The 72,089-nt window shown below is 41.7% G+C and overlaps 4 protein-coding genes across 6 annotated transcripts; 3 read left to right on the top strand and 1 right to left on the bottom strand.

The window, feature by feature from the left end:
• Positions 1–2,724: 2,724 nt before the first annotated feature.
• On the top strand, positions 2,725–13,970 carry LOC111863026 (endocuticle structural glycoprotein SgAbd-2). The gene is made up of 3 exons (XM_023848964.1): positions 2,725–2,820; positions 7,886–8,025; positions 13,406–13,970. Exons 1-3 carry the CDS (start codon positions 2,809–2,811, stop codon positions 13,707–13,709), a joined length of 456 nt encoding a protein of 151 aa, XP_023704732.1. The 5' UTR covers positions 2,725–2,808; the 3' UTR covers positions 13,710–13,970.
• Positions 13,971–32,122: 18,152 nt separating this feature from the next.
• On the top strand, positions 32,123–43,720 carry LOC111863017 (endocuticle structural glycoprotein SgAbd-5). Its single transcript, XM_023848952.1, has 3 exons — positions 32,123–32,227; positions 38,145–38,260; positions 43,100–43,720. The coding sequence occupies exons 1-3, from the start codon at positions 32,219–32,221 to the stop codon at positions 43,284–43,286; spliced, it is 312 nt and encodes a 103-aa protein (XP_023704720.1). The 5' UTR covers positions 32,123–32,218; the 3' UTR covers positions 43,287–43,720.
• A 963-nt stretch (positions 43,721–44,683) lies between these two features.
• LOC111863020 (dolichyldiphosphatase 1) lies at positions 44,684–58,441 on the bottom strand. The gene is made up of 6 exons (XM_023848956.2): positions 58,208–58,441; positions 55,167–55,267; positions 52,133–52,311; positions 50,394–50,492; positions 47,312–47,440; positions 44,684–46,544 (listed from the first exon to the last, which is right to left on the bottom strand). Exons 1-6 carry the CDS (start codon positions 58,308–58,310, stop codon positions 46,415–46,417), a joined length of 741 nt encoding a protein of 246 aa, XP_023704724.1. The 5' UTR covers positions 58,311–58,441; the 3' UTR covers positions 44,684–46,414.
• A 1,112-nt stretch (positions 58,442–59,553) lies between these two features.
• Positions 59,554–70,016, top strand: LOC111863019 (ubiquitin-associated domain-containing protein 1). 3 transcript variants are annotated; one of them, XR_002842529.2, is made up of 7 exons: positions 59,554–60,144; positions 61,438–61,595; positions 62,716–62,927; positions 63,370–63,512; positions 64,734–64,947; positions 65,429–65,567; positions 68,953–69,039. XR_002842529.2 is itself a non-coding variant. In XM_023848954.2 (7 exons), exons 1-7 carry the CDS (start codon positions 59,889–59,891, stop codon positions 69,120–69,122), a joined length of 1,266 nt encoding a protein of 421 aa, XP_023704722.1. In that variant the 5' UTR covers positions 59,562–59,888; the 3' UTR covers positions 69,123–70,016. The 3 variants fall into 3 exon arrangements, 2 of the variants coding, with proteins under 2 accessions (XP_023704722.1, XP_023704723.1); XM_023848954.2 differs by having other exon boundaries at positions 59,562–60,144; positions 64,734–64,921; positions 68,953–70,016; XM_023848955.2 differs by having other exon boundaries at positions 59,565–60,144; positions 63,370–63,503; positions 64,734–64,921; positions 68,953–70,015.
• Positions 70,017–72,089: the final 2,073 nt, after the last annotated feature.

Here is a 72,089-nt window from a genome sequence, read left to right as displayed (position 1 = left end):
GTTAGCCTTGACGACAATCTTCAGAGGATGGGCTCGGTACACACATTGCCAGAAGTTTCTAAAATCACCGCAGCTCGAGAAACTCGCGAGGAATATGTTGATGTCGCAAGTCCAAAAGAGAGCAAACAATGTCAGAGTTTCTGATTGGTGGGTGAATGAGTGAGTGAGTGTCTGCTTTTGAAGATATAAATTTATGTCCTGTTCCTGGTAAAATTCGTGTACGACAAATTCAGAAAATTCATGTCATTTTAGTTCAGAGTATTTTAATCAACATTAAAATCTTCTTGGATGTGACTTCGTGTAGTCTGGTAGATAAGTGTCAATGTTTCAGAGGAAACTACTGCTCAGTGCGCAGGACAAAGTTTTTCCGGTATGTTTTAACGATTTCCAGTATGTGTACAGACGCCTGTCATGTTTTGTCTGTCTGGCCAACCAAGCAGACGGACGCTAAGTGCACTGATGTTAATAATGTGACACCCGTGGATAATTCAACAGGAACTCCCTTCGTTCGATACATAACTCGCCCTGCTTTCTGACGTATTGCTTTACATTTATACACGTTATCGAAGGATGTGTCGAAGCAGACGTTAAATCCATCTCCCTCAGATAACACGCACAAATACGTACTCGATCGTAAGACGTCTTCTTTGTACAGTGCATTGCACTTTATACATGCATGTCAGTATTCAGTGAATATATTACGTATGTTACGTTCGTGCGGAGGATATGCCAGTGGTCTGGAGGTTATGTAACTTTTCTGGAGGATATGTCAGTGGTCTGGATGTTATGTACACGTAAGTTGTCTGGAGAGTATGTCAGTGGTCTGGAGGTTATGTAAGTTGTCTGGAGAGTATGCCAGTAGTCTGGAGGTTATGTAAGTTGTCTGGAGAGTATGTCAGTAGTCTGGAGGTTATGTAAGTTGTCTGCAGGATACGTCAGTCGTCTCGAGGTTATGTCAGTGGTCTGGAGCGTATGCCAGTTGTCTATAGCCTAAGTTGGCGGTCTCGAGGGACGTCAGGGCTTGAAATATGTGGGAGGTGAAGGGTTAAATCATCACGTACATCTCAACACTGAGCTGGAATCGTGATCACACCGTCGTAGCCCCATGAAGAGACTGCTCTCAGAAATGTGGGCGACGCCCTCTTGTTAGGCGGAACTTGCATAGTCAGCTGAGGGAGGGGGGGGGCACGTGTGACGCTGAGGAAGATGAGAAGGATACAGAGTGTAAAATAATTTACAGGGAAAGTGGAAGTTAAGGGAAACACCGGAGAGACACGCGATACTTGATCAATTATACGACTGTCTCGTTACGTTGCCAGAGGGAATTTCAATCTAATTTGATTCACGTAACTTCCGGCTAAGGCCTCATCAACTCTTTCAGAATTGAAGAAGGAAGTGTCGCTGCGCTTGGTCGAGCACTATGTTATGAAGACGTGTTGGGGTGGACAATGAAGCTCTGCGCATCCTTAACCTGGGCACTAGGTGGAGAGTTGTCAGCTTCTCGCTCCGGCCACTTTACTCGCGGAAAAAGAGCTCCAGATTTCACCTGGGAGGCTAAGTGGGCCCGGGAGCTAGCTTTGGTAATGCAGAAAAGACAGGTCTCTTTTGCCTCTGCCAGGAATCGAACCCAGATTCCTCATCATCCAGAATGTAGCCTGACTAGTATACCGACTGAGCTACCGTAGCAAAGAAGGAAAGGAAAGACAGAGAGACTGTAGGGTATTTTTTGCGGAAGAAACATTTTTTAGCTCTGAGATTTCCCGGGCAATGCCGCTCCTACTTCTGGTAAAGACAAGTTTGAAGAGAAGGTAAAGCGTTGGGAAGTGAATTGTTTTGGAGTTGTAAGGAAGATGAAATAAGCTGAGTACAGCACTCGTGCATAGAGAGGCAACATGGGAAGCGCTCAGATTCAAAGTAAAATTGAGGTGCCAATTAACTCGAGGAGAAGCATGCGAAATGTGGCCAGGGTAGCTCGCCACTTCCCCGTGGCGATCCCTGAGGGCGAGACGTACGCCTTGGCCCTGCTCCGCAGGTCTGTCCTGAGTGCAGATCAGACACCCCAGCAGTCGTCAGGAGGTTTAAGGGGGTGGGGGTGAATGAGATCGGGTGTTGGAGATGGATAGAAAGACGGACGGATGGACAGGCAGGCAGACAGACAGGCAGATGAATGGGTGGATGGATGGATAGAAAGATAGCCTGATATTTTTACTGTATAAATTTAATGTAGGAGAAACACTTAATGGCTATACATAACAAGAAGTTCTGGGAAGAAGTAATCGCTTACTTTCCTTTGATAAACGAAGCTCATAGAAAAGGAAAAACAATTAGGCGGAATACACAGACAGACGGACACTTTTATTTTTCAAAAGCGGGAAAGAAGGCTAAGGACAGGGTGGGAGTTTGTTGTTGGCAGCAAACAAGGTCGAGGCGTATGGCGACATCCCCACGCACGTAAAGCTCCCATGGTTCACAGTATCAGTCCAGACAGCCTGCACAATTCTGGACCGGCTCCAGTAACGAACCCAGATTCCCAGCTCTCAATCTCTTGACCCTGTGATGTGAGTTGCCCCCCCCCCATTAGCTGCTCACTCCCCTTCCCCCTCTTCTAAACTCGCAGTCGACTCCTCCTTCATCGAGGTAAATTTTCCCTTCGTATTATAAAAATGGGGTCAAAAATTATTGCTTTTACCATGTGTAAGGATGGTAAGTCCACACCCGGAATTCAGATAGGCTATATAAGTAACCTGATCAAGGTCCGTAAGGCCACATTAGTGAGGCGAGTTGAGTAGAGAGAGACCCACAGTCGCCATGAAGACAATCGTAAGTAATCCACGTTGAAGTTGATTTAGAAAAAAAAAAAGTTGAATTGTCAGTATATACGAGTATGGCCGTGAACGGTGATAACGAATCGTGCAATTTGAACAAACCAAAATATCTCGTTTAAATTTTGTGATACTTGTAATTTATACAAGTCATGTTCTTTAATTCTGAAATATCTGAAATTCGTTCATGTTAATTGTATTAATATTTGTATTGTTACTTCTCATTATTAAACATAATGGACGAACATTATAAAAGTATAAGTTAAAAAAGCAAAGTCCCTGTGAAAGTAAAGTAAAGTTGTCCCTGTGCTCAACGAATTAAGCATTATGTCATTAAGGCGTATGGGGGAGTGGATAAATAGATCCATATTTTCTTGACCTCGGCACTAGTTTGAGGTGAGTGGTCAGCTTCACGCCCCTGTTGCTTTACCCCCGGTACCCACTGGATAGGAGGTTGGGTGGGCCTCAGAACCGCTCTGGATGACATGGAAAAGTGAAAATTCTTGACCCTACCGGAACTCGAACTCTGACCCCTCGGTCGTCCAGCCCGAAGCCAGTCGCTATACCGACTGAGCTATCCCGGCTACAGTAAAGTTATCCCTGTACTTAACTAATTAAGCACTACGCCATGAAGACGTGTGGGGGAGCGGATGTATACATCGAAGTTCTCTTGATTTCGGCAAGTGACTAGACTGCCGTTGTAGCGGAAGCTACTAGAAATAGGGCATAATCTGCTGTACTGAGCCTGGACTGACAGAGGCCCTGTATGTATTTTATATACATTTATTATAATATTTAATATGTATAATGTAAATATCCTTTACATTATGATAAATGACTTACTACTGCAGACAATGACTCTGACAAAAGACAGACCGATCCTCTCGTCAGAGAGGGCACCCCACAATAATAAGACCTAAACTGTCAAGCGGTAACAAATATCTGGTCATGAGCCTTAGATTGGGATCGACACCAAGACTGACTGACTGACTGACTGACTGACCGTCAGTCGCATTGTGACTTTGACTTTGACTCTTTAAAGGGCTAATACGTTTGTCCACACTGTTCACAAAGTGGGCACCATCATTTGGACGCTTCGATCTTTATGTATGTTTAACCTGCCTAATTGTTTTCCGTCAGTTCTTGAAACAGTCGGCATTTATGTTCCTGCTCGGGATATAGGTAACTTATCTGAGTTTAAATTTTATTCTCTTGCTATATCAGTTTTTAAACCTGTTGATATTTTTAGTGAACTGCATTTGAACCTAATTATACTACTGGGCTATGCAGTCATGTATTTAAAATATATTTCTTCTTTATTTACTACTTGGTGTTTGTTTATATTTTCATGCTGACTCTGTAATTGGTCGTTAGCATATTAACAGACAAATAATTTAATTATATAATTAAACTAAATATTAATAATTTTTTCTCATATTATGAGACTGAGAAATGAAATACAATATAAAAATTATCGATTCTTAAACTGATTTCACAACTTTCTTAGAAAAAGGGTGTGAAAACACATGAGGAAACAATCGAAGTCTATTTTGAGGTAAAAATTTGAAACGTTACAGGAGAAATTTAGGGAAACTCGAAAAATTTTATTCAGGATACTAAATACGTGTAGAAGGGCGGAACTGAAAGGAACACGTTAAGTTTCTGTGTTCTTGGAAATGGACGGGTAGGCACACACACCATCCGCGGATCGCATGACGTCAGCAAGCCAGGCAGCATCAGTTGTCGCGCCCACAAGAAAACAAATTAAGTAAAGAAAGGCAAATTTGTCCCTGTGCTTAACTAATTAACTAATTAAGCACTACCATGGAGACGTATGGGGGTATGGACGTACAGATGCAAACCAATACGTACGTGTATAGTAACTAAGTACTCTCAGAACTTAAACCAAGAAGAAAAACAAATTAATATTATTTACAGTTTAATCAACAATAAAATTGACGGCAATGACCCCCAAGAGGCTTGGGCATCTGCTAATAATGTGCGTCGACTTTATTAATAATTCATTAATTTTAATCATTAATCATTTTAAATACAACAATAATTATAAATTTTAATATCCAATTTACACGCCAACAGATCTGTTCTATTGAATTATGTACATATCAGTTGTGAATTCCTAATGTATTGTATATATCGATTTTAGACGGGGGTACGCGGTAGCGTAGTTGGTTGAGGCACTATGCTACAAGCCGGAAGGTCCCGGGTTCGAATCCCCATGTGGTGGATTTTCCAGTTCACCTAATCCTTCCAGCAGCAATATGGCCCTGGGGTCGACTCAGACTCTAACAAAAATGAGTACCAGGAATATTCTTGGAAGTAAAGAACGGCCGGCGCGTAAGGCTGACAACCTCATCGCCATCTGTGAGCCGATTTTCTAGAGAAAATGTGGAAGCCTCAACCTCTCAGAACACTATGGGCCTCTACACCCTGTTACAGGGATAGCTTCACTTTACCTTTATCGATTTTAGGCTTGTGTTAAATAACTCAGATGCTGAAAATTGGAACATATGTCGCGTACTTAGTATATTCTGGGAACAAAATGTGCATTTTGTGACGGAAAACTTTAAACGTGTGTGTAGCGGTAAGGAAACTCAAATTTAAATCGGGTTACTTTTCATACGTCGATTCGAGAGCTTCCGAAATACAAGTTTGTCGCGGTGTAGAGCTACCCCTCCATGCAGCTCCAAAACGAAATATTCTGAGTTACCAACATGGCGGCGTTATGTATTTTTTTTATTGCTAGTGAGGTGGGACTAAGTCCCTTGTACTGCGGCCACTTCTGGCCTATTGTACCAGCCCCAGATCATAGGTGAGGGTGATTGTGGAGCAATTGGTGGAATGAAGATTGGTAGGGGAAACCGAAGTACTCGGAGAAAACCTGCCCCAGCGCCACTTTGTCCACCACAAATCCCACTTGACCAGACCCGGGATCGAGCACGGGCCGCCGCGGTGGGAAGCCAGCGACTAACCGCTTGAGCTCTGGCGCGGCGTTACGTAACCTAACGTCCACACAACTAATGGCTCCTGGAGAAAGGTATATTTGCTTCGCATGACGTCACATTCAGTTTTCCATTTTATGTTGGAATGCTTCCAACTTAACTAAAACCTTGCTAATATTCAGGGTGTGAGATGTCTCCTGGTACTTAGACATGCCAAGCGGTAAGCAAACAGCACTCACATTTATTTGGGATTAGAATTTCATATTTATACGGCTGTGAAAACTCTTCACAGTGAGGTTCTTCCGGCTTGTTGCATGAGTACCGACGTTTCGAAGGAACACATTGCTCCGCAAAGATAAATTTATTTAAGCGATCTATCTATCTATCTATCTATCTATCTCTATGGCTCTACAGCCCTTTGTTGGGACTTGGCCGCTTTTCAAGTTCTTAATCCTACACACAGTCGGTAGGACTCCTTGGATGGGGGATCAGCCGGTAGCAAGGCCAATGCTTGATATGTATGCCTCGAGTGCGATTCGAACCCACGGGCTCAGCATTGGAGCGAGCGGAGACGGTTCACGCCTCAGAGCGCGCGGCCACTCGCATCGGCAATCACACGACATCATGTTTCACAAGAATTAATTTTTACAGCAAGGAAGTAAAATATTTAGATTAATCTTGTAATTCCTGGAGGTGCCGATTTATTTTATTGGTGATACTGTAAGTCGGACCGTCTCTGTGGTCTAGTGGCCAGAGTTCCTGGCTACAGATCCAGGGATCCGGGTTAGATTCCCGGCGCTACCAGATTTTCTCAGAAGTAGCGGGTCTGGAACGGGGTCCACTCAGCCTCGTGAGGATAATTGAGGAGCTATTTCAAGGAAATAGCTGCTCCGGTCTAAAAAAAACGAGATTAACAGCCGTGGGGATCCGTTGCGCTGACCACGCGACACCCTCTATCCGCTAAAGTTGCCACTAACTTCACCGACAAGCGACGGTCGCTCGGTCGGTATAGTCCGCTTGCGGACTACAGGCCACGGATTGCCGAGGTTACATGGCACTCTATCTCTCATTTGTCGCTTGCAGCGCAACAGAGGGCTGTGCTAGGCGAAGAGGCCACCCGCTCTGACTTGAGGTCGCTCATGTTGACGCGTCACACGGCTTGGAGGTCAGGAGATCGAAGTAAGCGGCACACCTCATAACAGGACAGGGCTTCATGAAGACCGGGAATCGACTGTTCGCGTGTAGGGCTGCTGTCCTCACGCGTGTCTCGCATAGATCCTGTCAGTCCCACGATTAATGTAGGGTGTCCGGATGAAAGGTATCCAAAATAAAATCATTATACATCAGAGAGAATTTATTATACACATTAATGGGTCACACCATTACAAAGGAAAACTATCAAAGTTTTTTTTCTGCCTTTATAACTTCCTCAATAAATTTCAGTGTAGTCCCTTTTGTGGCACGTCAAATATCCAGATGATATCCGACCTCGTTCCACGTTGCTTGAAGCATGTTTGGTGTTACCGTAGTCACAACGTCCCTTATGCGAGTTTCATGTGTTGAAGGTCGTTGAACTGAACCTGGCAGACAATGTTCTTCATATAACCCCACAAGAAAAAATCCACTGAGGTTAAGTCTGGCGACCTAGGAGGCCAAGCGATTGGTCCATCTCTTCCTATCCATCTCCTAGCCATTTCTCTGTCCACGTGATTCCTAACATGATGGCAGAAATGTGGAGGCGCTTGCGCGTGAGCCGGGAGTGAAAAAAAAACTTTCACAGTTTGCCTTTCGATGACATAAACCGGATACGTGTATGATAATTAGTTTCCGAGCTATAATTTTTTATTTTGGATACATTTCATCCGGACACCTGGTATTACCGTTTTCTGGGATGAGATACCGTCCAGCCTGAGGCATCAGTATTCCAGGAATAACTTTGCTGCCTCTATCTTCAGGATAGAAAAATATTCTTCTGGCACTTCTAGATACTCACTCAAAGCAACTGCCCGGCATAACAGCGGCCGTCGTTATAATATTTTGAAACTGCCAACTCTTTGAAGTACAGCATACAATATGGAGTCAATGCTAACATTTCTGTTTCAGATTGTGGTAACACTGACGCTACTGGCAGCAGTAAGTGCAGCCCCTCAATACAGGGGACAACCTCAAGGACAGTACAGCACCCCCATCCCAATCATTAGCCAGTATTCAGTCATCAACCCTGATGGATCATATCAATACAGGTAATACACGCATCTGGGGTATATTTTGCGCAGTTTTATACATATATATTGCATTTAATTAATTTTATTGAATCGTAAAATATAATTTAATAGATTATTTCGTGTCTTCTTCGTTATTGCTTGCCGAGCCGTTGCAAAGCAATGGATGTCTCCTTTGACTTCACTATTCCGGTCTTTAGGCATTATTTCACATTATGCTATTACATTTTGTTAGAGAGAGAGTCCCCCATACGCCTTCATGTAGCAGTACTTAATTAGTTAAGCACAACGACAAATTTACCTTTATAGAGGGACTAGTTCGACTGAGCCTGGGATCGGAACTAGGCAAAGTCCCCAGTCCATGCAGATGATGATACCCACTTTCCTTATTTAAATACAAATAAAAGTAAGCTTATGAGATCACCATGCTGTCTGTGTGTCTGTGTACCCGACCCTGTTAACTCTCGAATACCTGAACCAATCTTCATGACACTTGGTATGTATGTCATGGCAACTGTGCCCATCTCAACGGCTACTTCATAAATCCCTCCCATCAGTCTGTGTGTCTGCATGTGTAATCCTCCTACAGTTGCTAGGCAACGTCTCCGTAGAAAAGTTACACCAGCTAGAAATACAAACAAGAACAAAAGAATTATTGGAAGCGTGGTTTTCTATGCGGTCCTTGTAGTGATTACTTCTTCTCAGAACTTCTTATTATAATTTGTATGCTTCCTCTAGAACATCGCATGGCAGTGCGGTTGTGCTGTAAATATGAAGTTAATTTAATTTCATATTTTTATAGATATTCTGAGAAGTTACTTATGAAATGTTGTAACTGGAATGAAGCAGAAAATTGAACGAATATTCTTAGAGAATTCTGAGATATGGGAACTCGCACTTTAGTGCAGTTTAAGAAAAGCAATTATTCAGCCGTGCTTATGTTATGCAAGATCTGCTTTAACGTGATAACCCTCAACATTTTGCCCACAGGGTGCATTTACACAGTCCGTATGACAATGTTTGGCATTTGTGTATATAAACACTAATATCTCTCCCAAATTTCAGTAAGGACGAAGTTATTGGGCTATAACATTGGGTGAGTAATGACTGACAGCAGAAAACCCAAATTCTGCGATAAACATGTCCTATTTCAAGTCTATATATCGAGCCAGAAAAACAAGATGGCCGCGTAAAGTACAAATATGATAAGTCTGAAGAAAGCAGTCTTCTGGGATTTGGCACCGTGTATATGTGGAGTTAACCGACGTTTCGGAGGAACGTATCGCCTCCATCTTCAGGGTAGAAGAAAAATAAGAACTCTGCAAGCGAAGAGACCGTGAGAACCGGTAAAAGCAGACTGTCACAGTCTGCTGTTACGTTGCTGTTGCGATACGTTCCTCCGAAACGTCGGTTAACTCCACATATACACGGTGCCAAATCCCAGAAGACTGCTTTCTTCATAGTGACCGCCGTGAAAGCCTCAAATCTTACATGATAAGTCTGCCTATTCTGCAAGAGTTGCTCTGAGACTGGGTGAAGGTAAGGTAAAGTTTCCCTGCACATAACTAACTGAGCACTACACCATGAAGGCGTATGGGGGAGTGGATGTACACATCCATATTTTCTTGACCTCGGCATTAGTGAGTGGTCAGCTTCACACCCCGACCGCTTAACCCCCGGTACCCATTGTATAGGGGTTTGGGTGGATCCAAGAGCCGGTCTGGAAAATATGGAGAAGTGAAAATTCTTGACCCTACTGGGACTCGAACTTCGACCTCTCGGTGCCCAGCCAGTAGCCAGTCGCTATACCGACTGCGCTATAAAAGCTCCCCGATGACTGCAGTAGTACATAAAAGTGACACTAGGTGGCAGAAATTACTTCACTGCTTATGCTGCAGAAACGCAGTTACCGAGATGGCAGACAGAGGGGAGGACTTACTGTCGAGCTGAAGGCAAACGAAAAGACGAAGAGATTATGTTCGTGAGTATTTCGGTAACCCGTGGGGGTTCCTGAAAAAAACAAGCGATACCTAGACACACCGGCAGTTTAGGATTCAACGCTACCATCGCGTCAATATATGTGGCCAAATGTATACGTCCCAAACCTAAGACTGTGTCCAGTTTCACAGAAAATTTCACAATATCGAGATGGATTGACTTGGTGGCTTAAAGAATATAACAGATTTTCGAGAAAGAGATACAAAAATTATGACAGATTATGTAAGTTACAAAATCATATATTACTGCCTACATTTAAATGTAGACATCCTCAGGCTTCAGCAAAATTACACATCATGTTTCAGAAAACAGGACTGTTCATTTTCCAGCCAGATGACCGAGACGACAACACTTCTGGTGTATTCTATAAGTCATCTGGTCGGATCTCTACTAATACACCAGCTACCATGAGGTTTTTCATCGTTTTTCTCAGTCTCTTCAGGCTGCAGGGGCAGTACCCTGAGAAGTTTCCGGAAGTCTTCACCCCAGTTCATCGAAAACGATTATTTCCTCATGCCAGTCGACGAATAGTGACCGCTGCATTTGATACAGGGGTGTTAAATGAGGAAATCTGGCTGCAGACACAAATAAAAAACACCGCCAGACTGGTCACACTACAGTTACTGTATCGAAAAGAAAAAAATCCTCAAGCCATTTTAGTATCAATATTACAACCAGTCACGGGTTCAAGTACCGATGAGGTCATTGGAATTTTTTCAATTGACCTAATTCTTCCAGCCGTACTAAGCCCTGGGGTTTACTCAGCCTCTAACAGAAATGAGTACCAGGAATTAATAAAATAATTTTCCTGGAGAGTAAAGCGCGGCCGGCGTGTAAGGCTGACAACCTTACCGCCATCTTTGAACCGATTGTCTAGATAATGTGGGACCCTCAACGTCTCACAACCCTATGGGCCTTCACGGCCTGGTACAGGGATAGCTTTACTTTTTTACTTCTTACAATATATACGTAAATTACGCTCCTTGCAGTTCAGCTATGGTTAACCTAAACATATTCATTTTCAATCATAACCATGTCTTGAGTGGGATTCGAAACCACGACACCAGCATTCGAGCGAGGGAAGACAGTTCATGCCTTAGATGGTGCGACCACTGCCATCACCACCCAAAACATATACTTAAGTTTAACTTTTCTTTTACCTTCCTATCATTCCCTTATTTTATATTCATATTTTAAATTTTTCTATCGGACTATGCATTAATTATCCAACTGAGTATTGTACCAAATATAATACTTATAAATAAGGGATCCATGTTCAACAAGATACATGGTATGACTATTCATTAATTCATCATCATCATCATCATCTGCAAGGGTTGAGTCTGTTACCCAGTTCTGTCCTCAAACGTGAAGCATCCTTGATGATTATGAATAACTCCTTTTAATAGAGCAGGTTACCAACCTTGGAGGACCAGGGGTTTCTTGCTTTTACCAGGTTAGCTAGTGTGGCTAACGAGTCCTGTCTACCTGCCACTTACCCCGGGGAAGGAGCCCTTACCGGGTGCCACCCACTGGGCCAGCGAGACTTGGGCCTCTCATAAGGGAGAGTCGCCACTCCCTGTAGTTGGGGTGTCTCTTGTGAGAGTTCCAACTTGGTACTTCCTCATTAACTACCTTAAGTAGTGTACCACGTGAGAATAATCAGACAGTAAGGTCGAAAGATGTAGTGAATTAAGTCCTAGATATTTGTGTTGATGGTGCAGAATGCAAGTTATATCAGCCTGCGGTCCGTCCGTCTCGCCAAGACCGTGGAAAGACTTGAGGCCAAACGGCAGAGACGCCAGTCCGTGCTATTCGTTTATTTTGGGTTTCGCGAAGGGGAACCTGTGCTCAAGGAAACCTGGTTCATTAACGTAACTATGAGTCGTGACACTGCAAGTGTGAGGCTCACGACATCGGAAGACCTATGCAGTAAAACCAGCACGAACACCAGCGGTCGCCTTGACGAGGTCATAAGGAGATACCTAGATCATACTAAACAAGAGGAGTATTGCCTTCTGGGAAATAGCCGAAGATTGAGCCAAGGAAAAACTATCAAGAAGCAGGATGCAGTTTGATTATTTCTTGGTTTACTATTTGACCCTGAAGACGGAGGCGGTACGGTTCCTCTAAAATTCCTGTAGACTTCTACCGGACTACACGGCGTTACATCTCAGAGGACACGCTGTGAGATCCTCAGCTCAAACTCAGTGAACAAGCTCTGCAGTTCAATATTTCTACGCCTTGTGACGAACTTGTCAGTCTCAGGAGCGTTGATGATTGGTGAATAATGGATTGCAAAAGTGTAGAAGGAAGAGGTCATGGTCTGTTAGGGTATTATCCTGAGGACTCTGCATTGCCAAGAAAGACCTTGGTCAGGATAGCAAGTATCCCGATATAGAATCGAACAGAGCACTTCCCATATACAAATCCTACTCAGTCTGTGCTTATAGTCTAACAAATGTAGATTTTGCATAACATATGAATGGCTGAAAAATCTGGGCCCTATGTCTAAGGCTAGTTTCTTCTGTCGTTCTGTCGGTAGCAAGTAGTTACGAACGGAGCAGAAGGTGGCAGTAGTTGATGGCATGCTTGACCTCGTATTACGCTCTCCAACATTTCCGATAAAAATTCCCGCAAACAGCAGTATTTTTCGCTATATATTTTTATTCTCCCAAATTTAGTGGCTTAGTATAAATATAGCTGTATTTCCAGAAATGTTCACGTTATTGGGTGTAGGTAGTTTCGACAGAGCTTGTTTATAATAATCTGTGTTCAAATATCAAAAGAGTTCATGCTAGTAAGTCAATTAGAACTGTAGCTATCCGATCCAAATTTGGAGCCCCTAACTGCACCCACTGCATCCGCTCTTTGCCCCAGTCCTTGCTAGCTCTCCCCTCCAACACTGACCGTCTTTCCCGCGTGGCTTACTCTTCTACCATGAAGAAGTAAGTAGCAGGTTTCTCCAAAACGTCGACAAATTCGTACTATACTACACGCTGTCATATACCGGAAGATAGTGATTTTAGTCACATCCACGAGAGCCGATGGTAATGGCCTTGAAGCCTGAGGCACGAAATATCTTCTCCTCCTCGAATAATGAGATCGTGGGTTCGAGTCCCACTAGAGGCATGCATGTATGTCAATGTCCTTTCTGTGTTTGTGTTGACCTGTGTAGATAACGACCTTATGATGGGCTGTTCACTCGTCCAAGGTGTTGCACCCGTTGTCTGCAAGATTAACAGTTTCCATTTAATTCTGAAAGAGAAAGAAGGAGATTATGACCTCCATGTAAACCTCAGATCTCACTGACCAAACCTGTCCATCGCAGATTCAAACTCTCAAGAGTCCTAGGTCTTCCATTTAACGTCTTATCATCTCAAGTTCACAATTGTCTTTGCAGTTATGAAACTGGTAACGGCATCTCTGCTCGAGAAGAAGGCTTCCTCAAGAACGCAGGCAATCCTGAGACAGAGGCTCAGGTCGCGCAAGGTCAGTTCTCCTACACGGGGGATGACGGGATCCCCATCAGTCTGACGTACACGGCAGATGAGAATGGCTTCGTGGCACAAGGGGCTCACCTGCCCACACCGCCTCCAATCCCCCCCGCGATCCAGCGCGCCCTGGATTTCCTGGCAAGACAGCCTCAGCTACAACCTCAGCCAGACTTCAGTCAAAGCAGGAGACCGAACTACGGACGGAAATGAGACCCAACACCCGGAACTCGGGTCACTGTCTAATTTAATTTGTAACTTCGAATATGTCTAATTTTTTCATGATTCCAGCCCATGATAATTCGGCATAAGCCCGAACATAAGGCGAATTATTTACTGCTTCATAGTATTATGTCGCCTTATTTTCAGGCTTTTAAGAATAAATACGAAAATGATTATGATGATTTATATATTGTAATTGCTTATTCTAACGATAATTGTGAAAATATATAGAATTATATTTAAGGTATTAAATTTTGGATTTATTATTTTCTTTACAAACCTCAGAACTGAATGATACGATCAATTTTGTTAAAAAAATATGTTCTCATTGGCAAAATAGGAGATCACCCTGTATTCGAATTCATTGGGTGCACGTCGAGTGATATAAGTTTGTACCATGCAGTCGAAAAAATATTCTTATATTTCTTCGAAATACAACCACAGACTTTGAAATATATGCACATTAACTAAACCTTCCCAGGTTCGTGACACGACACTACTTTCCCTGTGAAATCCGTTGTATTCCACGCCTGTATGCTTCCTCACAGTTTAACTAATGACGCTGCCAGCAATCCAGACCACATGGCAACGAATGATGGAACGATAAATGATAATGAATTGAATATGATTTGGATGGAGCCGGTAGTAGTCTATATCCTGGAAGTTGTCTCAAGGAACTGAGAAATATCATTCAAATCTTTAGGCGTGAAACTTGCTGTCCTAGCCAAGGTCCAAATCTGACAATCGACAACAGGAACTAGAAATATTACCGCTTGAGACAACTTGTCTGGTCTGTTAGTTTTAACAGTTTTCCATAGATGGCTTAAAGCGTAAAATATTTCCTTGTAACAGGCCGCGGAGGCCCATAGGATTGTGAGACGTCGAGGCTCCCACATTTTGTAGACCAGTGCTTCTCAACCTTTTTCCGACCGCGGCCCAGTAAATTTTTTTTTCACTAAGGCGAGGGCTGGTATAATTAATATCAGGGCCCGGCGATTGTGGAACACTGCTCTAGACAGCCGGCTCACAGATGGCGGTGAGGTCAGCCTTACACGCCGGCTGTCCTTTACCCCCCAGGAAGATTCCTAGTACTCATTTCTGTTAGAGGCTGAGTCGGCCCCAGGGCCATAGTGTGGCTAGAAGGATTAGGTAAATTGAAAAATCCAGTGACCTCAAAGGGAATCAAAGCTGCGCCTTCCGGCTTGTAAATAGCATAGTACCACAACTATGTTACCGCGTGCTCCCAGTGAAGAACGGTAGGCTAATAAACTAATTCCCACCTAAACGAAATAATTAGCAAACATTAATTTGCATATGGGTATTTGTGGATTAGAATAAGTTTCGTGTTCATGTATCAGTAAGTAAGACGGCCGGGGCATGAAGCTGACTACTGACCTCTGTTAAGAATACGTAAGGCTATGTATGTCTACATGACCGCGACCTTACATAAGTGCAGACACAGCTTTATCTTTGCTAAAAGCTACCACAATATTGACAACAAAGTTTCGACTTAAACTACAAGAATTGTGAAGTGCGAAATTAATACTGTGGCGTGTACAGCCGTTACTGTGCGACGGCCGCGAGAGAGGCAAATATACCAGACCCGTTTCTAGGCAACGGCTCGGTGAACACGCTACCAAAGCGAAGTATCGACGTGCAACAATAGAGGTACTGTTGCAAACGGGGGTTTCTACTCGGTCCGTGCAAAGGTTAATAATTGGATTAACAACTCAACATAGAAATTTGACAAAAACAGACCAGTCCTCTCGCCAGAGAGGGCGCCCCACAAAAAGAAGACCGAAACTGTCAAACAGTTATAAATATTTGGTCATAAGCCCCAGATTGGGTTCGACACCAAGACTGAGTGACTGACTGACTGACCGTCAGTCGTAATGTGACTATGACTTTGACTAACACGGAAAATGTATGCAGGCTCCGAACAGAAATATAAAAATAATAATTGACTTCAATCCATTTTTAGAGTGTTTGCCGCTAACCGCTCTGGCCTATCACAGGCAGACAACAAACTAATAATAAATACATGGAAACAGAAAATAAAAATCGAAAAAAAGAATGTAATTTAATCGGAATTATAAAAGGAAATATATACATCGTCCAGAGAAGCCGCGGTCTTGTGCTGCTTCTTGAGAAATTGGTTTAAACCAGCGCTGTAGTTTATACGCAGCCCGTCACCATGTGTGTATTTTCTCAAGAATCACTTGATGATGGCCTATCTGGGTGGAAATGTGTTGGGAATTGATAAAAAGGCTTTGTCACACTAACGCCGGAAGTCATCCACTGGATAATATGCTGTTCTTTTGTCTCGAAAAGCATAAGACTCGCAAAATTTATTAAGCATAAAGTAAGTATTTTATTTTCCTCTACAACTTCTCCTCAGAATGTTTCGAGACGTGTGCAGAAACACGCGCAGGTCTTCATTCAGAGCGACAGTTATTCTAGTCCAATTTTAACCAGAATGAGAGTGTGTCAACAAGACTTAACTAAAACTCCCCATTATCGGATTTCACAAAAGCTGTGAAGCGAATCACGAATTAGATCCTAAAGGGTTCTGACGACGGTGTATAACTCTCAGAATTAAGGATTTGGGGGCTTTGTCCATCGCCCGGTGCTCTAGAAACTAGAAAACACAACGTCCAGGAAACTGGGTCTGTTTCCGTTCTCAGGTTGGGGGGTAAAGTAAAGCTGCCCCTTTACCAGGCCGTGAAGGCCCATAGGGTTGTGAGACGTTGAGGCTCCCACATTATCTAGACAATCGGCTCAAAGATGGCGGTAAGGTCAGCCTTACGTGCCGGCCGCGCTTTGACCCCAGGAAAATGATTTAATTAATTCCTGGTACTCATTTCTGTTAGAGGCTGAGTGAACCCCAGGGCCATAGTGCGGCTGGAAGGATTAGGTCAATTGAAAAAATCCACACACCACATTCAAACAAAACACAGCACACAAAACTATACACTCAATAAAGAACACACTACACAAAATGAATGCAATACAAATACGATTACAACTACAACAAATGCAATTGCAACTATAACTGCAACTACAAAATACAATTACAACTGTGTACTTCGCAGCTTTTCACTGCGAACATGTCAAACAACTTATTCTAGATTAAGTTATTTGATATGTTCGCATTTTGCTCTTTATGATAAGACCTGTATCATAAAGAACGAGATGTTCTAAATAACACAGCTCTTGAAAACTGATATATCCCCAGAGAGTTGCATGATCGACCGTGAATCGATTACTATCGAGACACGTGTCGATATGGGTTGAAATCAAACAAATACTTGTATAGGCTAACTGCATTCTTGTTAACCATTAGTCGAACATTCATTCCATTCGCCGAGTGAGTCTCGTGGTCTTAACCATCCCCGCGTTTTACCGTTACACGAATAGGTCTCGTGTTTAATGTCAAGGCGTAATTCCGCGCAAGAGCGTCCCATATTCATCTAACGGTTCCTTTCCAATGGCGAAAAGAGTCACGTGCTATTGTTTGCAAGTAGGTCCCATGGAATTTTAAAGATGCTATATCACCCGTTAAAATTATATAATTGCGAACACTGGTAAGAGAATTCTTCTTCTTTCCCCGAATTAGGTCCAAACCCGTTCTGATATATCAAATTTTGATTATATAGAAATGAAGACAGACATAATCAGGTGCGTTAATAATTACTATATACTAATCGCTTATTCTTCCATTTACCGGAAAAAAATATTTTATTAATTTATATGTCTTAGTCCTTAATTCAGTCCACGAACAACCACTTCTACTTTTCCTTTAGCAGAAGCCCGGTTTTCCCGCGCAACTTAATTTTCTACCTTGAACATGGGGCAGGAGGTTGCTCGAAAACGTTAGTAACTTTCTACCAATCTACACGGTGCCACATACTAGAAGGCGAATATTGGATAAATACTGTCCACTGACTTAAGTATATATGACAGATGATATTTCGAAAGCTGGACATGTTTCCTTCATCAGGTGTTAAAGAAGGAAAGGTTCAGACTCAGTAGAACCCATTAAAATGAGCCAGCGTTGATCACCGGACACCGAGAGAAAGTTTTACGCACAGGCCCCAGATTCTAAAGATTTGTAAAATGAAGAATTCAGTAAACGGAAAAAGTCTAACACAATCCTTCTACGTGTAGAGCCCATCCTGGATAATCCGAACCAATAGAGCACTGACGTGTTAGGACTGCCGAATCGTTCAAGTTACTGGATTCCGAATAAAAATTCGAGTCTTCTTTTTGTAAAACTATTTATTCAAAAGACCGTTGAACTACTAAGTAAAATTAAAATTAAAATTAAAATTCGCTTAGTGAGGGGTGGAGTCCAGCTGGGTCCACTCGGCACGGCGGCCACTGATTGGCCTATTGTAGCCTGCCCCGGGTGATTATGACGATGGAGAATTTGGTGGAATGAAGATTGGCAGGGGTAACCGAAATACTCGGAGAAAACCCGCCCCAGTGCCATTTTGTCCACCACAAATCCCACTTGACCAGACACGGGATCGAACCCGGGCCGCCGCGGTGGGAAGCCAGCGACTAAGCGCTTGAGCTATGGCGCGGCCTGAACTACTAAGTAACTAACACCATGGAGCTGAGCCCTTCTTGAGTAGCCACCAATTGCTGAAATACTCAAGAACTTTCCAGGATCACAGTTCCGGTCGTGCTCCCTTAAATCCGGCCCTGACTTGAATCAGGATAGATTGCATCCTTGTAGGGTTCCATACTCGATCCCTTAAGAACAGGAATCAGGCTTAAAAAGGTACAGCTATCCCTGTAACAGGGTTGTGAGAGGCTCCCACATTTTCTAGACAATCTGCTCCCAGATGGCGGTGACGTTGTCAGCCCTACACGCCGGCTGGCTGCCCTTTACCCCAAGAAAGATTCTTAGTACTCATTTCTGTTAGAGACTGAGTCGACCCCACTCACCTCCAGCTAATGCCGAGGTCAAGAAAATGCGGATCTATACATCCACTCCACCATACGCCTTCATGGCGTAGTGCTTAATTAGTTACGCACAGGCACAGCTTTACTTTAATTAAGGGAAGAACACAGACTGAGGGTGTATCAGAACAAAGTGTTACAGATCAGATTGGGGTCAAAGACAGAGGAAGAGCGGAGGGGGGAGAATCTTTATAATTTGTACTCTCCACTAAACGCTGTTAAGATGATGAAGTCAATGAGAATGAGATTAGATGGGCATGTAGCAAGAATGGATCACGTGAGGTATGAATACCACTTGGAATACGTCGATGGGGACAGAATTAAAACGAATCTTAAAGACACAGGGCTGGGGGGTGTGGGTTAGATTAATGTGGCTTTTGAGCAGCGTAATGAACCTGCAGGTTCCACAAAAGGCGAGACGTTTCTTGCCTACCTTTAGCTAAATATTACCTTCTGAGTGACGACTCGACCCCCTGGAGTTACGTAATGGTGGAGTATCCTTGTAAGCAAATTAAGAAATGTGGAGGAAATTGGTATTTATACCTGAACGAATGCCACTGTTGCTCTGAGCACGTTCAGTAAACAATTGCCTACGTGATTTTGTATTCTTCGGTACGGCGCATCTTCATATGACCTATTGACCTCATTCACAAAAGCCACTTGCACTGACTGGACGCTGCTGTGTATAAAGTTGTGTAAACCCGTCTGGAGTGGAAGGGGGGGGGGATGTTTGCTCCATCCTCAGGCGAAAGTGATGCAGCTCCGCGTGGCACGCCCTGCCAGGGTTGCGCAAACCCGCCTTACCTCTTGACGCTGATGTCTCCTTCTGCATTAATTGCAGATGTACGCTCAGCGTTAGCCATTTTATTTCGGTATTCCTCGATCTTCTTTTAGTCTTCTTACCTACCGGGTTGTCAAGCACACCGGCCGCGCTCGCTCGAACGCTGGGATCGTGGGTTCGAATCCCACTCAAGGCACGGATGTCTGTGTGCCCGTATGTGTTTGTGTTGTTCTGTGTGTAGGTAGCGGACTTGCGACGGACTGATCCCCCGTCCAAGGGGTCCTACCGACTTTGTATACAATTACGAAACTGAAAAAGTGGCCAAGGCCCAACAAAGGGCTGTAGAACCATAATACTCCTAATAATAAATAAATCAGGCTGGTGTAGCCGTAACGTTAGGTTCGAATCCCGGTAGAAATACCAGTTATGATGACCGAATTTCTTCTTGGATTTTCTTAATCGCGACTGAAAAATCCTGGGACAGTGCCTCGATAAAACCGCGGTCGTTTCTCTGCAAATTCTTCCCAATTCATCATTCATCAATTATCCTACGAGTGCAATCTGTACAGTCTCTACACTGAGAGACTCAAACAGAAGGAAGTTCTACTTCAGTCAAAAGCGCCAGTTTCCTTATATTTTGTATTACTATGGAACTGATCAAGTCAAGGAGGATGAGATGGGAAAGGCATGTAGAACGCATTGGGGAGAAGAGAATTCATATAGGGTTTTGATGAAAAAAGGCAGAAGAGACAACTTAGAAGGCTTAGGAATAAGTGGGAGGATAATATTAAAACGGATCTTAAAACAATAGGATGGGGTGGTAAGGACTGGATTTATCTGACTCAGGAGAGGGAGAAGTGGCGGGCTTCTTATGAACACGGTAATAAATCTTGGGTTTAATAAGATATTGGGAAATTCTTGAGTAGCTGCGCGAATGGAGGTTTCTCAAGGTGGACTCGTCTCCAGGGAGTTAGCTAGTTAGCTAGATGGTACTATGGGATTACGTTATTCTGGGATATGTGGTTTAGCGAATAGTTACAGATGTCTGTTGTTTCTCGCTGCCTTAAAAACCTAAAATCTCACTTAGGGTAAATAGATTTCCGGATTTCATACATCGTCTAGTATTCCGAATAGAATAGGATTAGAATTCCGAAACTGATTCTGCTCCCGTCCACAGGATAAGCAGTAGAAAGTACCTACACATTTTAGTCTGCTATAAGGAGCGAATTTCAGTCATTGTGTTTACAATTAGACCACGCTCTAAAATATTTTTCACATGCTGTGTCCAAAACATGTTCGAGGGTGTGACACCTTTTGATACAACTACACTCTCCGAACTCGAAACCCCGTACAGCAGGCCAGAAGTGGCCGCAGTATATGGGACTTAATCCCGCCCCACTAGCAAAAAAAAAATACCTTCAAAGACGTTTTAAAGGAAGCAGTAACAAGCGAAGGCTAGGTCTAAGGCAGGAATTGTCTTCGCACGCTCGAACACTGGGAACGCATACAGAGTGTCTCAGGAGGAAAGGTCAATCTTCTGGGAGATCACAGTATCGGCCATTCTACGCAAGAAACTGTACACGTGTCNGAACGCATACAGAGTGTCTCAGGAGGAAAGGTCAATCTTCTGGGAGGTCACAGTATCGGCCATTCTAAGCAAAAAACTTTATATGTACACGTGTTCTGTTCCGAACGGCTCCCGAGATAGAGCTGTCTCACTGTACAGTTCCAGAACTGTTGATGAGAAAGGGATATTACGTACTGTTGCTAATACTGGTATTTATTGTTCCAGTGACAAAGTTGGTACAGTTTACCTAGTGTAATAAAAGTAACTAAAAAGTGAAGCTATCCCTGTAACAGGCCGTGGAGGCCCATAGGGTTGTGAGATGTTGAGGATCCCACGTTTTCTAGACAATCGGCTCAAAGATGGCGGTGAGGTTGTCAGCCTTACGCGCCGGCCGCCATTTACACCCCAGGAAGATTCCTGGTACTCGTTTCTGTTAGAGTCTGAGTCTATCATAGGGCCATAATGCGGCTGGAACGATTAGGTAAACTGAAAAAAGAATGACGTCATCGGCATTCGCACCCGCGACTTTCCAGTTTGTGTCATAGTGCCTCAACAAAGTACGCTACCGCGTGCTCCTATCTTGTTGGCGGTGGAATTTTCGCAAATATATCTGGGACAATATATTTTCGAAAATTCCACCGTCAACATCAATGCACTTTGCAACTCGTGTGAGGACATGGCGTGTTGCTCGTCTGTACAGTGTACTGTGTACTGCACAGTGAAATAGCTCTCTCTCGGAAACCGCTCGGAATAGGACACATGTACATACACACTTTTTTGCTTAGAATGACCGATACTATGACCTCCCAGAATATTGACCTTACCTCCTGAGACACCCTGTATGTATATATATGTCGTGAATATACTGATGCGACAATACAGAAATCTTGACTATACCTTGACTGTATATACACAAAATGATGCAAAGTATAAAAGAATTGTTACTGCTTGTTTAACGACACTTAAATAGCTTAGGAATCACAATTATAAAGTCGAATGATCGGAAATTAACTGGAAGGGATATTGGAGCGCGTAGTAACGGCCCAGTTCCAAATACTGTGCCGGAATTTGCCTGGAGGGACTGAATAAAACTGATACAATCTTTAGTCGGAATATCTGAGATCGTAATCCTATCCCACGTCCTTCTCGAAGCAAAGCAGGAGCGCCAGAAACACGAATGCGTTTTTCTGTACTTGCTACGAGATTTGAAGGTCCCACACCCCGGACAGCTCAGTCGGTATTGCGACAGGCTACTGCCTCGGCGGCCCGGAATTTAGGGTTAGATTCCAGGCAGAGTTCACAATGTCCAGACCGACTCTGCGGTCCACCTAGCCTCCTATACAATATACACCGCGGGCTCTTAACCCTGGGGTAAAGCTGAGGGGGCGTGAAGTTACCGCTCGCCTCCAGCTAGTGCCGACTAAAGAATGTGTTCTTTTCTCAGTTCCTACAGGTAAATTAGGGCATAGTAACTCAGTAGGCCGTGATAACTTCTCTCCAAATCCTTTCAACAAACATTCTACTAGCTGACGCTGCACAGTGTAGATACAAAGCGTCGCAAAGGAAATGAAAAGTCGCTTATAGTAAACGGTGTAAGGTTTGTTGCAATTAGTGTTGTGGCAGATTGAGGTCGTCTGTGACACATAGTTTGCTTATTAGGTACTAACGTTTCGGAAGATGCTATTAGCTCCATCGTCTACCCTGAAGATGGAGGCACCACAATCCTCCGAAATGTAGTTTGTTAAACTATAGCCCCCCCCCCCATAACGTCGGTGCTTAATTGAGTACAGAGCCAACTTTACCTTTCGAGTGGTGAAAATTCACACTGTGGTCTTCTTGATTGTGTCACCGTGGAACACACCTACAAAACTATACGGTGCTACAACCAGGAAGACCACAATCTCTACTGCAGGCTGTTTTCTCTTGTTTAGGTTGCTTACGACCAACACAGATATGCGGTTATTCGTTCTGTAATATTACGTAAGACTGTGACGTAACGAGTAGGGGGTCCTACTCCGAGGAAGCACACCGCCGAACGCCGCAGAGGGAACGCTGCTGTCTCCCGGGGATAGTTGGGATCCTACCGCACCATAAAGTGTCCCGCTCCGACGTGACTGCCCGTTGTGTACGACTTAAGGTCTCGAAATTAATAATTACTAACTTCATGGAGAGGAGCCCTTCTTGAGAAACCAGTAGTCGTGCAGTTACTCAAGAATTTCCCCAAATTTTATGCAACCCGAAGGGTTATTATCGTGTTCACAAGAGCCTTCCACCGGTCCCTGTCCTCAGCCAGATCAATCCAGTCCATAATACCCCATCCTATCACTCTAAAATCCATTTTAATATTATCCACCCATCTACTCTTGGTCTTCCTAACGGCGTTTTCCTTCTGGCTTTCTAAACAAATTAATCCGTCCATGTTCGAGGTAGTTTGTGACATTTCGTAATAAACTTATTTTTAAGGGTCAGGATAGGAATTTTTGGAAGGCTCTTGTGAACACGGTAATGCACCTTCGGGGTCCATAAAATGCAGGGCACTTCTTGAGTAGCTGCACAACTGGCGGCTTCTCAAGAAGAGCTCAGCTCCATGGAATTAGTTATATAACGAACTGGAGCCGGAGAACCACCTCTTGTAGTCTGTCCGTAACTGCTTATTCAATATATTCGCAGCTGTCCTTCATATCTGGAGGCGGTCTCTTCAATCCGGCAATTAATCCAATAATTGTCTTAATTAATTTTCTCTTTCTGTTCCTCGGTCCCTTCAGGCAAATGCCAGGTGTGTCTCGATTTGACAACAATCGCTCCCTTACAAATTCTTTCCAGTTCATCATTTATCTATAGCATATTGCGCTAAAGAGTCAGGACACTGTCAGCGTCATAAATAAACAACCCATAAATCACACAAACCGGTATATATATGACAGATTTCATATCTCGTGTGAGACTTCTTGTTGCAAGTAGCTACAAGCAAAGAAAATAACAACACAGCTTCTCGGCGAAAAGTTCAGTTCTGAACACTGTTGCAGGTCCCTGTCAGGCTGTACGGTGACAGCAGGCACCTAAATAGCTTTACGACCTTTCTAAAACCTGAAATAAGCTCAGACGTTTCTGTACAGTCACGAAAAGTTTGCGAAATATTTCGCCGGCTACAGCTACATTTTCCGAAAGCACGTATATTCAAACTTGTCAAAAGTGTGAAGGGACACAACACAATTTTAAATTATTTTTGGCAGCTCAGTAAACCCACTTAAAGTAGTTTGTTACGCCCACTTACAGAAACTCAGGTTTAAAGAACTAAAGAATTGCAAGCGCCTAAGCAGGAACTCTTTAATGATAGGGGAAATAATTGTTTATTTTGAAGTGAGTAAAATTCCATGGCGTCTGCGTGATAACTGTGCGGGGGGAGAAGGCTGAGAAAGTGAAGTTCCCGCATTTTCGGGCCCTCAGACGGACGGGCAACCTTGACATGGCACGGACTTCACACGCGGATCGAGTTGCTTCGGATCTAAGTAGATGCATCACGCGAACTGGCAGTTATACTCTTTGACCACGGTACGAACGTAACGACAATATCCGTGAAGGGCAAAGATTGCATTCATCGGCTAGTTAACACCCGGTGACAATTCAACGAGAAAGTTTCGTACTTTGTTATATAACTAACCTCATGGAGCTGAGCTCTTCTTGAGAAGCCGCCAGTTGTGCAGCCACTCAAGAAATGCCCTGCATTTTATGGGACCCGAAGGTTCATTGCCGTGTTCACAAGTGCCTTCCAATAGTTCTTATCCTGAATCAGATCAATCCAGTCCATACGATCCCATCCTATCTCCCTAAGATCCATTTTAATATTGTCCACACAACTACTTCTCGGTCTTCCTACCGGTCTCTTTCCTTCTCAGTTTCCCACCAATATCATATATGCATTCGTCTTCTCATCCATTTGTGTTACATGCCGGGCCCATCTCATCCTCCTTGACTTCATCATTATAATTATACTTGGAGAAGGGCCGCGCCATAGCTCAAGCGGTTAGTCGCTGGCTTCCCACCGCGGCGGCCTGGGTTCGATCCTGGGTCTAGTCAAGTGGAATTTGTGGTGGACAAAGTGGCGCTGGGGCAGGGTTTCTCCGAGTACTTCGGTTTCCCCTGCCAATCTTCATTCCACCAATTGCTCCACAGTCACCCTCACCTATCATCTGGGACTGGCACAATAGGCCAGAAGTGGCCGCAGTACAAGGGACTTAGTCCCACCCCACTAGCAATAAAAAAAATTACTTGGAGAAGAGTACAAGTTATGAAGTTCCCCATTATGCAGTTTTCTCCAACCTCCTGTCACTTCATATCTCTTCGATCCAAGTGTTCTCGTCAGCACCCTGTTCTCAAACACCCTCAGTCTGTGTTCCTCCCTTAATGTCAGAGAATCAAGTTTCACACCCATACAGAACCACAGGAAATATAGAGATATGTATATTCTCCTGCTGGTTCGGTGCTAGTCCTGTCGCACCTGACGTCCTGTACTCCCACTAAATCTAACTTATATTCTGAGATTTCTTTCGCAACTGCCATGACAGAACCTCTTGCATTTCACGTACCAAATTTAATGTCCTTTTTCCGTAACTTAGGCCGTTTATCCAAAATACCCATTCAAGTCCGAGGGCCCTTTTTGACTTTCTGTAACAGGCTTATTTTTTACGATGAGTTGTTAGCCCCACGCCCAACACATATTATCGAATGCTGCGTCAAGGCCGACGTTTTACGCCATCGCCCACGCATTACACGCACAATAGTCAATACCAAATCGTCTCCTTCACATAGTATACCACATTTCGCATATCAGTACCAAAATATTATCACTACTCACAGACACTCGTAAGCACGGTGCATGAAACGAAACACTGGACGCTCGTCTGTGAACTCTTACATAATTGACGTTGAGGCAACACATTGACACTCATAACTTGTAGCTATGGTAGCTTCACACTGCGTAACGACCATGATTAACCTCATATTTACACATGTTTTATTTACATACATATAAGACAGAGTAACATCTTTCTCCGACATCCTATAACAATGAAACGGTAATAACTCATAACAACTGGTAACTGGTAAGTAAGAATGGTAAACGGTAAGACTAACACTAGCTATCACATATTGTGGTAATAGACGCATGTGCATAAGACGACATGAACATTATACAACACTTCAGCGAAATGAGAAATACCCTCAAAACATGTTCGGTTAATTGCAATGTACATGCGCGCGGTTTTAGTAGATTTCGTGTAGGACAGAACCCGTACACGTAAGAGTTAACTGATGTCTTTCAATTTCGCAATGGGCTACAGTAAGGAGGTCTTGTATCGGCAGGGCGTGAAATGCGTTTTGAATTCTGTCATCAGGAGATTGAAACACAATGAGAAAGGGCTGCAATTCAATGGCTTAGATAAGACATTTTTGTTCATGCTTAAAGTTAATTTGTTTGATCATAATAATACAATAAATATAAGAAATCGGAGGGCTTAAACTTCGTGCTTTACGATTTTCTACAATTTATTTCGAAATATGTTGCGTCTTGATCAGTATTTCGTTGAGTTTCGCTCCAGGTGATGGCAGAAACGCGTGTAGGTCTTCACGTAAATGTCCCGGTTATTGTTTCAAAAATTTAATAAAAAAATGGATGTTTTAACCAAATTTTAACAAAACTCCCCACCACAAATTTTCATCATAATTGTTGCGTGGGCGAGATCTAGATGTACGAACATGACGAATATAACAGGCTTATTCTTGCGTGTTTCCGTTCGGAACGAACCAAAAATGATCATTTGCATCGTTTAGGTTAGGAAGAAATTACCTGCCCGATAAGATACAAAGCGTCCATTGTTTATCTTCCGTCAAAATTGCAATGGACGCTAATTTGAACAATTGCAACGGGATGCTGAAATACAGAAAGATAGAAAGCGCTTAACAGATCCAGTTTTCGAAACACTGTGTTCTTTAGAATACCTGACAATGGACAAAGTCAAGAAACCAAGTAAATTCGAGGGCCGCGCCATAGCTCAGGTGGTTAGTCGCCGGCTTCCCACTGCGGCGGCCCGGGTTCGAGCCCAGGTCAGGTCACGTAAAATTTGTGATGGGCAAAGTGGCACTGGGGCGGGTTTTCTCCGTACTTCGAATTCCCTGCCAATTTTCATTCCACTGACTGATCTATCCTCCGGGGCTTGTGCAATTGGTCAAATGGTGGACTCAGTCTCACCCCAACTCAAGAAACTAAAAAGAAAAAGCTAAGTAAATCCCAGTGCTACACAACATCGTCAGAACCATTCACAATCGAAATGCGGTTCGTTTCTTTGGTTATGTAGCGACGCTGTGAGTATATAGATATCATAGCGCCATATGATAGGATGAAGGACGGGCGTCAGCAAGGATAGCCCATAGCTTTGCCGGGGTTCGAACGGAGGATCTGCTGAATACAAGGCAAGAGCGAAGCCGCTAAACCGACCTGCTCGGGATCAGAGACTTCACGCAGTCTGAGGGTTATGCTACTGAAAGCCACCCGAAACTTGTGTTTTCAGTCTCCTGCAACTATAAATATTAACACCCTGAATGCACTGGGCCAAGACAGTATACACGAATATAATGCTTAATGCACAATTTTAAGGCACAGAAAGAAAGAGCATTTTGACCGAATAACCTTCAAAGGCACTCGCGATTGCTGGGTTTTTGGGCCTCGGTCATCGTCCGGTATTCTAAAAGTAGAAAACAATGTTTCGAAAACTAGATCTGTTTCCGTCCTCAGGTGAGCGGAGGTGGCACCTACATGGACCAGTGACTGAGGTTAGCTCTTTCTAATGGACCCAGGAGAGTAGGTGTCTCCCCTCTCACCTGAGGACGGAAACAGATCAAGTTTCCGAAACCTTATTTTCTCAAGTTTTTAGATACCAGACGATGGGCAAAGTCCAAAAGCCCAGTAATTCTGAGTGTTATGCACCATCGTCAGAACACTGTAGAATCTACAGATCTTCAATTACCTTCATCAGGAAACATCTGAAGTGCGAACAGCGCAGTGACACTTAGTGCTGAGTCTTGATATCATCTATTTTAATAACTCTTTAAAAATCAGCAATTTTTAAAGTAATAACTCCCTAGGACCGGCTTCCTATAGCGCCATCCCAGGCTCCATTCCATATTTGATCACGTGAGATTTGTGATGACACTGAGGCGAGGTTTATCCGAATACTTTGGTTTCCCCCGCCAATTCTCATTCCTTCACCTGCTCCACATTCACTGATCATCCTGTCATAGACGCTGTATTTTCTTCATCCATAATGATAGCGTCGTTAAATAACTAACCTGAAAGGAAATGATTTTATAGAACGTGAAACGGCAAGATGGCGTCCGTGCTAATACATTCGTGGCCTTTCTGTTTGACATCGATGAGTGTTGAATCATAGGCCTGTACTTTCTAATGAAACCGATTGTAAACATTCGAAACGATTATATATGGAATACTGATTATATGCCATCTGCCATGTGTCTCTATAATAAGTCATTTTTTTCTAGAAATTTGTAAATCCGAAATTGAGCCTCACGTAAAATAGACACGTGGGTTTTAATGAGCCAATAGAGACCAACCTTAAATATGTCCAGTATGAAGAAAGCAGTCTTCTGGGATTTGGCACCGTGTATATATGGTGTTAACCGACGTTTCGGAGGAACGTATCGCCTCCATCTTCAGGATAGAAGGAAACTATAAGCAATCCGCAAGCGAAGAAACTGTGAGAACCGGTAAAACCGCATTTCTTATATCTTCCTTCTACCCTGAAGATGGAGGCGATACGTTCCTCCGAAACGTCGGTTAACACCATATATACACGGTGCCAAATCCCAGAAGACTGCTTTCTTCATAGTCACCGCTGTGGAAACCTCAAATCTTTCATGTTCAGTATTGTTCAAGGTAAACCCCTCTTACCAAATTTCACCTAAATCCATTCAGTGGTAGCGGGAATTAAACACGTGGACAAAGTACCAGACCACAATATGAAGCTGATATTCGACATTACCGAGGGGTATGTTATGAACAAACTGCCTCTGGCGTTGTAGGTACATCGGAAATTCATTTCGTTTCACAAAAATTTGTAATTCTATACAAAATATTAAATCAGAATTAAAAACAAGAACTTCTAGAAAGAACTCATCGCTTACTTTCCCCAATACGACACGGATCGCATAGAAAAAGTCGCGTCCAACAATTTTTCTATTTTTGCGTGTGTATTCGTTGCCGCGATAACGTTTTTACTGAGCCGTTGCCTAGCAACGATAAAGGGATACACGTAAAGACACAGAGATTAATGGTAGGGATTCATGAAGTAAGTCATTGAGCTGGGCTGAAGTGTCATGACTCACATACAGAGTTTCATAAAGACTGGTTCAGGGATTCAAAAGTTAATAGGGTGGATACAAAGATATACAGACAGCATGGTGATAACATAAGCCTATTACTATTTTTTTTTAATGAGGAAAGCACGCAAACGAAGAAGCTGTACTTTATAAAAATTAATATATGTTTTATGATTGACCACTTCTTCGGTTATCTGACCTTCATGCCAAACAACTAACTCTACAGAAAAGAGTCCTTCTTGAGAAGCCAACAGTCGCTCATCTGCTCAACAAATTTCCCTCCTTTTACTGAACCCGAAGATTCGTTCTGTGTTAACAAGAGCCCGCCACAGGTCCACATACTGATCCAAATGAATACAATTAATACTCTGTTATCCCAGTACTTTAAGGTTCATTATCACATTATCCTCCCATCTACTCCTAGACCTTCCGTGTGGTCTCCGAACCTCAGGTTTCCAGATCAACATTTCGTAGGGCCTATGCACTGATCTTTCTGCTATATGTCCCGCCCATTTCATCCGCTTACAATTGATCCTCTAATGAGCCGGGATAGCTCAGTCGGTATAGCGACTGGCTACGGGTTGGAGTTTGAGTCCCGGTAGGGTCAAGAAATTTCTTATTTCCACGTCGTCCAGATCGGCTCTGGGGTCCACCCAGCCTCCTCTCCAATGGGTCCCGGGGGCTAAAGCGGTCGGAGCTTGAATCTGACCAATCACGTCCAGCTAGTGCCGAGGCCAAGAAAATATGGATCTATATATCCACTCCCCCATATGCCTTCATGGCGTAGTGCTTAATTAGTTAAGTACAGGGACAAATTTACCTTTCACAACTGATCAACGTAATGTTTGACGAAGGGTACACATGGCAGTGCGCTCTATACCAGGGACGAGCAAACCACGCCCCTCTGAGCTACCGTAAAAATTTGCCTATAATACTAGTATTATTTTTCATTCATATCAACTATTGACAACATTTCTAAAGAAATACAGTAGCGTATTTTTCTACAAGAAGGTAAGAGGTTTATTGCACGTGATTTTTGCATAGCAAATAATTATTGTATAAGTAAGATCTGAGGTTTCGACGGCGGTGACTATGAAGAATGGCGTCTTCTGGGATGTGGCGCCGTGTAGATCTTGTGTGAACCGACATCTTCATTTATTCCTTAGTTTTCGCCCAACGAACTTCTGGAATGAGGCCCGGGAAAACTCCCGCAACCGATAACCTCTCCTTACCTCACAAACTTCGCCCTACCCTGCGCTAGATGCACCCACCAGCTAAACTGGCTGAGGTTTTTCGTGGCCTTCTCCAGTCAATTTCAGAGATTATAATGCAATTAGGCCGGACAGGTTCCTTCCGAATCCCTTTGAAATCATCAGCATTCATCAGTAATCCTGCCATTTCACTGTATGTTGCATAGAGAAGACCCTGACAGTTCACCGAAACATGTACGTCACAATATTCGCAGCTACCTCAGTGAGAATCTCAAATGTCGTGTAGAAACAATGGTACTCAGGGCCGGATTTAGGGTTGTGGAGGCCCCGCGACAGAAATTGAAAATGTGTCTCAGTTCAGATATTTGGGAACGACTATAAGAAATCAAAATTTTATCCAGGAGGAAATTAAGAGGAGACTGAACTCGGCCAATGCTTGCTACCATTCAGTTCAGAACCTTTTGTCTTCTCGTCTACTGTCTAGAAACATAAAATTTAGAATATACAAAACTATAATTTTGCCTGTCGTTCTGTATGGGTGTGAAATTTGGTCTCTGACATTAAGGGAGGCACATAGACTGAGGGTGTTTGAGAACAGGGTGCTGAGGAGAATGTTTGGACCGAAGAGAGATGAAGTGACAGGAGGTTGGAGAAAACTGCATAATGAGGAGTTTCATAACCTGTACTCTTCTCCAAGTATAATTAGGCTGATCAAGTCAAGGAGGACGAGATGGGAAGGGCATGTAGCATGGATGTGGCGAAGAGGAATTCATATAAGATATTGGTGGGAAAGTTAGAAAGAAAGAGACCGCTAGGAAGACCAAGACGTAGGTGTGCGAACAAAATTTAAACGGATCTTACAGAGATAGGATGGGATTGGATGGATTAGATTGATCTGACACAGGATAGGGAGCACTGTAACACGATAATAACCTTCGGGTCCCATAGAATGCTGGGAAGTTCTTGAGTAGCTGCACAACTGGCGGCTTCTCAAGAAGGGCTCATCTCCATGAAGTTAGTTATTTAGGGGGCCCTGGGACAAAAACGTGGACTCCCCTATCAGTAACAACAAATTCAAGTTATGATAATGCCCTTTCATTTGTTCTTATTTTTCGTAACAACTAAAATTCAAACTGACCTTCTGGGTTTTAGAGAAGCGAATGTCTCGGTAAAATCTGTGAAGGCCCCGGGCGAGGGCCCCAGTCGCTCCCCGCTAATTGTAAAGTTCCCGCCGTCACTCCGAACGGGACTGGACGGATATGGTTTCAGCCAATACATCTGCTCTTCGCGCGACCGGTAAGGAAAACATTAACTGCATGTGTCGTCATCGGCTCGAAATCTTATGAAACAACGAATTTAAGTGTCAAGGGATTTTGGACAATCATGTATGTATGTATTCAGCGAGAGCCTCAATGAATAAGTAAAGGTTAACATGTAGAGGGGATTGGAGGAGGAGGATTGCTGAAGCCATTTCGTTTAGGTGGGAGTTAATTATCCCTCGAAGCTGATCGTATAAAACGTGGCTGCTCATCTTCTTACAGCATCCTTCATACCTCGCGTCCAAAGTACCACATCATCAGCCATGAAACTGGTAAGTAGCTGTCGCTCGTTACATATATCACCTAGGAGTTCCGAGAACTCCGCGTACAACATACTTTCGTACTGCATACATTTCGAGTCATATAGATCCATAATAATAATTATTATTATTATTATTATTATTATTGAGGGGCACGTAGGTACCGTAGTTTGTTGAGACACTATGCTACAAAGCGGAAGGTGGCGGGTTCGATTCCCGAAGAGGTCACTGGATTTCTCAACCGACCTAATCATTCCAGGCGCTGACAGAAATGACCACCAGGAATCTTCCTGGGGGAAAAGTGCGTCCGGCTCACAAGGCTGACAATTCACCGCCATCTGTGAGCCGATTTTCTAAATAATGTGGGAGCCTCGACGTCTCACAATCCCATGGACCTCCATGGACTTTTCCAGGGATAGCTTTACCCATTGCCTTTATTATAACATTATCATCGTCATTATCATGTACTATTATTGTAAGGAACTTAGACCATTACTTATGTACATAGTCTTTCTACATTAAATTTACCAAACATAACCTCAAAGTTTCGCACCGTCATCATGTTTGTAATCGTTGACTTAGAAACAAAATGTGACATGAAACGTGTAGATATGTTTATTGCCTCAAACTGTATCAAATTTTACACGCCTAATTCTGATGATTCAGAAGATATCGCCATCAAATCGATAGCTTAAGAAAATCTTCACTAGGCCGACATATTCTGTGAGAAGGCTACATGAATAAAAGTTGCATAGTCTTGGAATATCTGGAACCAAATATCACTTAACTATCCCAAATTATGCGTTGATTCCACCTCTTCAGTTTGTGTCCGCCATGTTCTTATTATTGACTGTAAGGAAAGTAAACCATACGAAGTTGGAAAAATATCTAAGAGCATAATATCTAACATCATATTTTGTGAAAAACGGCGAATTGGTTCAAAAATTGAGAAACCTACAGACAAAAAGACAAACACTGTGTTCTCAATCACATTTTCTTAGGAAAGTAACGTGGGTTATACACAGTATAGGGTCTAACATAGCAGTGTGTTAGCAAGATGGCGGTCCTCTGTGATGTGACGCCATGTAGTTTCGTGAAACTTACGAAAGTCTGGGAGGAACCCGCGGACCACATCTACCAAATTACATGACGTTAAATCACAGAATACCGTAATTTTCATATCATCGGCATGAAAACCTGGGATCTCAATGAGATTAGCAGTCTGACAGCTGTTAACTAGATATTATTTAATTAAGATACACAGGTACGGTATGAACTGTGACATTTTGAGAGAGTCATAACCTATGGACTGCTTTTACATTTTTTAGCAGGCTACATCATTATTCGCCATTATCAAGTGGCATTTATACGCAGTTGGACTCCTGGGGGCATTGACCATGGCATCCCCACGATTCAAACAGCACATGGCCTTATCCTGTCAGATAATCACGTGATGGTACAGATGTTTCTATGCGCCTCTTATTCATTGACCCCGTTTACTTATGCAGATAACATGCCAAAATGGCCGAGCCATAGCTCAAACGGTTAGTCGCTGGCTTCCCACTGCGGCGGCTCAGGTTCGATCCCGGGTCTGGTCAAGTGGGATTTGTGGTGGACAAAGTGGCGCTGGGGCAGGTTTTCTCCGAGTACTTCGGTTTCCCCAATTCCACCAATTGCTCCACAATCACCCTCACCTATCATCTGGGGCTGATACAATAGGCCAAAAGTGGCCGCAGTACAAGGGACTTAGCCCCACCCCACTAACAATTAAAAAAAAACATCCCAAAATGGATAACTGCGTGAAATTAACGTAAGTAAACATGGAAATTTCGAAGATAATTTTTGGCTACAAAACAAGGCCTTGTACATTCAAAATCTAAAGCAGTGTCCTCCAACTTCAAACCACTGAAGGGCCACACTGTATCATAAGTACATACGCGCGGCCGTTACACAGATAAAAAATACCTGCTTTGTAATATCAGATTCATGGAACAAAGGCACACGAATAAGAATAGGGCATGTTAATATAAAAGTAATAAATAATAAAATTGTTCATGTGGTTAAATAATGAAACGTTACGCCATGAAGGCGTGTAGGGTAGTGGAGGTACTGCCTCAGCATTCTTGACCTAGACATTAGATGGAGATTAATGACAAGCTTCACTCCCCGGCCGCTTTAACACCGAGGAAAGAGTCCCCGGTACCCATGGGATAGGAGGCTGGGTTGGCAATTGTACTATCCCGGCTCCTTAAGAATGGGGAACATAACATTAAATATGTTTTGCTAAATTTCTTGTTGCCAGGTTGGAGCTTAAATATCAGCCCCTATACAATAGCTGTATTGTACTATCGTACTATCGTACTATCGTGGAATCACACTAATGTTATACTTCACTAAATTACTGTGAGCAAATGCTGCAAAATGACAGGATTATTATCCGCGAGATGCCGGTTCGTAGTCCCGATCTCAAGTTTCGAGACAGGTTTACGTAATTTCAATTTCAGTTCTATGCTACTGCAAGTAAAATTTCGCCCATAATCACTATTTTAATAATAACGAAACTGAGCTCAAAATACATCAAGGCTAAACTGCTTCCATTGCACTTCGTTTAAGTCCTCGGAACCGAGTTCTTGAGAAGCCAACAGTCGCTTAGCTACTCTCGAATTTCAAAACATTTCACGGAACACAAAGGTTCATTACCGTGTTAACAAGAGCCCTCCACTGATCCCCATTCTGAGCCAGATCAATCCAGTCTACATCACCTCACGCGATTTCTCTAAGATAAGTTTTAATATTGTAAGATTTGAGGGTTTCACGGCGGTGACTATGAAGAAAGCAGTCTTCTGGAATTTGGCACCGTGTATATGTGGTGTTAATCGACGTTTCGGAGGAACGTATCGCCTCCATCTTCAGGGTAGAAGGAAAATATAAGAAATCCGCAAGCGAAGAGACCGTGAGAACCGGTAAAACCGGTTCTCTTATATTTTCCTTCTACCCTGAAGATGGAGGCGATACGTTCCTCCGAAACGTCGGTTAACACCACATATACACGGTGCCAAATCCCATTAGACTGCTTTTTTCTTAGTTTTAATATTATACTTCCACCTACGTCTAAGAAGAGACGAGATACCTCAGCCAGTATAGAGACGGTCTACAGGCCTGGGTTCGATTTCCGGTGCCCAACCTCCTATTCAATTGGTAACAGGGGCTCGTTTCACAAGGGTAAAGCGGCCGTGCCATAATCTGACCACTCACCCCCATCTAGTGCCGAGGGCAGTAATGGTGGAGCTATACCTCCACTCCCCCATATTTCTTCATAAAACAATGCTTAACTGGGGCTCTCCGTAACATAGTTGGCTGAGGCACTTTGCTACAAGCCGGAGAAAGTAGCGGGTTCGATTCTCAGTAAGGTCACTGGACTCCTCAATTGACCTAATCCTTCCAGCCGCACTATGGCCCTGGGGTCGACTCAGCCTCTAACAGAAATGAGGACCAGAAATCTTCCTGGGTGTAAAGGGCGGCCGGCGCGTAAGGCTAACAACCTCACCGCCATCTGTGAGCCGATTGTCTAGAGACTGTGGGAGCCTCGACGTCTCACAACCCTATGGGCCTCCACGTTCGGTTACAGGGATAGCTTTACCTTTTTACAACGCTTAATTAATTAAACAGGGGGAAACTTTACCTTTTAGTGTACATGAGCAAAATTTAATTGCGTAATTTGTGTCACTCCTTCGAGTCTCATTAATGTATAACGCACTGCGGAATTGACAGGGAAAGCAACCATGCCCCTGGAGAAAAACGTGTACTTCTGTTTGTTTTTTCGCATAACTCACTTGTTTGTTTTCGTGCATTCAGCCACTTCCGATGACGTCATAGAAAGCTTCAACGAATGTTGTTATGTATATTTCCACTTAAGATTAAGTAAAGATAATTTATCTCTTAGAGGCTCAGGAAAGAGCGAGAAAAGGTATAACTACGTACAAAGCTCTGCGCTGTGTGGTTATGTAATTACGTGACTCCTGAAAGCATTATAACTTACAAGCGTCATATAACCCATTGACCTGCCTGCATAGTGTGTCTAATGATGCAATAAAGCGAACCTATGACAACAATGACTTTCGTCGTCAGTTATCCGTAAACGCAGCTACAGTAAGAACTGCAGTGAGCATTTCTTATAATTAGTCACCCAATCATAGCTACACGAGTTTCTCGCGTCATTCTACAACTCTGAAACTTCCGTTATACAGTGCAACTTAAACCAGTTTTATTTCAGTAACTTTATGCAGCAATTTGGTATTTTGCGTGGTTATGAAACACGTTTAGGATCGATACAAAATTTGGATAGATTTTTAAAGGTACTGCGAAGATTCTAATTATACTTGACCGTGAAAATAACGACGCATTTGAAGGTTATTCACAGCTTGTTGTACAGCTGTCATAGTTCAACAAGTATGGTGACCGTGGAATGGGTTTTCGATTTCTGGGAGAAAGAAATTGTTCTCCTGTGTCCATGCCGATCCTGGGGCTTAGGCTGAAAACCCACTGACGCGACAAGCCGCGCGCGGTTTGTCGTGTGTTGTCGCTCGCGGCCGTTATTTGTATTGCTTTTATGAGCCGCGCGCGGTTAAGTTTTGGAACGCGGCATACAGGCGGCAGAGCTGTCGCACGCCTAATAGGTACAGCTAACGGACGCGCGCGACAAAGAGTGGCTAGCCGCTCGCGACTAGTCGCGTCAGTGGGTTTTCAGCCTTACACGTCCTCCTACTGAATTTGCATCGGAGGCCTTTTCCCTGGTGGTAAGACGGCCGAGGCTTGAAGCTGACCACTCAGTTCAATCTAGTATCGAGGTCAAGAATGTGTTCAGTCTCCATGCGTCTTCAATGCATGGTGCTTAATTAACTTTACATAGCATTATGTACGTTACGTGACTTCAATATTAATTATGTTTCAAATACCTCATTACTCAGGACGACGTGTGAATCGTTCTTCCGAGCGGGATGGTGTAGCAGTGGAGCTCTAGATATGTATTCGGCAGGTGCTTGGTTCGAATATAGGCTGGGGCACTAGATATCGTGAGGTCTTTTAGGTTTTCCTCAGTCTCTCCAGGTACATTCTAGGATATTACCTTGATTAGGCAAAGTTATATTCCTTTCAAATCGTTTCCAATTCATTATTCATCAATCATCTTAGGACTCGACGCTATATAGTGTAGCTACTGACAACATCGTTAAATAAGCCCCCCCGCCCAACAATAAATCTGTATTCTCTACTAACTAACTAACTAACTAACTAACTCCATGGAGCTGAGCTCTTCCTGGGAAGCTGCCAATTGTACAGCTACTCAAGCACTTCCCAACATTTTATAGAACCCGAAGGTTCATTACCGTGTTAACATCAACCATCCACTGATCCATATCCTGAGCCAGATCAATCCAATCCATACAATGCTATCTAAGATCCAATTTAATATTGCCCAACCACCTACGCCTTGGTCTTCTAAGTGGTCTCTTTCTTTCTGTCTTTCACATCAATATCCTATATATGCATTCTTCTTCTCCCCATTCGTGCTGCATGCCCTGCACATCTCATCCTCCTTGACTTGATCATTCTAAGTATACTTGGAGAAGAGTAAAAGTTATGAAGCTCCTCATTGTGCAGTTTTCTCCAACCTCCCGTCACTTCATCCCTCTTACGTCCAAATATTCTCCTCAGCACCCTGTTCTCAGACACTCTCAGTCTGTGCTCTCCCCTTAAAGTCACGGGTATTGTCTGCTGAGTTAAAAAATGTCTTCAACCATGTTTTATTCTTTGGCGTTTAGACCACGCTGTCGGAAGGGAATATTGTTTTCCCTATTAATGTTTGGCTTTGCGTAACAGCCATCTAAAGAGCACTGAATAACGAATACAAACGTTTCTTTCCCCTACACAGATCCTGGTATTCGCCGCCATTTTGGCCGTCGCTGTAGCCGTTCCTCAGTCATCTTCAAAGGACGCCCAGATCACAGCTTACAGCAATGATGTAGGATTGGACGGATACAATTTCCAGTAAGTTCATGGAGGTGGACTCCACTTTACTCAGAATAACCCCCCATTATGTCACTGAATACATGCAAAACATTAGACTTCTTCATTACTGACTAGCGACAGGTACTCACATTCGAACCATCCGACGTCGAATAAATATAGTTCAAGTTTCCTGAAACTCTTCTAAATAAACATTATTTTCCTGAAAATTGCGACACCTGTCGACACAGCGACTACTGCTGGTAGATCTACCTGTTGGCAGAATTAGTACTGCCTGCAACCAACGTATACAGAGCTCTATCGGCGCACTGTTACCATAATTTCAAACAGTATTATTACAATATTATTGTAGAGGGAGACTAGACATTTATGCTTGCTACCTCTCTAACTTCTTGTTCACCAGTTTCATAATATCGTAGTTCAATTCGAGCCCCGTCCTCGTGAATTTCAGCCGTACTCAGTTAAGAAGGACACTTGATTTCAAAGTAAAGCTATCCCTGTAAAAGACCGTGGAGGCCCATTGGGTTGTGAGACGTCAATGCTCCAACATTTTCTGTAGACAACCGGGTCACAGATGGCGGTCAGGTTGTCAGCCTTACGCGCCGGCCGCCCTTTACCTCCCAGGAAGATTCCTGGTACTCATTTCTGTTAGAGGCTGAGTCGACCCCAGGGCCATGGTGCGGCTGGAAGGATTACGCGTGTTGAATTTCCATGTTATCAGCACAGACCTAAATGTACGCTACAATCTAACAACTTTTCAGAGATGAGGGATCTGTGTTGTGCCATGCGCACTGCTCGTCCGAGAAGAATGAAAAAAATTGGAACTTATTTAATATTGTCCCAGGCTGTTTTCATTTCTCTACACATGTCAAACAACAAATGATACCTTGTATACATATTAGGCATTCATAATACAGGGGACAGTACTTCATATATCTTGTATGGTAAGCGACGGTAAGTAGACTGCCACGAAGTAAATACAAAGCCGTGGGTGGCCGCGGATTTTGTACAGAAATCTCTGGCGAGTAGAGCTTTACTCTGACTAGCGAACTGCGCCAACGTTTAACGATCCCTGGTCATTTATGTATGAAGGAGAGTCAGTAAATAGGTCACGAATGAAAGTAAAACAGCTGTAATGGATGTAATAGGGTTTCTATGTTTATCACTAGGTAGCAGCAGAGTCCAGCTTCATGGCAGTCTAGGTAGCAGACGTGCATATTCAGAAGCTGGTTTCAGTAGTAAAAAAGGCGACCCTGCTTGAGGAGTGTACTACCGGAGAGCAGAGTTCTGCTGTGCGTTTTTTCTGGGCAAAAGGACTCAATGTAAAGGATATTCATAAAGAAATATTTCCTATTTACGGTAGGAAGTGTTTGTCGTGTAAAGCGGTTCACAACTGGGTGGCAAACTTTTCGCTGATGACGAAGAGGTCGAAAAGGAGGTACGGTAGTGGCTGAGACAACAGTCAAACTTCTGTACGGCGGATATTTTCATACGGCCTGTCACGTGTTACAAACTTCATACGAACTTGAACGTACGAAACACTCACTGTACGTAAGTTGTTTTTTTTTCTACTGGTATTTTTAGTCCATGAAACTCTCGTCAGTTCCTAAACACTGAAACAGCCTTACGAATTAATACGGCAACACGTTTATTATTAGGCATATTGTAGCAATTAGTAAGTGATGAAATTTTAATCCATTTAAATGATTCGTACTTGCTAATTTAGTCAGGTCAGAGGAAACTGACATACATTTTGTCATTTATGGGTTCGTATCCCGTTAAGATCATGTGACGCCATGTTTTTAAACCTAATTAGGTGTACAACATAATTATCAGTCATAAATATTTTGCCATCGCATTTACTCTCCTCTTCCGTTTGGGAGCGAAGAAATTAGCCCACAAGATTGCTGTAGTGGTACCCGTAACGACCTACACTTGTGTTCGGAAAATGTTCAGTTCGAATCTCGGTCGGGTGACCGTTTATCCCAAATATGTTCGTCGATGATTTCCTTAGTCCCTTCCAGGGAAATTCTGGGCTAGTGCTACGATTAGACCAAGACCGCTTCCTTCCAAATTATTTCCAATTTATCATTCCTCTATTATTCTACTATTCGACACTATCAACTCCGTGGCTTTTTAATCAAGTCACCCTCTATGCGTCGACAAGCGACGATAGCTCGGTCGGTATTCGACACTCTATAGTGTCAAATATTGGTAGAGTCGTTAAATAAATTGCAAATACAAGGGAAAGTGAAGCATCATCTTGTTTTATTTACGTCATCACTCATCACCAAGACCAACAGATGTTGCGGTTACTCGGAAAGCGATGTAGCGTGTAGAGCCGCTGCTATGCAACGATTGCGATAAACAAATATACCAGAGCAGTTTCCAGAAAATGGCTCGGTAAACGCGTTCCCCCAGCAACGGATAAGCATGCAGCAATGGAGGTACTGCTGGAAAATGTGTTTTATACTCAGTCCGTGCAAAGGGATTATAAGGACAACTAAAGCAAGAATAGTTCAGATGGAAGGGATCCGCGATTCAGAGAGGACTTGAGCCCGAAGGCGGAGGAATAGCCTTTGCTAGAAACCGTTACCAGGAAACGCCTAGTAACAGACTGAGAACACTAGATCGCGTGCTCTAGTGAACTGTAAAGTATGGAAATAGCGATAGTGTTATAGTTATTTGTGGTTACGATCTGCAAGTGATCAATAAATCCATGCAACAATCCGAACACCGTTTATAGTCACTCCCGTCACGTGACAGTATTTTAATACTTTTAATACTAATAGCTTTAACCTTGATTGAAAGTCCCTGTGTCTCGGGAAAACGTAATGGAGCCCACGTCCCTCTCAGGTAACTATATTCATTTGAATAACCAGCATGTCACCTTTTACTTAGGTTCGACAACAAAACCTGTACGTCACAATAAACAAACCAATCGTCGTGTGACTTTAAATGAAAACAGCACGAACATCGCCACAAAAGTGCTGCCAGCCATTAGCTCGCCATGTTTTTTTGCCGTGAGAACAAGTAAAGGTTATCTTGTGTCCTACATTACGTCATGACTTTGCGTAACGCTGGCGCAGCACCCATTCAACACGTTTTGGTTACATATGGCGAGATATGACAAATGTAGCGCTGTATATGCAAGATAGACACAAAGTGACAATCATATTTCCATAAGAAAGTGCTTGTTTTCTCCTCTGCCGTACTGTGCCATTATAGAGACTGGATGAGAAAATTCTACCGAAAACGCTGAAATGTTTGCAGCTTGCCCTATGGTGACATTAAAAGAATTAAAGAAGCACACGTTAACATCTACCTGTGATTTACAATACAAATTAAATGTAATTTAAGTGTCACAATTTAATAATAAATTACAGAGAACATCTCCGATCATTATGCTGCACTTCTATGGTCGCAAAATCGTGTTCATAAATAATTTAATAGTAATTCAACGAAGTTCTCCGAGTTAATCTTGCAAGGTTACTTCGCCAGATTTATGAATATGCGCATTCATGCTCGAAGCGATTCCTTTAGAATAAAACCGGATAGTTCGAATCAAATGTTAGAGAGACAAGATTAGCATATGAGGTCTATCTTCTGGAATATAACACCGTGTAGATCGTCAAAAGTAAACCGACAATTCTGAGGAACATGTCGACTCCATCTTCAGGGTTGAAAAGCAAGCCAAGCAATAAACCAACATGAAACAGAAAGTAAGCAAAAGAAGACAGAACTCTTCACAAATCATTTCCGTAAGAACCTCAAATCCTACAAGATCAGTACAGACTTTTATTTATGGGAAGTTCAATACCCTTTCTGAATTAAAGGCAGAAGTATTCTAAGTTTTAAACATTAGTCTTCAGTACATTCCAGAATAGCCCAGTTATTTAGAAATTTCTCTGGCTGCCATTTGTGGGTGTCACCAGGAACATGACGGACAAGCATCTGCTCCCCCCCCCCTCAGGTTTTTGGTTACATTAAAAAATTGAAGGAAATGTAGCAAACATTAGAATAAGAAATTGAACTATTTTAAAAATCATTCATCTAAACTGAATACTCTAGGGCGATGGAGTATCAGTAGATTCTAAAGGGTTCTAAGGATGGTGCATGACACACAGAATTACTGGGTTTTTGGACTTTTTCATCATCCGGATTCTAGGTAATAGAGGAGTGACTGAGATTAGCTTTTCTAAGGGGCCCAACTGAGTAGGTGTCTTCCTTTCTCACCTGAAGATGGAAACAGATCCAGTTTCTTAAACGTCTTAAAATCTGGATGGAAAAAGACCAAAAACCCAATACTTCTGTCTTGGAGTGTCAGTCTTTTCACTCTGATATTTTTTAAACTCTGATTTACCCATGATTTGAAGTTCTCACAGCGGTAGGTATGAAAAGTTCTATCTTCTGGAATATAAAGTCATTAACTTCAACAGAATACATAGCACTATATCCCAGAAGATCGAATTCTTCATCAATATATCCACCAGACCACATCTGTTGTCATGACTGCAGATTCTACTGCTTTTCTTCCTATTGTCGCAATTCTGATGCCAAAAATTGTCTGAGTTATGTTCTTTGAAGAACCACAGAAATTAAAATATTCAAAGAACATACAACATTTATAACATTGGTGTGAAAATGACAGGACTTGAGAACAAGTACACTGAGGGTTGGGCCTGTAGAGACACTCGACAGACATCAGTATAGGTTGGCTCTGAAAGGGTTAATGAATCAAATAATTTGAGGTGAAGACATTCCATACACCACAAACTTCCTTTCCTTCAGACAGTCTTCCATATTTTTGAAAAGGAATTACAAATAGGTGTATGTTAACTGAATGTGTCTCTATTCCAGATTCCAGACAAGTGACGGCATTTCCCGCAATGAAGAAGGTATCCTCAAGAACCCAGGAAGTGAAAATGAAGCCTTGGAGGTCAAAGGCAGTTACTCTTACAAAGGGCCTGATGGCAAGGACATCACCGTGAATTTCGTCGCCAATGAAAACGGCTACCAACCAATTGTTTCTGCTCGCCGGAAGTAAACACATTCCTTTCGCACTCCACGAAGATGATAAGCCTGTCACCAAGTCGGAAACGTTAACACCCTCAACATCGTTATAATTCTATACGTTTGAAATTGTGCCATAATTATACAATGATCTATCCCTGTTTCTGGGTTAAGGTTAGCACTGCAAGGGCCTCTACTTTCAGAGTGCAACAGATGGGAATTGGTCTATCAAGTACTTTAAGAAATGAGCCATGAATGATAATGGAACAATACCAGTGTGATCATCAAACAATTTCACACATATCGCTAAGCCGCATGAGTGAGCATGTCTGTCTGAGCAGCCAAACTGACTGTGGAAAGCTATGCAATGATCGCAATGTACAAGACATGACCGTATTGCTTCCAGATGAAGAAGGCATTAAGTAATTGTAAAAAATGTAAAAATTAAATCACTATATTACTATAAAATATGTGTCCTACTTATGCAATACCTCTATCTCAAAACTTTTAAGCAGTTACTTTTACTAATGTATCAAAAATTACTATATTGCCAAGGGCTGGGATAGCTCAGTCGGCATAGTGACATGACAATGCAACAGAAAACATTAATAACAGTACAGACTCCCTACAGAATACCAAAAGATAAATTTGTCCCTGTGCTTAACTAGGAACCATGTCATAATGATACCGGGAGAGTGGCATTAGATGAGTGAGCAACTACATGCCCCTGCTGCTTTACCTGCACAAATTAAGCCACCTGTATCCACTGAACAGGAGGCTGGGTGGCCCCAGAGCTGGTCTGGATGTGGTAAAGGAGAGAAAATTTCTTGTGCCTGCTTGGGAACTGAACCCGCAGTAATCCAGATCATAGCCACTCACTATGCTGACTGAGCTATCCCAGCTCATTCATCAGAATATACGTGGTTGTGTTTTGAAGACATCAGAAATATTTGCATCAAGATAATATTTATAATGACTCCAACAAAAACTGTACATGCTGAAGTGCACACAGACACAACACAAAAATGCAAGCACTGAGATTATGTGCTGGTCACAGGAACCTTTTATCCCCCCCCCACTTCAAAATCCTAACTTTTTTTTTAATTGCTAGCGGGGTGGGACTAAGTCCCTTGTACTGCAGCCACTTCTGGCCTATTGTACCAGCCCCAGATGATAGGCGAGGGTGATTGTGGAGCAATTGGTGGAATGAAGATTGGCAGGGGATAACAGAAGTACTCGGAGAAAACCTGCCCCAGCGCCACTTTGTCCACCACAAATCTCACTTGACCAGACCAGGCCACCGCGGTAAAATCTTAACTTAGTCCACGTACATTTTGCACCGAAAGTTCACGGAGTCAGCTAATATGTTGACGTATACTAATAGTCAGGATGCTAGTAACATGCTTGACTTTATAATTGATCTTCATGAACTACCATTTTGAACTCAAACTTTATTTCTTTAAATATCATTCTTTACATGTAATCATACACTAAATCATTCATTCTGTGAACATTTCCCCACAGCGGAATGGTTGGATGAAGCAAAATAATGCACTGTCATCTCAAATTGTAAAAATAGTAAGGCACCTGCTTACCTACAGCAAAAGTGAAGATGCTGCATTGGCTGTACCATTCCAAACTATGACAGGAGACTGGAATTTGGTACATTTAGGAGTGGTACGATTTACGTTAAGAAAACTCTTTCAAACCACTCATTTCCGCTGTTACAGCCACAATATTATCTAACCCCAAAGTTCACAGTCAAATACACAAAACAGCTTGTTTGCTGAGCTGTGCTCAAGTATATTTTATTAAGTCCCCCATAACTGCTTACATGTGACTGATTTAAGTACACCACTGGAGAATAAGTAGTGGAGGAAGGGTTCACACTCAACCCCTGCACAAATGAGGGTTGTTCAATTGAAAACCATTCCAGATTCTTCTGGGCGAAGGAGTGAAGCCACTGAATCTAGTTTCCACAGGCTGGCAGGTAGGCACGCACTCGTTCCACTGATGCCTCAGCTGCTGGATCCCCCTCTACAACGAACTGCTTGGGCAGCTGCTGGAACCACCGCATGACTCCAACCTTCACGTCTTCGTCCAACCAGAATCTACAGCCCTTTTTTGCTTTCTTTAGGGGGCCAATCACGCAAATGCTTTTCATTTGAACAACCCTCACACCGAAATAAATGTACAACAGATACCAATAATTTCAAAATTTCCCCATAGTAAAAAAAAAAATTAAAAAAAATCACAAATCACATTTTTAAAATCTTATTCTGGTTTCTAACAGGCAATGTTGTAAAGATACAGCTAAGCACTTTAAATCAATAAACTGCTAGACACTTGAATTTTCAAACAGAAATAAATATTCAGTCAAAATTAGTTTTTGTCTTTTTGTCATTACTGGATTGTGCTACCTTGGAACTAGCTGAGATGAAAAGTTGATGATGAATTGTAATGAAAACACCACACACACATATTAAGAATGTCCTGAATGGGCTTCAAACCTTGCAATCTCTGGAAGCATCTATATGCTTCCGGAGTCAGAGCTGCTACTCTGAACTGATGTCCCACTACAATGACACAACTTCTTCTGACTCTTTGTGCTTTGAAGGATAAAGTTTTGTGCTGTCATATCCCTAAGGTCCCAAATCTGTTCATCTGTTGCAAGATACAACATAAATGCAACTTAAATCCATTTTATTGCAGACTTCAAATTAACCATTGCACCATGTACTTGATTTGTCTTTACAAGAATCCAAATGAAGGATACTCCGCAACAGCTGCCAAACAATGCTGCTTTTATACGAGAGCCTGGAATTCACTATCCTTTATGTCTTTTTGGAACAAGGCACCACCTCATGTCGTCCATTGGAATGGAACGAGGCAATGCTGACTCACTATCTTTAGTCATCCCACAGAGCTACATGAGGCTTTGCTACCTCATCAATCTGTAAGATTTGAATGAGGCAGTAACAAGTCGCTGCCCCTCATTCAACTGAGTGAAGCAGCACTAAATTACAGCCTCAAATCAAATGAGGCAGTATCAAGTCATGGCCCAAGGCTGAGTTACTACCTCTTGCGGGCCCAGTAAAAATGAATGAGATTATGCAATAGGCCTCCACCACCGACAATATGACTGGGGAAGCCAAGCAGCTGTCATTGGGACTTCATGGAGACCAACTTGCGACTTCGGGCCCGAGCCTCCTGTCGACTGTTTGTATACTCAAACCACAAAACATTGGGTATCAATGTCGTGTCTCGCAGAAGCAAAAATTCTGATATTCGCCTGCAATACATAACACACACATTAAAATATTAGTAACACATTCAAGTGCCATTTAGTCCCTAACAGCTGGCCATTTTACCTGAAATGTCTCGAAATTAAGGAGGAAAGGACTGCAAGACATTTTTAGACCTTATATACCAGCAAGGTGATACAACTATATACATGAAGAATTCAAGACAACAACAGACAGCTTAGAGCATAATGTTCATACACGAATGTCATGGAAGAAATGCTGAAGGCCAGGGGGCATTAATACTGAAGTATTCATCCAGATTAAAGACACTGAACCAGTGTTAACTTATTTAATAACACTTTCTCAACTACACAGATTACACAGCAATGCACGGGAGGATGAAATGGGAATTATGAATTGGTACTTTGAAGGAAGCAGCTGCTGCATATTTTGAGGGAGCTTGGGGGAACTATTAACAAAACTGGTCAGGACTGACAAAGGTGTTTCTGACAGAGCTTGTTTTTAACAATTTCCCTTCATATTTTCAACAGGCTTCATGCTAGTTCAGAAAATAAAAGGTACACCTCTTTACATGTAAGTGAAACAGGAGCATCAGAAGTTAGGAAGTACCACGTTCCTCCATGGGGTTAACTGACCAGATGTTATTTAATGCTGATTCTCAACTACACAGGTTCAAAGCATCGATTTAAGGACATAAGATAACCGGGAAAATCTCAGACAGGAGTGTAAGTCTCCAGACAAACAAAGTGAGGAATTTTGCAAGTATGAAGCAGAATGCTAAACCTATACTCACCACGAGACAATAAGTGGAAACACAGGTGTAAATATCAGGTAGGTGAGAGCAAACCAGAGTGAGCCAAAGAGAAAGCCAACCAGTGCTCCACTGAGAACCTGTTTCCATGTATGGTACTGCAAATAGACTCTGCAACAGAACAAAAGCGATGCATCATTAACCCTTAAGGGACAATGGTTACTATGTCTTCTTCTTTACTGGCGCTAAAACCTTGCATGGGTCTTGGCCTTCCCCATAGGCTCTGGGGGTTCCATAGCAGTAAGTTTTTCTAGAACAGGATCATTAACCCCATGCTCAAGTCGAAACCCAGATGATGAGGGACTGCACGTCATCCTACTGCTACCCTTTGATATGTCTGATGTGGGTGGCCCTGCCAGGAGCTTAGCTCTCCCAGTCACTGGTGTGAGTAAATCACCCCTCCATTACAAGGTTAGTATATGAGGTGGTATCAGAAAGTTCCCAGACTGTTCTTGTTGTAACTGCCTTGGTGAAAGAAGATGAGAGGGGAGGCCAAGGTCACACTTCCGAAAGGCTATTGCATCAGTCTGCCATGTGACACCATGATGTGAGCATGACCTGTTTTTACACGAGTGCTTTCTCGAATTCTTGTTTTGTTTTGTCTGCGATGGATAGCAAAATTGGGCAACGTGTCTGCATCAAGTTTTGTCTGAAGACTGGTAAATCTGCTACTGAAACCCTTGCAATGCTTCGTGAGGCTTTTGGAGAACTCGTCCACAAAGCCCATCGCCAAATAATCCATGAGCTTGCAGATATCGTTGGTATCAGTTATGGAGTGTACAAGGAGACCTTCACAGAAAATTTGAACATGCACGGCACTCCTCTTTCATGATGACATGGCAGCCCACATGTCCCTGAAAATCACAGAGTTTGTGACTAACAATAATATGGTTATTATTACCCATCCTCCCTACTTGCTGAACTTAGCCATCTGTGATTTCGATTTGTTCCCAAATTGAAAATGAAACCAAGGGGATGACATTTTGAAACAGTGTCTGACATCCAAATGGAATTGCTGGCAATACCCGACAGCATTAAGGAAAATGACTTCCACGGTGCTTTTGAAGTGTGGATCAAAATGATGGGATCACTATATACATTCCCAAGGAGACTATTTTGAAGGAGATGACAGTCAAAATTAAGTTAAGCCAGCATTTCTTTTTTGACCTAGTCCAGGAACTTTCCAATAGAACCTCGTATGTACCTCGTGCATTAATATCAAGAAACATATACCAAACATATGTAACAGGTAAATAGCAAACCTTAACTTCATATATATAAATATTTTAATTGAAAATTTCACATGTAGTACATAATTTTGAATAGTTAAAAATCTTATGCACAACATCAGTTGTGTAGTTATGGTACATGAAAATAAATAAAATTATATTACATAATGATATAGAAGAACATTTCACTCAAATATAATATTCCATACCCACACTAGGTTTGTGAGCAAGATGGTAATCACCCATTCACTATCACTGTCCTGGTAAGTGGTGGCCTTATCTAATTCACTGACCCAGAAAACAATAGTCATTACTGAAAACTGTAATGAGAGCAACCCAATTTTCCACTTTTAAATACAAGAGGATTTCAGCTGACCATAGTTCTGTTATGAAAGGTTGTAGTCCATTTTGAAAAGTTCTAATTCCACTTGGTATAATTTGCAGACATTAATTCACTTCCACTAGTGTTATTATAGCAAAAATCCCTATTTACTGAATCTCTGTTGTAGGTTTGTTATGTGCTGCAAACAGGATGCAAACCCTAAGATGAGATTTAAGATGCTGATGAATGGCAAGAGTCATGCATATCTGTAATTTATTTAATGGCACTGTTCAGTAACTCAAGACTATATAGCATCGAATGATTAGATGATGGTGAATATCAAATTTATAAGGATGAGGAAGAAAATATTGTCACATATCCAGGTTTTTTTATTATTATTATTATTATTATTATTATTATTATTATTAGAGGGGTGGGTTTCACCATGCACCACGACCAGTTTGATCTATTGTACGTCCCCCTTTGATATTCTACCAGTCTCTATACCCTACCGGTACTGGTGCGTGCCATCAGCCCCGACTCAGCCAGCGAGTTCGGCCTCTACTGGCACAGCGGTACCTGATGCTTCCCCCATCTACCAGAGGCGTTAAAAACTACTGTTGGGTGGGAAATGTCCTATAATTTGGCTCACAGGTCTCCTTGAGACATGAGGTTCTTTTACATGCCGTAAAGGTAAGACACGGGACCAACAACTTAAAGTCCCTCCCGGAGGACTTGTTCCCTGAATTTTTCTGCCCTTAAAAATTCCATGACCCCCGCTTGGTTTGAAAGCGCGTACCTTGAGTCATGAGGTGGGAACGTTAGCCCTAGACTACGGAGGCCGCTTACGTAACAGGACAAGTAATTAATGGGTTTCGGATTAGATGAATTGATTTATTGGACAATTTCACCAGGTGGAACTACAGATAATTATAATGCATTCAAATTACTTTAACTAAGACACAAATGAATGTCAATGACTGCTTGCTTGAACGATGTCTGCCTCTCGAAAGCACGCTAGTTCACTTCTGACTTCTCTTCTGTCCTCTTCCTCCGACTTCTCACTTCTTGCTTCTGAACTGGCCTCCATTTACACCTGCTGGGCATCTGGGGTAGCAGACACCTTAATGAACAGTTCTGATTTTCATTACCGTGGTAACGGTCTGCCCATGTATGCACTGTCGAATGAACGTGTTTACAAGTGTCACCCAGGCAACGATGCATTCACTGCACTTATTGTAGTAGAAATGTGACTACCAAGCCGTTGTCTATCAATGGATGCCCGGTCTGACTCCAATATTCCACCTTTTAGGTGGCATGTCACAATATCATGGCCTCACTGAAGGTACTATCCTGGAATTTGCCCGGAGAGACTTAGAAAAACCACTGAAGACATTAGTCAGAATAATCAATGTCCAGGTTGGGATCTGAAACAGGCATTTTCTGAACACAAGTCAGAAGCATTATCAATTCAGCCAACTTACTTGATATGAGTGGTAAGAATTTAATGTACCTGCTGATAGTCACCAATGCTGCCATAGAAACACACCCCACTGTGATCACGGTCTTCCATGCATTTTCTAGTAAACTGTTATTATTCATATGTTGTAACCTAAGAACAGGGGTGAAAAAAAAGTTTATCTATAAACAATATTTCACATACAACTTGTGATTTTCTTCATACAAAATGTCATATTCCTATCTCTAATAGTCCATTAGTTATTACAATCAAAAAAAAAAAAAAGTAAAGCTATCCCTGTAACAGGCCATGAAGGCACACAGGGTTGTGAGACGTCGAGGTTCCCACATTTTCTAGATGACCAGCTCACAGATGGCAGTGAGGCTATTAGCCTTAAACATCAGCCACCTACCCTTTGCCCCTAGGAACATTCCTAGCATAGCAATACCTCGCATAGTCCGACTTTGATCAGTCCAGATTCACTATGTTCACTAGTACAGTTTGAAAAGTTAAAAACAAACTAAATTTTAATTGAGCAAAATAAAAATAAATTCTAAAAAATTAGTACATAAAATTATTTTTAATACATAAATGATCTGTTTTTTCCTTTTATACAGCCAAGTCTCTTTTTGTGTGGTTTATTTTTATGTGGTTTTAAGTGATGTGATATGATACATATATCAATTTTTTCTGGAGTTCCCCATTGTATATGTATGTACCTATGCTCAGGTCGTTTGTTCTTGAGCTCTGACAGCTATCACTGGAGGAGGTGGGGAGAGCACTACTTTAACGGAATTTTAGAGGAGCTGCAACATCAGAAATGTTATCGAAAATATAGGCGAAGCATGGCATGAATTAACGGCAAGCAATATGAGGGCAGTATGGAAACATATCATACCACACTGTGCAAATGATTTCATTGGTTTTGAAACTCATTTTGCTGAAGTCACTAATAACATAGTGGAAATCAGACAGCAACTTGGTTTCAATGAGTTAGATTCTGTCAACGTAATTGAGTGCATCAAATCGAATACTAATGAACTAGATAATGAAACACTTATTAACATAGATGAACAACAGGCTTATGAAGAATGGGAGGACAACTTAGACAACAACTGTGTTGAAATGCCTGCACGAGAATTAACAGCTGAACAACTATCAATAATTATGGGAATGGCTGAAACCTTGTCAGAGCATGTTATGGAAGTTGATCCCAATATTGAACGTAGCCTTACAATTCGCCGAACGATAAACAATGCAATTCGTTGCTACAAAGAAATGTATGAAGAGAAAAGGCCAAAGAAGAGTGGGAGAGGTGCATTCATGATGCACTGTTTACTAACAACTGCGGTCAACACTGGGCCACTTCACCTTCAGTGAAAGTTGTCACTGGCCTTCAAAGGTTAATAAAAGCTAGGAAATTTCTCACCACAAATATTTTATTTTTACTCTTGCTCATGGCTTTGGAAGGTTATTCCTGGATTTACAGGAAATCTGTGCAGGCCTAGTCTACTTATGTTTATATGAGGGTCGCGCCATAGCTCAAGTGGTTAGTCGCTGGCTTCCCACTGTAGCGGCCTGGGTTCGATCCCTGGTCTGATCAAGTGGGATTTGTGGTGGACAAATTGGCGCTGGGGCAGGATTTCTCCGAGTACTTCGGTGTCCCCTGCCAATCTTCATTCCACCAAATTCTCCATCATCATAATCACCCGAGGCAGGCTACAATAGGCCAATCGAACCCAGTTGGACTCCACCCCCCCCCCTCTAAGCAAATTTTATGTTTATATACTTACCGTATGAACACAAAGTATACCATATATGTAGCAAAAAACCACATAAACTGGGAATGTGATGATGGCATCCCATATTCTGTATACAGGGCACTCCTCTGCATTGGTCTTGCTTCACAGAATGTGTACTTGAGCACTAGGTTCAGGACTTCATTTAATGTTGTGCCAAAGAAGAATGTTATCTACAAGAAAAATTATTTCTTTTATTTTCTAGTGGAGAAGCCTGTTAAAATTCAGTGGAGATTCAGTGCCTTCACATCTTTACCCTTCAGTCCCTTCCTCCCTTGCCTTGAAAAGTTTGAAAGTTTTATCTCCTCCTTGATATGAGTAAATTATAAATAGACTTATATTTTGAATAATTCTGCATCACTTGCACGTGCATTCAGTCAAGCAAGTACAAACATCAGTTATGCCTTCCATCACACACTTTTGCACAAAAACAGTGAGACAAGACCACAGAGAGTGGCATGACTGTAATGAAAATGGGGTTGATGAACTTATTCTATTTATGATTTATTTAATGACACAAAAGCACCAAATGGATTGATGATTAGCGAATAATGAATTCAACAGAACGTGGAAGTGGTCTTGGTCTAATTTGAAGCATATGTTCTCAGAGACTGGACTAAGAAAAACTATTAAAATATTCAGTGAGGATAATTGATATGCTGGCTGAGGACTGAAAAAGACACCTTCAAAATACAAGACAGATATGCTACCAATTCTTTTGCATTCTCTAGAATAGTGGACAATGGACAAAGTCCAAAAACCTAGTAATCCTGAGTGTTATACAGCACCATCAGACCCCTTAGAAATTAAGCAAACTTTTAATGACATGGGAAAAGCAAATGTCAGTGGATGCTGTGTGCATTGCCTGTAATGAAGAGAGGAACGATACTGATATCTTCTCAGGTTTTACTTAGTCCCTAGTGAGGACACTAAATGGCCAGCTCTGGCACTATGACTTTTACAATCTAACATTTTCACAGAATGTTAGCAAAAGGATTTGCTAATCAGAGACCAGAGATACAAAGCAACAGTATCTCAACAGTAAACAACTGCCACAAGCTGGTTAAATAACACAGAATGACTGTAATCCTGCCATCTGTTGATGACAAACTAAAATAAAATACCATGGATCTCTGAAAACTCTTGTGACACACATTACGACCATAGTGGACTATTATTATGTTACAAATCTCATCTGGCATTCCCACACAATGGGTCAGTAGCTCTGTTTCAGCCACAAGTTACTTATCACTGTACGGGGGCATGAAATGAATATAAATGGCGAACAGGTTACAATATGAAAGAAGGCAATGGCCCACCTGAAGGCCTATCACAACACTTCTCTGAGGAGACTGAGAAAACCAATAAACCTCAATAAGAATGCAGCCAGGGTAGCACAGTCACTACAGTGATGGGCTAGACTCTTTGCTCTTTTCCACAGCATCCAGACTGGATCCAGGGCCTACTAAACATCTATCCAATGGGTAACAGGGGTTCTTTCCCCAGGGGTAAAGCGACCAGGGCGTGAGGCTGGCCACTAACCTCCAACTAGTGTTGAGGTCAAGAACAGTGGAGCTATACCACCACTCCCCTATATGCCTTTATGGCACAGTGCTTAATTAATTAAGAGCATGAACAACCTTATCTTACCTCAATAAGAATGCCACTAACCAAACTGAAATTCGAACTACACGATGTGTCCAGGATCTGTTAGGACTCATTTTTTAAATGTTGCCCTGCAATGCCATCTGTTGGCGAGTTGTGGCGTTAAGTTTCTTGAAATTTCATCTGTGGCTGTCTATAATTTCAAATCGCAAGCATCGCTGCATCATGTATTCTGACCTTGAATGTAACAGTACTGTTCTGACGCTTGTCGGAAAATGGAGGATGAACAGAGAGCCAACATCAAATTTTGTTTGAAGTTAGGCAAAATAGCTGGAGAAGCGTACAAAATGATGAAAAATGTGTACGGTAGTGACTGTTTGAGTCGCTCGAACATTTTTTGATGGTATGCTATATTTCATTATGGCAGGGAGGACACTGAAGACTCTCCACGTGCATCAAAGCCGAGAACAAGTCGCACTGAATAAAATGTGAAAAAAGTGACTGAAATCCTTACATCAGACACATGTGTTTCTGCAAGACTCATCGAGGAGCTTTTGGGAATACCAAAAAGTACTGTGCATCAAATTTTGACCGAGGATTTGGGCAAACGGAAGGTCTGTGCATGGTTTTGTACTCTCACAAAGCAGCAGAGTGCTGCGTGGTTGAGCCCAAAGAAGCCAAAACCAAAGAAAGATGCTGCTAACCGTTTTCTTCGATTCCAAAGGAATTTCTGCCAGAAGGTCAAACAGTGAATTCTCATTATTATTATCTCGGAGTCCTCAATTGTTTGTGGGCGAGAATTCTTCGAATTCGACCTGAATATCGAGAGCAAGATTCCTGGTTTCTCCTCCATGATAATGCCCAAGCCCACAAATCGAAGATCATGCACGATTTTTTGGCCAGAAAAGGGATCACAGTCCTTGATCATCCTCCGCATTTGCCAGATTTGGCTCCAGCAGATTTCTGGTTGTTCCCAAAAGTTAAGTTGGTGATAAAAGGAGACCATCACGACACAATCAGAATATCAAAAGGGAATGTACTGCAGTTTTAAACACGATTCCACAAAAGGAGTACAGTGACTGTTTTCGAAAACTTTTCAATCGATTCCTGCTATGTATTGATTCAGAAGGAGACTATTTTCAATAAAAAGTGTGAAATTTTTAAAATAATTCATGTCTTGTATTTTTAATGAACACAGTCCTAACTGAACCTGGACACACTGTGTAGGGACTTCCACAACACAAGTCTACACTATTACTGATCTACAAGCAAGCTCAATCAGAAATGGTATATGCAACGAACATACGTGATTGAAGGACGTTAAAAATGGAAGGAAGTGTTTTAAAGCTTACAAGAATCCCCTTAAGAGCAAGCAGTAAATCAGATTATATTCCCAAAATTTACACAAGGAATAAGTTCTTACCGTGTGCAAATCCCTACGGAAGAGAATGAGAGCTACAAAACCTGAGAGGATTCCAAATGGTAGTAAGCTGGAAACAGCTAGCAGTTTGCCTAACCAATCCCCTGAAACAAACACCAGTCAAGCCTAAATAAAATGGTCTCTTTTATGTTATATCTGAGGTTCTGACAATAATGACTATGACCAATACCATCTTCAGGGATGTGATGCTAGAAGTTTACTGACCTTCCAGAGAAATGTACTGCTTCCAGCTTCAGGATCAATAAGCTAAGGGGGCGAACACGCGACAAGTAACATTTGCTTGGTTTATACTTCAACCCTACCAGACCACATGATGACAGTCAAAAAACAGCATTTTTGTGGTCCTTTTTAAATTTATCTAACAATGCTTTATAATATACATCTATGGGCTAGATTACCAAGAGTCTCTGACATTCTGTCACACAGGTTCACCCATTTTCTTTGGTGTGCTGTTCAAATGATTCAAAAACCTTTACCCATATTCCAAAACTTTTAATGAAGTTAATGCTTACGTACAAAGCAAGAAAGTGACAAGCAGCAGTTTTATGTTATCACACACATTAAAATCACTTTATCACTTCCTTCTAGTCCTGGCTTGCTCAAGAGTGGAGAAGGCATTTACATAACAGTATAATTTCATAACCTTTCTGTAATGTCAGCAGCTTCAACACTCACTCTGCAAATATTCATCAAATGGCAATTTAGCATTACAACCACAAAGAAAGATATCAAATCTTTCTTTCCTCATCTGCGCTCATTATATTATTATATCAGTATTTGTTTGGGGGAAGACAATATTTATTTATTTATTTATTTCGTCACTGCAGATCATTGTTAAATGATATAGGACAAGTCAGTTATTGTACATTGGCTGATTACAATAAGAGAATGAAGTTACAATACTTACAATTGTTTACAGTAGATTATAATAGTTAAGAGTTCGTATAGTGTGAGGTGGAATCCATATTAGGTCCCCTCGGCACATCGGCTTCCATTTGTCCTATTGTACCTGTACTAGTGATAATGCTTACGAGAATTTGATGGAATTTGGTAGTCTGTGTTAAATTTACTGGACATAACCTCAGACTTTCACCCAAATGTCATGTTTGTAATGGTCGAGTTACTTCATACATGCATGGGTACCAGCAGACAGAGAGAAGCATGCCACACATGTTTTTTTGAAAACAGAAATAAAAATTATTTCAAAAAAGTTATTCCTCTAGTTTGATGGCTCTATAGTGATTCACAGATATATTCTTAAACAGTCTGAAAACAAGTCCATCAGCAAATTTTCTATAATTTCACTAGGAGTGCTGCATGTGGTTTAGGGTCCACTAAGTCAAAGTAATCTACTCGGATCAGCTTTCTGAGACATGGTGCCATGTATTTCAATCTACCAAACTATATGATATCACATCCTGGAATGACCATAATCTGAACATTCACTGTTCTGAAAACCTCAAATCTCATTAAGAAATCCATCCACCCACGCACATAACCACCTGCCTGCCTATCTATGGTTCTACAGTCCTCTGTTGGACCTTGGCAGCTTTTTCAGTTTCTTAATCCTATACACATTCAGTAGGACTCCTTTGATGGGGGATCAGCCCATCACACGGCACCTGCACACACAGGACGCCACAAACACAGAATAAATGCACACAGTCAACCATGCCTTGAGTGGGATTTGAACCCATGATCCCAGCATTCGAGCAAATGACGACAGTTCACGCCTTAAACTGTCTGGCCACTCTGATCGGTCATTAAGAAATCTAACTTAATACAATATTTCTACCCTAATGAGGAATGAGCATTATGGAATCAAAATGCACCTCTTAACACAGAATGTTGACTTCAGGTTCTTGGTTTTGTGGAAGAAAATAAAAATACAGCCAACTATCAACTTAACAGAATGATCCTGAAATCATACCACAAATGAGATATGCAATTAAAGCTCTTACATGGTAATCACTGAACTAGCCTTGTTTTCATCATAGAAAAGAAAAGTTAGGAACTGAAAAAAGTGATGCCTAATACAGATTGGTATACGAGTCTGCTTAACAAACTTGCCAGCATCAACAGTCTCTCTCACGTAGAGGTTAACTGTGCATCAAACTCAAGTAAATTACAACATATGTTACAAATTATTTATTCAGTTTAAGATCTTGGATCTTGAAAGATATCAAAAACTCTAGAAAGGTGGGAAGTAAACAGAAAATCGTTCATCAAACCTGAAGTGACATATACATTGCCACAGATATAACAACAAAATTGCTGCTGTATAGAGAAATATTTCCAGTCAACAGCAGGGAGGTATCAAAATAAATCTTAGCAAAATAGATTGTGAGGACATAGACTGTACTGAAATACTGAAGCCCAGTATAGTTACACTAGTTTTGCAAACTGGTAATGAACCTTGACATTCTACAACAGCACAGACATGTATACCAAACCCTTATCTACTACTCAACTCTTGTGGAGTTAGTCACTAACAGACCTCTGCAGACATGCCTCTTAATGTGTACACAACATATAAGTTTAATTCTTACTGTAGCTCAAGATCAATTATTTTGCAGCATGTACCCTACTAAGTTATAAATTATGCATTATATCTGGAGTATCATGCAATTGCTACACACCCACATGCTTTGAATCACCTCTGCACAAATATCAGGCCTACTATACGCCTTCATTATCATAGGTTAAGCTGAAGTTTGTTTTAAGAAACTATGCAAAACTGACCTATAACCAAATTCATACACATATCTTAAAATTACACATGCCCAGTTGCAATATACGTACAGACATCTAATATATCTGTATGTAGTATTATGAACGAAAACCCCATTTAAAATGAATATGCAGCAAATTAAGCAATTCAACTTGGCACCTCGACAAATTATTTATAGAATTATTCAGTTCTCTCATTAATCTGCATACATCTGTGTGAACACTTTTCGTACAACATACTTAAACAAATGTATAAGCTTAATCAACATAGACAGACTCCTTCCAAAAATTACCTTGGGGATATTCTACTAGTGTTAAGGATAGTGGAACCCACTCCAGTCTTTCATCAGTTGCTAATTTTGCAGCTGGTATATATGCCTCTTCTGCAGCTGCCATCTTCAACGTGTTCCCAATCTTCCAGTTATTTGCTATGACAACTGGTACTACGATATTAGTCAGGGGTATCAATCACATACCTCCGAGCATCATCATCGCTGTTTGTATTCACCGTGGTTGACACCGTCATCAGGTCATCAGATTGAATGAAATACTGGGGCATAAAAGCGGAACCAGCGAATAACGTAAACTTACATTGAAAACCCATGGTCAAACAAGTAGGAATGTCTACCCAAGCTTCATATTTATCTGATGGCTCGAACTGCATTATCTTGTGCTCATCGTCGGTAGAAGCCAAGGCGGAACACTATATATACAGTGTCCTGTTCTCAGCATATTTTGTAAAATTTTTATTATGCCACGCATTCACGATTTCTACACTTGTAGTCCACTTTGGTATTAAAATGAATGCTGCCAAAGTGATACTCTACTTAGGTATTAAAACGAATGTTGAGAAACTGACATTAAACGTCGTTAAAATTTAAAAATTCGTTACAAATTTCCGAACAATTCTTCTACAAATGGGGCTTCCAATACAATCCTAGTAACCCGAATGTTCCTGTCCTTCAGTCATGTCAAACTGCTTCTTTGTGCGTTAGTATAATATAAATTAGTCGTCAAATAACAGAAGTAAAAGCCAGATTTGCAACCCGTTTATTTACCCGAAACACGTATCTTCTTATACCTTGAAGACAGGCAGTGTTCTATTCTGAAGATGGGGCGAGTACGTTTCTCTGGAAGCTCTGGAACGTCAGGAAATTTTCTACTACTATTGCTGGGCATCAGAACCCCAAAATATAAAGCAGAAAATTGTATACAGATAGCCGTCGACGCCTGAACAGTGCTTTGGGATCTTTACTGCTTGTTCATTTAACACGTCTCCTATATGGTTGAACTGATTAACAGTAACAAAACGTTTCATCGAAGGCAAAGTTATCGCTCCCTATGCTTAGCTAATTAAACACTATGAAGCTTTCAGCTTCACGTTCCAACCTCCTTGCACCCGGCACCAACTGGACAGGAAGCTGGACAGACCCCACAGCCAGTCTAGATCAATCTAGATGGTCTGGATGCTATGGCGAAAATATATTTATCACCGAGGAATTTATAATACTAAATAAGTCGTGAAACTACTATGAAAATAGTTACGAGACTTTCCACGCTCTGTTGAACGATGTACATGTTTTCCTCAGTGGGAATCTAAGGTGTGGAGAAGAGCAGTACTCCTGTCATTTCTATTTAAGCTCGGGCCTATCGTTACGAAATAAACACGTTTCGCAATTACCGTAGGACTCGTGGAGCGGTAAACACTAGATCACTAGCATCACTAGATAGGGAAATAGATTGTGGTCGTCACCAGTCGTCAGTCTCGTCCGTATTACAGAACAGATAAAATTCGATACATTACTATCGATAATTTTCAAAATAATCGCCAGGTGATTTGATGGCCATGGTGGAAATCCGTAATAATCCCTTGAGTATGTGAAGAATTGTACGGGACCCGTCAAAAGCTGATAAATATTTTGAATAAACTTTTGAGTCACACTACCAAGTAGTGGGGCTCTTGGGCGATCGAACATGTTTGTATCCGACACCGATATATTCAGCAACTCTCTGGTGAAACTGAGTGTTATAAGTGCAGAAGGTGGTGTGTGGAATATTGATGCTGCGCCGGATATAACGGTGGAAAAATTGAAAATAATGGCTCTTTGCCATTTTTACAGTCCCTTAGAGTATGTCAAAGTGACGTCAAACCACAAACTTGTTTTGGTGTCGGAGAAAAGACCACTGGATAATAACAACTCCGTTTTGCAGGAAGGATTGAGAAACAATGGTGATTATTGTTCAGCTTTTGTAACAGTATCAACATACATCACTCACATCACCTGATTAAGGCATCTCACTAATGAAGTTTGCTTAAGCGGTAAAACATGTGACATGTATTTCAGAGGTACCGGGTGCAAATTCAGCTGGTACACTGACTGTCATTGATATTTTTTTTTGTGATTTTCCTCAGTCCCATCAGGAAATTGCCACGATTGCGCCTAAATTAGACCATGAAGGTTTCCTTCCAATTCATTATTCTGTAGTCACCCACTCATTTGAGGTTGCACAGCCCTAGCAGTGTAGTTAAATAAATTACAAATATAAAATTTACAAGCGTTATTCACGTTTAGTGGTATGCTTCTGTCGAGAACAATATGCAATAAAACTTACACTTTAAACACTGACAAACAATGACAAGCAATGGAATGAGCTACAGACATAATGAGATGTCAGGATATGTCCATCATAGCTGTGTCCCTGTGCACCGTCTGCTTTTCCCTTTGAGGCTCACAAGTAATTAAAAGCCATCCAGTGTCCCGAAACACACTGGAATTAAAATTTATAAGGCCTTAGTGCTACAGGCGCTTTTGTATGTGAATGAATGGTTGATAAACCAATAGACATAACCAGAATTACAGCTACTTAAATGAAATGTATGGGGTCAGCAGTTAAACACTCTTGGATGGACCACAAATGAAATAGATATAGTAAGGGAAGTAAAAATTAACTCATGTTAGACAAAAGTTTGAACTATAACACCAAGTTTTTTCAACACGTTGACAGAGCGCAAAGACGTAGGAACAGAATTCCAGAACTGTTGAAAAGTTACAAACAACTTGGATGAAGGAAGTTTGAAGGATGTCTGATGAAAATGTTGGACAGATGAGGCCAGAACAGGTCAGCAAGTGACCCCCAACTCCCTGACTGTTAGGTAATGATGATGAACTGAGCCCATGTTCTCTGATCAGATCTCATACATGACCACTTCTGAAACCAGTAAGGTCATCCTAACAGAAAACATTAAGAAATTTAGTTGAAGTACATATGCTGATTTTTAGGAATAACTTTCCATGTCCTTTTGAATATATAGTGACACAATTGCATTGTATATATATTTTTGTGAAAAGAAAACTGCTGTTGACAGCACATAGCACCATGGCATTTTATACTTTTAAATAGCTAACAGTTCTAGGATAAACTACACAAGCAGCAGCTGCTAAACAGTGTTTGTGGGCTCTTAACTACAGCTATTTAATAAAACATTTTTCTATTTTATCTGTGACATACATTTTATTTCTAGATGAACTACTGCTGGTGGAGTGTCGGCAGCCACCCTCTGAAGAGCATTTCACAGAAGATAATGTGAGAGGCCCCACTGCTAATGAAATCAGAGTTGCGACCAAGGATGTAGAGGAGAGAAAACCACTGAAGCTGCTTCCTCAGGAATTTACTGCGGATGTAAGTGGAATGGTGGACAAGAGTCACAGTGTGCGCAGGTGGACAGACAGAGACAGGTTATAGCTGTCCCTTGAATCATGCTTAGTAAGACTGTAAAACAAACTATTGTGCATACAGACATAGTAAGCAAGTCACATGTGATACAATTAAATTTACATAAGCAGGACGTTCCATGTAATTATTCCACATTGAATACTACCGGTTCATATACTTGGCAAGTTGCTGCTATTTATCTAAGGTTTATACAGGTCATGTAGCACAAATTGGGGAGATGAATGCGTATAGGATATTGGTGGGAAAGCCATAAGGAAAGAAACCACAGGGAAGACCAAGGCGTAGGTGAGTGGACAATATTAGAATGGATCTTAGAGAGGTAGGATGGGATGGTATGGATTGGATAGATCTGGCTCAGGATAGGGACCATGGAGTGCTCTTGTGAACACGGTAATGAACCTTCGTGTTCCATAAAATGCTGGCAAATTCTTGAGTAGCTGCAGAATTGGCGGCTCCTCCAGAAGGGCTCAACTCCATGAGTAAGTAAGTAAGTAAGTAAGTAAGTAAAGGTAAAAAGTGAAGCTATCACTGTAACAGGTCATAATGGCCCATAAGGTTGTGAAAACATTGAGGCTCCCACATTTTCTCTAGACAATCGGCTCACAGATGGTGGTAAGGTTGTCAGCCTTTGTGCCGGCCGCCCTTTTCTTATGACTTCAGTTTGACATGCAATTATGTTTTTGGTAACATAAGGTGATTCAGATTTCATTGGAAAATTGTTAAAATCAAATGTCATCAAAAATATCCTAACCTCAATAATTTTATATGTTTTTGAAGAGCTACATATATACTATAGATACTAACTTGATAGTATGGCAGTATGCGCTAAGAAGTGCAGCTATCTAGATTAATTTTCTTTTGACGAAGGCGGACACTGGTACCAACTCAAGCATGCCATCTTGTGCTCCTGCTCATAATTTCTTGCTAACAAACATAATGAACTCATGTAAGAACAAAAGAGTGAGCTTTAGCATTATGTAAGGACCATTACTTGAACATGATGTGACTTTTGCACAGATTTATATTATTTGTAGAGACTCCTTAAGAATTGCATGATACACGACAGTTTCAGAGTGAAATTCGGAAGATCCTGATCTCCCTAGTAGAAGCTTCTGCACGTATCATTGGACCGAGTCCGAATGCTGATGAAGTGTTTGAAGTTATTCAGGAAAGACTGGATGCAAAAGCTAAGACTCAGCCACATTCCAGGGCAGTCAGTCCGTTCATGGATATGGGTTTTTCTGAGCATGTTGCTTCCAGAGCTCTCCGTCTTAATAGGTATGCTTAACAAGTTTTGTAAATGAGTGGTCTTCTTCACTCTGTAGCCACTCTATCCCTTGGAAAATAAGGCCTGGACCCTATTCTTCTTCATGTCATCTGGACTGGCTCTGGGGTTCACCCAGCCTCCTATCCAATGGGTACCAGAGGCTCTTTCTCTGGGGGTAAAGTGGCTGGGGCGTGAAACTGACCACTAATCTCCAATTAGTGCTGAGGTCAAGAAAATATGGGTCTATACATCCACTCCCCCATACATCTTCATGGCATAATGCTTAATTAGTTAAGGACAGGGACAACTTTATGTTTACCCCACTTGATAGGAGGCCCCATGTAGTCCAGACACAGTGGAGAAGAGAACCAGAAATGTGAATTCAATCCCAAAATGGTTTTAGTGCCAGTTTTAATACTGTTTCCCTAGTTATGTTTTCACTGTTATTTGCAGAATGAATCCCAATAAGGCACTAGAGTGGCTCCTTGAAAATGGTGCGGAGAAGGAACCAGAAGAAGACGCTGTGGACCACAAAGATGAAGTGTCATCTGGAGCAGCTGACCTACAATGGCAGCAAGAACCTGCATGTAAGATGAGTAGGTTTCTTACATGTTTGGTTACTGGAGGAACAATATAATCATTAAACTGCAGAAGACATCATTGTTATTAAATTCCATCTAATTTCTTAGAATGAATCTTTTGGTTTTACCTTGTATAGAAGGCACTGTGCATCTACACAGTGCTATTGATGCAGTTGGCAGCATTGGTGATAAAGGGCTGTATAGGGCAGACATTCTGTGAGTGTCTTGTAACAGTCACTGCCACAGTTTGAAGAAGAAGAAGGCCAGAGTTTTGAATATGGATAAAGAATTGATGAACATTCAGTTATCTAAAGAAGGTGTTTTGAACAAATTTTGTGGAAACATTTGAATCTAGAGTATATACATTCTCCAAGGAATATGATAGATTTCTAGACGCTAGGGCAGTTGATGATAGGATGATGTTGGAATTTCTTTGTTAAGAATTTATGGTTTAATATCGTCTGGGAATAGGGGTTTTAATTCCCATGGCGTAACGGATTTGGCAGATTATTTTAATTCAGAGGTGACAGTTTTATCATCTGGGAATGGTGGATTCTGCATCTTCTGCTTCTACAGGGCTGACAGCCAAATTTAGCTCTCAGATAATGGTATTAATGTTAAATAATTTCAGTGCTTGGTGAGCTGAACCACACACATGAATGATTGCAGTAAAGATACACCTGGCCATTGAAGTTTAATGGTATAAGTCTAACCCTCCATGAGGACTGCCACCATATCATGGAGAGGAGGTTTGTGTGCCCCAGTGACCCAGAGAGCTATGCTGGCGGGGGCATAAGTTTCTGGTAGAAGAATATATGCCAGATAGGTATAAGAGTAGGGCCCAGAAGAAGTGTAGTCCCTGGTCTTCTAGGTTGAGGGTTGGGTGTGTGACTAACAACCCCACCCCAGAAAAATTTACTGTTACAAAACCTCTAGAGAACCAATCACGCAAAGGCACCGGACAGGAACCTCTGGAGAAGGATTAAGGAGGAGGCCGCAACCCACACAAGGCTGTAGTGCCAGGAAAGGAGGAAGAGGCGGGGGAGGCATAAGGCTAACCTAGTTCATTTATGCAACACAGTAGCATTAAAATGTCAAAGCATTTATCAAGAATGCTATGTTAATACAGGGTAGTGATTGATATACTGACAATTTGTGTCTGTATTTCATGTTTCTTTTGCATGAATTTCTGTTTCAGTGTATGTAAATCTATGGTATTATGTTCTAAAATTGCAGGTACCTCATCCCAGAGCGAAGTCAAGAAGTCACAGTCAGTAACCACATTGCTAGAATCATTCCGGGAATTTAAGCGACGAGACTTTCAGCCCAATGTGAAAGCATTGCAAAATCTAATGGATATGGGGTTCCCGGAGGAGGATGTTTGTGATGCACTCTGTGTCACAGGAAACAACCAGTCTGCTGCAGTTTGTATTGTCTCATATTCATTTTGGTAAAGCATATTCACTAACCCTCTCCGTGCTGAGTGTACTTGTACATACTTTCAGATGTTTAGATGTTACACATAGGTTATATTTGACACATTTGGTTACATCAGGTTAGGTTAGAGATATGTATGTCTTTTGACAGTTCTTTATTCTAAATTAGCCAAAGGAACTCAGCATGGAACAGGTTAAGTAATGGATTTTATTCAGTTATGTCAGTGACATTCTGTGTCATATACTCCTTAATTTGTAATATTTATGAACATGATTTGATAATGAAGCATGAATGTGCAAACACATACATAACTATCACAATAATAAACCTATTTAAAGATGAAATTAAATTTATGATATTGCTTCAAGTGTTACATCAATGACAATCTGCAAACAGTTGTGAATATAATATAATAATTTCAGTCATGTTTTGTGTACCATTAATGAGAGTTGTTATAGTTAAGAGAACATTATAATATGTGATTTGTTCTGCAGTGTGAGTGGTTGCTTGGAGAGCGTCGTAAAAGCCTGGAAGGTCTGGACATTGGTTTGGACCCAGAGGGATCCATATATAAAGCCATAATGTCAAATCCAGTAATACAACTCAGCCTCACCAGTCCAAAGATGCTTCTAGGTATGTTTGTACAAAACAAACTTAGGATGTCCTGTGTCTCTTATATTAATGTTTTCATTGCATTCACCACATGGAACAGGGTTAAGGTGAAACAGGGTCTGTAACTTACTTCCCATATTTGTATTTTTCTATCAGTCCAGGCACAAAGCAGTATACGTGTTACATTGGATCTTTTCATGATTAAAACTGTTATGAGTCCAAGAATGTTGTATGCCACAAAGCCATGAAGCAAGTTGGCTTAAGTGGAAACACTTCTGACGTGTGTATTGTCACATGTATTAGTGACTTTATATGTGGGTTTGGATTGGTGAGTCAGTTTATTGGACATTCACTAGTCTTATATACAAATAATTATAACACTTTCAAGATTATTAATGTGGTATAAGTACAGTAAAGTCTTCTATATCTGCTTTAACTTTAACAGATCTAAACAATGGCCATTCCTCTGCAAAGTTTTCCCTATCCATTTTCTGGCAACGGATTTTAACACAGGAACGCTGTCACACTTCCAATATCACTGCACTACAGCGAACATGAAGTCTTCAGATCACATGTTAAACCTTCAGAGGCTGACTTCTTGTACCCTTCTGTACTTTAGTTACAATTCACTGTAATCCTACCAAGTCCAAGTCACATTGCGACTGATGGTCAGTCAGTCAGTAAGTCTTGGTGTCGAGCCCCATCTGGGGCTCATGACCAGATATTTATTACTCTTTGGCATTTACAGTCTTGTTTTTGTGGGGCGCCCTCTCTGACAAGAGGACGGGTCTGCCTTTTTGCCAGTGCAGTCTTTCTCGGGGTCTTGAGTCCCTTGGAACTCATGACCATATTTTACTGTCTCAGATTTGAAACTTCCCTTTTCGTCGCCTCCTACGACTCGCAGGGTCACGGTGGAGGTGTGGGGACATCCCAAATAGCACGCTGTTTCCACCAGTCTTTTAGACAACACTCACTCCTTAGTGAATATTGCATTGCCGGACGTTTCATTCATATTTATACCAGCACACACTGCAAATTTCTGCTCCTCATTTTTTGCTAGCCAATCAGCGCTCTGCAAATTGTTGCTCCTCAAATGCAAGTTTCGCTCTGCCCACCGAGCATTGTGTAAAAGGCAGAGCACAAGCTCGCAAGTGAGCAGTCTTCGATCAGTTCCACATCAGTCTACAGCACTCTTTGTCGCCAGTGCTCGGTCTTCAGAGGCATCGGCACTTCGCTACGCCAGGCACGACTGCCTCGGCTGTCCGGCGGTCTCACCCGACTCACTGGGCAACTCGGCCGCCTCGATTCGCCGGTGGTCATGCCCGACACACTGGGCAACTGGTGTAGCTACCGCCTCTCCACTCCTGCGACCACACTCGGCAAGCAAACATTTTCCAGCAACCAAGCAACCTCCAGCAACAGCCGCACTGTGGCCAGTCAACTGACTCAGCCGCCTCAACACACTGCAACCAACATCCCTTCCTACTGGCGCGCGCCACGCTACTTCACCGGCCAAGCATCTCAGCAACCAACGGTCCTTTTCAGGACGTACAAACTGTTCTGAAGAAGTGGGTTGTCGTTGAAGTAACGACAAAACAAAAACCCCACACAGGTATTCAACCCCGCCTTCACACAGGGCTGTAATCCTACCCAAGTCCAAGTCACATTGCAACTGACGGTCCGTAAGTCTGTCTGTCTTGGTGTCGAGCCCTGACTGGGGCTCATGACCAGATTTTTTTTTTCTTCTATGAAAGTTACTGTCCTGTTCAGTTCACAGCTCTTGTTATGTAGCCATGGGATGGACCTCATAGAAAACAGTTCTATTGTTGATGAGTTCATCATGTTGCATAGCATGGTCCGATATGTGGAAATGTGTTTAACTAGCCATTGCCTAGAAACAGATTGCATAACCCCAATCTTCTATTGTTGACAATATTATATTTCAGCATCCTGTTACACTCACACAATATATATGGACAAATACCGTCTTAAGTGCAACAATTTTATTGTAGTTTTTACTTCTTTTTCCTCTTCCACACTACATGTTTCGGCCCTAAATGGCCATCATCAGGTGTGTATCACTCACGCAACTGTTACACTGCTTGTTAAAAATTTAAAAACACCAGTCTTTCCAATGGTATAAAATCTTTGTCAATCTACACGCGTCAATTTGATCTTTAAATTAGCACTTTTTAAACCCCAATTCAAGTTAAAATGTCTATAAGATCTTTGTTCTCTTTCTTTTTCAAATTTTTCAATTAAAGTTTTTCAGGGTACATGCCCTATATCTACGGTGCTTGTTNCCGTAGATATAGGGCATGTACCCTGAAAAACTTTAATTGAAAAATTTGAAAAAGAAAGAGAACAAAGATCTTATAGACATTTTAACTTGAATTGGGGTTTAAAAAGTGCTAATTTAAAGATCAAATTGACGCGTGTAGATTGACAAAGATTTTATACCATTGGAAAGACTGGTGTTTTTAAATTTTTAACAAGCAGTGTAACAGTTGCGTGAGTGATACACACCTGATGATGGCCATTTAGGGCCGAAACATGTAGTGTGGAAGAGGAAAAAGAAGTAAAAACTACAATAAAATTGTTGCATTTAAGACGGTACTTCTATTGTTGGTTGGTGCAGACCACATAATAAACACAGTTTCCCCTATATTTTTGCTTGTTGGGAAGTGTTTACTCTGCCGTTGCTTGGCAATGCTTTGATCAAATCTGTTACAGTATTCTCCTTTCTCATTTTCTTATTCTTACACTTCCTCCTCCTCCTCCAGCATTTCCACTTGTGGGTCATCTGACCTCTCAATATTTCAGATAGTCAGAAAGTCTGTTCAAGTGAGAAAATACTCTTCTCTGTTCTCATGCACTGTTGCTTTTTCCAACCACGTGAGGTCCCTTCTCACTATGGCATGCATATTCTCAGGTTATGAATAGAGGAGATGGACACCAGATATGGAAGGTAGCTGTTAAAATATTGAATAATTGGTTACGAACAGCTACAAGTAATAGCCCTCCATCTTAATATAATACTAACCATAATTTGCAGAATGTAATAAAAGTCTGTAAACCACTTACAGTGCCGGTCACGGTAGCCAAGCGGTCTAAGGCATGCACTGTCTTCGCTCGCTTGGAAGCCAAGATCGTGGGTTCGAATCCTACCCAGGGCATGGATGTTTATGTGCGTTTTTCTGTGTTTGTCTACAGGTAGAGGCCTTGCAACAAGCTGATCACTTGCCCAAGGAGTCCTACCGTATGTGTAAGATCTAGAAAAACCAAAGTGAACAGAGTTCATGGAGGTAGGCCTAGGCCCCACTGGGGCTGTAGTGCCAAGGGAAAAAACCACTTGCAGTAAACATTGTGCTGTAGTATATTGCTAATGTGACTGGTGTTGTGACAGCTTTCCTGTCCTTGCTGGAGAATCCTAGCAGTGCCAACATATGGATGAATGACCCAGATGCATCACCTGTGCTAACCCAGATCTTCAAGATTTACCAAGCAGAGAAGCATGCTCTTCAGACGAACCATGATATGGAGCAGCAACAATTACAGTCCACAGGAAGATTATGAAGCCGGCCTTTGCCAGTCACACTCCGAGGTCTAAACTGATTTTGTGCAGCTGTTTTACTTGAAGAGGCTGATGATTGAAGTCATATTTATTTTTCATGATTAAATACCAGACATCTACATAGGGGCAGAAAACTAAATGTGGAATTCTAGTAATTAAGCATTACATTTACCTGTATATTGTTAACAATGATGATAAAGGTTCTCTTCTATCTATATACACCAAGATCTTGTTTTGTAAAAGAGATGTATCCCTTCAGAGTCCATTAAACAAAGATTAATCATTGATCAAATTAAGGACAGTAACACTGCACAACAAAATTAATAATGTTTGCCTGTCTTTTAAAGTAAAGTGGGAGATTCAAGTAAAACTGAATGTGCTCAATCTCGGTCTGAGTTTGAAAATTTTATCACCCACCATTTGCAAGGGAATGGCTCAGAACTTGACATACAACATAAGATATGTGGCTGGATATAACATGACGATCTTTTAGCCAATGACTGCATGGCATGACAGCCTCCTCAGTAGTGGCTAAGTGATATTTGGCTTCATATTGACCAGTAGCAGGAGTTTGTGAGATGTTACATATTTTCACAAAATCATGAATGTTAATATTTTCATAATCTGTACATAAAAATATACTGGAATTGTCAAATTTTTCTGCAAAGAGAAAATAAATGTTGTATAATATAACTGGAAATATATTATGTATGTCTAAATGAGCATTCACACCCCCATTTTTAAATGTGGAATTTTAAGAAATAAATTAATATTTTATATATGAAGGACTACAAAAGGTGAGTTGTGTTACTAGATCCAGACATCTGGACACCAGCACCAACACAAGGAGGTAGGGACTAGCTCTATCAATTGGGCCCAAATGAGTAGGTTCCAGCTGAAGACAGAAACAGAATAAAGTCTTCAAAATGTTGTGTTTAAATAAAAACAGGAAAATGGATAATGTCCAGGAATGCAATAATTGTATTACTATACCATTGTCACAAACTTCTAGATCTTAATTTGGAGACACGATATTTTGAAAACAGATCCAGTTTCCGAAACGTTGCGTCTATTACCTAAAATTCTGGATGATGGGAAAAGTTCAAAACCCCAGTAATTCTGTGAATAAATTATGTCAGTCAAAAAAAAAAATTTTTTTGTTAACTTCTGTAATGGTTATTCTATATGTGAATATATATACACACAAAGAACAGGTCTGATAAAACTGATCATGTGGTATATATAAAAATATAAATTTTCTGTTTCCTTCTCAGTTCCCTCTTTCCTACATACCTAATACAGCACATTAGAACACGCAGTTTAATCCATACTCTTGCAAATATTTATGATAGACAAAGCTATGAAAGTGATGTGCAAATATTATGTTAGAGTAGTTGGTGAAAAAGAAAAAAAAAGATAAAGCTATCCCTGTAACAGGCCATGGAGGTCCATAGGTTTGTGGGATGTTGAGGCTCCTACATTTTCTAGACCATTGGCTCACTGATGATGGTAAGGTTTCCAGCCTTACACACCAGCCGTCCTTTAACCCCAGCAAGATTCCTGGTACTCATTTCTGTTAAAGGCTAAGTTGACCCCAGGGCCATAGTGTGGCTGGAAGGGTTAGGTACAATGAAAGAGTCCCATGACTTTGGGAATCAAGGCAACACACGCACGCACAGCAGCCAGGGAACTATTGGGGTTGGTGTTTTATAGTTGGTCCGCAATTTGCCAGCATTCATTCAGAATTGTTGTTTCCCCAGAAGCTATCTAGGGCCATATTTAAGGGGTAGTGAACATGGCAGATGCCCCAGGGTCTCAACAAAACAGACAGAATCCACTGATTTTGTTGAGACATTTGCTTTGCTTCAAGAAAAGTTGGTTTATATTTTTGGTTATTTTAATAAATGAAAATATACAAAAAACAAGTCAAACCGAAATTTGTTACTTGCCTCCACATTTTGATTGCCTCAGGGTACCCACAACTGTAAACCTGGCCCCTTTTCTGTTAATACATTTTAAGGACCTAAGTGAACTTGTGTGTACTCATACATACTATCCCATATATCTTCATGGCGTGGTGCTTAATTGACTAAACATATGGACAACTTTACCTTTAATTTTATAACCTAAATTTGTTGCTACTGACAGGGGCCTCCACAACTGTAAATCCAACCCTGCCACAATCACCACATGTATAACAGGATTCATTGCTCACTGCAGGTCAACTTTGCCGGTATACCTTGCCTGTATCATTGAGTGTGGATTGGTGGAGCACCACCGCAAGTATAAATGTCCCCAAGAGCGATGAGAAATTAAGACACTATGCTACAAACCAAGAAGGTTGTGGTTTCGATTTTCGATGAAATCATTGGATTTTTCAATTGACCTAACCCTTCCAGCCGCACTATGTCCCTCGGGTCGACTCAGCCTCTGACAGAAATGGGTACCATGAATCTTTCTGGGGGTGAAGGGCGGTCGGCCGACGCGTAAAGCTGACAACCTCACCACCATCTATGAGCCGATTGTCTAGAAAATGTGGGAACCTCGACGTCTCACAACCCTACGAGCCTGCACGGCCTGTGACAGGGATAACTTTCCCTTACCTTTTACGCAGTTTTATTACGGCTTCTTTTATGGTGGTGTCAGCACTGTAGGCTGTGTACTATCGAGTTATGGGACTGATAAGAATTCAGAAGGATTCGGAGGAAAGCGTTTGTGGCCTGATCGAGGTAATATTACTGTATATGCCTGTTGGGACTGAGGAAAACCACGAAAACCAGTAAGTGTAGCCGGTGTGCAGGCTGAGATTGAAGCCGGAAACTTCGAATACAAGTTCAGAGAAACGTCCTAGCCCCTTTAGTTAAAAAGAGACCACCTTCTGGAAACTTCGTCACACTTAATGGCACGGAACTTCCAAACACTGCAATGGATAACATCTTTGGTGTCGTAACCATTAAAAAAGATTAATT

Source organism: Cryptotermes secundus, unplaced genomic scaffold (assembly GCF_002891405.2).
Source record: "Cryptotermes secundus unplaced genomic scaffold, Csec_1.0 scaffold1016, whole genome shotgun sequence".
Classification (NCBI taxonomy): Eukaryota; Metazoa; Arthropoda; class Insecta; order Blattodea; family Kalotermitidae; genus Cryptotermes; species Cryptotermes secundus.
Note: the sequence above shows the minus strand (reverse complement) of the source record. Positions and strands in the feature narration are given on the sequence as shown.

What these genes read in the sequence shown, in the direction of transcription:
- LOC111863019 (XM_023848954.2), top strand. Translation starts at nt 59,889, where the DNA reads ATGTTTGTATCCGACACCGATATATTCAGCAACTCTCTGGTGAAACTG. An exon ending in GGAAGGATTGAGAAACAATG is followed by an intron (nt 60,145 to 61,437) that starts GTGATTATTGTT and finishes TTTTATTTCTAG; the next exon opens with ATGAACTACTGCTGGTGGAG. An exon ending in GAAACAACCAGTCTGCTGCA is followed by an intron (nt 64,922 to 65,428) that starts GTTTGTATTGTC and finishes TTTGTTCTGCAG; the next exon opens with TGTGAGTGGTTGCTTGGAGA.
- LOC111863017 (XM_023848952.1), top strand. An exon ending in TTGGACGGATACAATTTCCA is followed by an intron (nt 38,261 to 43,099) that starts GTAAGTTCATGG and finishes TCTCTATTCCAG; the next exon opens with ATTCCAGACAAGTGACGGCA.
- LOC111863026 (XM_023848964.1), top strand. An exon ending in GATGGATCATATCAATACAG is followed by an intron (nt 8,026 to 13,405) that starts GTAATACACGCA and finishes TTGTCTTTGCAG; the next exon opens with TTATGAAACTGGTAACGGCA.
- LOC111863020 (XM_023848956.2), bottom strand. Translation starts at nt 58,310, where the DNA reads ATGGCAGCTGCAGAAGAGGCATATATACCAGCTGCAAAATTAGCAACT. An exon ending in GCATTGGTGACTATCAGCAG is followed by an intron (nt 47,441 to 50,393) that starts GTACATTAAATT and finishes GTTCTGTTGCAG; the next exon opens with AGTCTATTTGCAGTACCATA. An exon ending in TTTCCACTTATTGTCTCGTG is followed by an intron (nt 46,545 to 47,311) that starts GTGAGTATAGGT and finishes TATGTATTGCAG; the next exon opens with GCGAATATCAGAATTTTTGC.